This window comes from Pseudochaenichthys georgianus, unplaced genomic scaffold (assembly GCF_902827115.2).
Source record: "Pseudochaenichthys georgianus unplaced genomic scaffold, fPseGeo1.2 scaffold_720_arrow_ctg1, whole genome shotgun sequence".
Lineage (NCBI taxonomy): Eukaryota > Metazoa > Chordata > Actinopteri > Perciformes > Channichthyidae > Pseudochaenichthys > Pseudochaenichthys georgianus.
In genome coordinates this window covers 1-72,089 of record NW_027263273.1, presented here as the reverse complement: position 1 = coordinate 72,089, position 72,089 = coordinate 1, and the positions used below count along the sequence as shown (strand labels likewise).

The 72,089-nt window shown below is 40.4% G+C and overlaps 2 protein-coding genes and 1 long non-coding RNA gene across 6 annotated transcripts in view; 1 reads left to right on the top strand and 2 right to left on the bottom strand.

The window, feature by feature from the left end:
- LOC117444063 (interferon regulatory factor 2-like) overlaps positions 1-7,084 on the top strand; it is a 24,672-nt gene extending 17,588 nt beyond the window's left edge. For all 3 annotated transcript variants that reach the window (XM_034079778.2, XM_034079779.2, XM_071202689.1), the window contains 3 exons: positions 223-411; positions 1,776-1,801; positions 4,753-7,084. In XM_034079778.2, the coding sequence (XP_033935669.1) occupies positions 223-411; positions 1,776-1,801; positions 4,753-5,028 (491 nt within the window). In that variant the 3' untranslated portion in view covers positions 5,029-7,084. The remainder of the gene's footprint in view (positions 1-222; positions 412-1,775; positions 1,802-4,752) is intronic.
- A 41,869-nt stretch (positions 7,085-48,953) lies between these two features.
- On the bottom strand, positions 48,954-68,170 carry LOC117444065 (interferon regulatory factor 2-like). The gene is made up of 7 exons (XM_034079780.1): positions 68,137-68,170; positions 67,421-67,597; positions 67,232-67,281; positions 56,375-56,441; positions 54,044-54,232; positions 52,585-52,610; positions 48,954-49,429 (listed from the first exon to the last, which is right to left on the bottom strand). Exons 1-7 carry the CDS (start codon positions 68,168-68,170, stop codon positions 49,154-49,156), a joined length of 819 nt encoding a protein of 272 aa, XP_033935671.1. The 3' UTR covers positions 48,954-49,153.
- A 1,518-nt stretch (positions 68,171-69,688) lies between these two features.
- LOC117444066 (uncharacterized) lies at positions 69,689-72,084 on the bottom strand. Of its 2 annotated transcripts, none has more exons than XR_004551742.2 (3): positions 72,020-72,084; positions 69,865-69,957; positions 69,689-69,779 (listed from the first exon to the last, which is right to left on the bottom strand). It is a non-coding gene; the product is annotated as an uncharacterized lncRNA (long non-coding RNA). The 2 variants fall into 2 exon arrangements; XR_011643026.1 differs by lacking the exon at positions 72,020-72,084 and adding an exon at positions 71,731-71,904.
- Between the last annotated feature and the right edge of the window lie 5 nt (positions 72,085-72,089).

The following is a 72,089-nucleotide window of genomic DNA, read 5'->3' as shown; positions in this document are numbered from 1 at the left end:
TCAACATAAATAAAAAATGGAAAAGATAACAATTGGTTACTTTTTCAAGTAACTGCAATACATTTAAAGGAGGTCAAAGCAGTTTTATGACTTCATGAATATGTATTAACTACACTTTGATTTTCAAGGCGTACGAATATCTCTTTATCTCGCATCACTGTGAAGATTTGTAACCAGATTTTCCACACACTTGAGTCATTTTAATCAATAATTTATTCACAGCACGACAGTGGTTTCAGCCTTTCCGTCCAATCACACCCAGCGAGTGCTCGGTAGGAGACCATGTGATCACCAGCGAGCAGCTACCGTTCGTCTGTCAGACCATCGAGGTGACCACTGAGAACGAGGAGCAGACCGTAAGCTCCTCCCACTCGTACCCGCTGCAAATCTCTCCTGTGTCCTCATGCTGCGGTGAGACTACACACACACACACACACACACACACACACACACACACACACACACACACACACACACACACACACACACACACACACACACATATACACACACATACATACACACACACACACTTTACAACAATTTGTGATAAGAAAGAGCATAAATGTGCTAGTTAAATGAGAGTAATCTTGTAGAAAGATATGCATAACCAGAGTTTTGACCACAGTTACCATTTAAAGGCACAGAGGTTACAATCTTACAAAGAGGAATCTTTCTAGGTCACGGTTAATGATGTTTGTTACAACACACAGCTTAATCTGGCTGACATGCACTAATCACTTCCTGTTCTGTGGTGTGGATGAGTAGAGTTCCAGGTTGAGTCGATCAATTGACCATCCCAGTTTAATGTATGTAACCACGCATCGACGTAGCCCCAGCATCATGGATGTATAAGGATAACTTCGCTCAAGTTATCTCATGTCTACTGTAGCTTGGGAGGGAAAACAATATTGGCTGCTAAATTTGATAAATGAAGTTTTATTTATCAGACTACAAAGAATTAGCAACTCCTCCCTGCGGTCCCTCTACATTCCTCCACTTCCTGCCGCTGAGAGACAAATTCATTGGGGGGGGGGGGCGCGGTTGACTGTCTGACTGAACCTACCCGCACCTTCTGTAGTAACTCGTAATGCGGAAGTGGGCGTGACTATAAACTGTCTTCGAAAAAACGATAGACACCACTGGTTCAGCTCGTCACTGCTTTTTTTAAATGTGTTTTTGGTTAGACGTCTGAAAAAAGGTACATAAGTATCATAAACATGTGTTTGTCACAGACCTTGCAATATAAAATCCAATGGAAGAATCCCATTGCTTTTTGTCAATAAAGCTAGTGCGATGCTAGCTTCTGACGGGGAACTGAAGCCCCCCTCTACCCTCTCTTTAAAACTACCACACACCCTTTTTTGGCATTTGAAAGGGTTAGTTCAGGATTCCCCAAAGTGGTTGGTTAATGTCAACGCTTGATTGGCTTTCAGTTCCCCATAGTTAGTCATTAGCACCCTGAGATCTGGTTGTGTATCCACCTTTCTTCTTATCCAACCAGTGAGCTCTATCAGTTTACAGTTATAATCATGCCATCAGTTTTTCTTTGTCTCTACCACTTTCTTATGTTTCTCCATCGCTACCATGGCCTGTAGAGTCAGGGTTCAATATCAAATCATATTTTTCTTTAACATGTACTTTTATTTAATTGTGTGCAAATGTTATGTATGCAAACTCTTCATTTTGTATCTGTAACTATGTGACTTTTTTACAAAGATCTACCTTAAAACAAATGTTTTAACTGCATTTCTGTATATTTGTTTTTTGTACAGGCAGCGACACGGACAGTGACACAGAGGTGAGTCTCCCATTATACTGTACACAGGAGAGAGTGTTGAATGAATTATGAACTGCTCTGATCTGCAGATAAACAGGTTTTTACCTGTTTCATAGCTACTTGTGTGTGTGTGTGTGTGTGTGTGTGTGTGTGTGTGTGTGTGTGTGTGTGTGTGTGTGTGTGTGTGTGTGTGTGTGTGTGTGTGTGTGTGTGTGTGTGTGTGTGTGTGTGTGTGTGTGTGTGTGTGTGTGTGTGTGTGTGTGTGTGTGTGTGTGTGTGTGTGTGTGTGTGTGTGTGTGTAATATGTTGCGAGACACTGAGAAAAGGGAGGGCCTTGTCAGGAACTGTCAAACATTAACAGTTTGATCTGAGGTTGGCCTTTTGTAGTACTTGTACCCACAGTAACACACACACGCTACCTCTTATCAGTGGTAAGAGAACAGACAGAGAGTACAAAGGAAAGTAGAAACTTTCCCTCACATTCAGATTATTTTCTGTAATAAAAGGTGTCGGTGATGAATGCATCTATTTGATATAATAGATGTAATGTTTATATTTTTACACATACAAAGCAACTGAAGCCATGAGAGGCAGTGAGGAAAAAACAAATCTGGTGAGCCATTACCTAAATCTGATTCAAATAGTTTTTTGGAATGCTGTGTTTAAGACTAGTGTTAATTTCGTCAGCTATTTTTTTATTTAGTTTTAGTCTTAGTCCTGTGTTAAATTTTCTTTTTAGTTTTAGTCATATTTAGTCACCTTCATCCTGTTTTTATTTAGTCAAGTTTTAGTCGATTAAAAGTCTGAGCATTTTAGTCTTATTTTAGTCAACTAAAACAGTAAACAGTTTAGTCAAGATTTAGTCGACTAAAAGTCTGAGCATTTTAGTCTTATTTTAGTCAAAGAAAACTAATTATTTTAGTCTACTTTTTGTCAATGAAAACTGTTGAGTCTTTTTTAGTCATCAGATTATATAGAAGTAGTCTAGCCAAAACCAATAATTTGTCATTTTACTCAACCGTATTTCACAATAAGATTATATCTTGTCCTTATTTGATGAAAAACACAGGTTGAATGATTAAGAAAGCAGCTTTGCAGAGAATATCTGGTCAGGTTTGTGGTGTTTGTACCAGCTGTGTAATGGCCACATTGCTTCCCTTCTGATAAAACAATGCATTCGCTTTTTTTCTCCGCCTCATTGTAGCGAAAATGGGCCCAAATATCACGTCATTTCTTTCTCTCAAGCAGTGTTGGCTTTAGACTTTTTCGTTGTCAATAATTTTGATGCAGGATCGTAACATTTCCGTCATAATCCATTATAATGTGCACAATTTATCAATCACTTGCGCTGACGGGGGGGTATTCGGTTAACGCGAGTGCAACCACTACTCCCAAGCCCTGTTGTTACCATTTTATTTTCTGTTAAATAAGGTTAGTTAAGGCCCTGACACACCAACCCGATTTTGGGAGTCAGAGGCCGTCAGAGGCTGTCGGGCATTCGCGGCGCCGTAGTCAGGTTGGTGTGTCCCGCACCGTCGACCGTGACACGCCTTATTTGAACTGCCAGACCCGATGCATGGCCGATTCAACATGTTGAATCGGCCATGCATCGGGTCTGGTAGTCGGACCAAATAATCACTCTGATTGGCTGTTCAGCTAGCAAATCAGTGCATGAGAAGCGAAGCGGAAGTGAGGGACGTAAACAAACGATTTAAGAAGGCACACACAGACTGCTATTCATTTTCATCTCATCATGGCGATCTGGAATGATGCAAACGAAGACGTGCTCATCACCTTGATCCAGGAGAGGCCAGCTCTGTATGATATTACGGAGAAAATATACTCTTCTTCTTCTCTGTCTTCCGGTTGTTGCCTCTTTTGAATGACGAATACACACTACCGCCGCCTGCTGGTAAGGAGAGTTATTGCCACTCATGCACTGAAGTCGGTGCGGTGTGTTCCCGTGCGACACATGGCCAAAACGCAGGAGAACACGGCCAGGCAACAGCCGACTTCAGCGTCAGCTAGTCCTCTGGTGACTGCTTGGTGTGTCAGGGCCTTTAGACCATGAGTTAGACCCGAGTCTTCCTGACAGTTCATATTTTGCCGCTGCCCGGTGTAATTCAAATCTACCGCCGCGGCGGCACAGACACACAGCTGCTGCCCAGCCGCAGCACCGGAAATGGAACTGCTGGGAGAAAAACTGACTATCAGAAATGTAACGTTATCTTTGATAATATTTCGTCTCCTCATTTTCCGTCAACGAAAATAAAGAGAGATTTTGGCATAGTTTTTATTTAGTAAACTACATTTTCGTCTCGTAACTTTTCGTCAATGATATTGCATGATGATTTCGTTAGTTATTGTTTACTGCCGTCGGTGCCGTCTCGTCATCGTCTCGTTTTCGTCATGGAAAAAAAGGTCGTTGACGAACATATTTCGTCATAGTTTTAGTCAACTAAATTAACACTATTTAAGACTTACGGTACCCAAAAAACTTCCGTTAGGAGAAACAAGCTGCAGTTTCAAAAGCAATTCAAATAAAACAACACAAATGTGCCAAAACACATGCACATGAAGCGTTCTGTATTTGCAGCGTTTCATTTATCCAGCACCTTTAACACATGTAACATTATTTCTTAACACACAATATATGTATCTTGTAGTTCAAACTAAGTCGTGGCCATAATGAGTATTGCAACAACACCTGTTTTACTAAAGTGACATTTAAGGATTTAAAAAATAAGAATTATAATGGCAAAACCGTTTTTCACCTCTTCTGAAATCATATATATATAAAGGAGAGGAAACAAATAAATCACAGAACTGGGAAATGGATGTCCAGAAAAAAAAGAAAAAAATCTCACTTCTGCATTCAACATGCGTCAGGAATTAGCCACAGCCTTTGTGCCCTGCTTGTGTTTTGCTTATGCTCCTCTTCTTCTTCTTCTCTCTTTTTTTTCTTGTCCTAGGGGCTCAGTGTAGTCTGGAGGCAGGACTACAACACATCAGTTCTCAGGGTTCCCTCATGTTCTCTCCCCGGCATGGCCACCTTCGTCACCGCGAGCAAGCCCAACTTCAGGGTCACCAGCACGCGAGACCCCACCCCCCTCATCAGCTACCACACCGGGGAAGTAGATGGCTGGACGGCAGCTTACAGCCAGAACTCTGAGTCTGCAGCGACCGGCCTCACACACGAGATGCGCGCCAGTGTCATAATGAAAACCTCGGACGTGAACAGCTCCTGACCTCTGACCCCGGATGAGGGAGCATCATCACAGCTTCCAGGGCATAGGAATGACACCGAGTAGGAAAAGCAGCGCCGAGCCAAAACGGGACGAGGTTCAAAACCTTTGATTCTTTTGTAGCTTCTCTGAATTCTCATTTTAAGAGGAGGAACTGCTGACTGGTGGTAAAAAGTACCCACAAAAATACCATTTGTATAATACTCACGGTGGTAATTAAATTAGAATTAACAACACCAAAACTACACTTGTTTACACTCTCACACATCTGGTGCGGAATAATTCATCTCTCATTTATCCCGTTGAATGCTCACTACAAAAACCTCCATTCTCTGTAAAACCTTCTTGTTTTACACTTGCACAGTCTCACACTTTTGTGCTTCGTGAGCCCAAAGTGTCCTTAGTCCATCGTGTTTGTGCTAACACTTTAGCACACATAATGTCAAATGGAAGAAATTAGTAACTTTTATCCAATGAAAGAAAATGAACTTAAAGTTGTGAGGATGCCATAATGTTTTTAATTGCACAACCTAGTAGATGAGTGCGTTTTTATCAGTGTTTCCTTAAGGTTTAAAACCTTCACCTTCACCTACTCTGCTATGATTTTTAGCCGTGCACAGTTTCAACTCAAACTGATGTGTCTCAATTGGGACAATTCCCTTGATGCACTGCCATGTCCTACACTATGAACACTTCATAGCAGTGTGTGAATTTAGACCAGAGTTGTCTCACAAATCACACACCGCTGCGCTAGTATACAGACATACAAATTAGCGGTAGCTTCTTTTCCAAACTAATATATTCGTATGCTTATTAAAGCCTGAAAAAAACCAGTTTAACTTTTTTTCATTGTTAGTGCTATGTTTACCGCGGCAACAACAATCGCTGCTGGTTTGCGTTGCTTCCGATACGTTGCCGAGATGGCGATCGTTGAGTGTTAGAAGTGTCCAGCGTTCCACAAAAAAATGTTGACCGTTATGAGAGCGCCCTCCAGGCACTCGCATTTTCCCATACATTGCTTTCGAACACATTTATGCACTCAAAACAGCAAGTTAAAGAATTTAAGAACAAGAACATTTGCTAATAGTTGAACACAGGATGTTGTTTATGTATTACAGTTAACAAATCTCACTCACATTTAGCCACACTTCCTAAGACTCCTCACAATACAGAGAACAAATCACCTGCCCTCTCAAACAGTTTACGCTCCAGGCAGATCGCACTACTTGGAAGTAAGAAACGTGTTCATACCAAAGCAATGAACACTTCCTAGGAATTCATCTCTCAGTTGGCAAACCAGCTCTACCACAGAAAGCTGCTGAAAGAATCAAAGGCATGTTGTTATCAAGACTGACGAACATTGTGAAGCCCTGATTGGCCCCGCAGTGGAAACAGACGTGTGTGTGTGTATCCGTCTGTCTGTGTGTGTGTGTGTGTGTGTGTGTGTGTGCAGACCTCAGGACTCTACCCACCAACACACACACAGGCTAGGAACTATGTATCCTCCTCCTCTCCTCCTGGTGTTAATCATGTACATAGCTCATATGTATGTATGAATGCCTGCAAGCCGCTTCAGAACCTTAATGACAGCACTAGTGTGTTTGAGTGTGTGTATGTAGCCTTTTTGAAGATGTGTGCCTTTTAATAATGGTGGCTGGATTCAAACTAGCTGTGCTTTAGTCGGCCATGACAGGCGCAGGTAGCTTTCAGGACATTTCATCTGCCCTGTGTGTGTTTGTGGATAACGACAGTTGTAGTAGGGAGCATGGAGGAGTGGTTAACCCTTCTACCATTGACCTAGTTAATTTAGTAACAATATATCAAACGTCCTCATATGTTGGGATTAACTATGTAACCCCCGTGCCTCACTTTCTGATTAGTTTGGGACAAAAATGTGTCCTTATCATAAATACTATACTGTTGCAAGAAAAAGTATGTGAACACTTTGGAATTACCTGGATTTCTGCATAAGTTGGTCATAAAATGTGTTCTGATCTTCATCTAAGTCACAACAATAGACAAACACAGTCTGCTTAAACTAATACCACACAAACAATTATATGTTTTCCTGTTTTTATTGAACACACCATGTAAACATTCACAGTACAGGGTGAACCCCGAGGCAAAAGACTTGTTCAAGAGCTAATTGGAGTCAGGAGTCAGCCAACCTGGAGTCCAATCAATGAGACGAGATTGGAGGTGTTGGTTAAAGCTGCCCTGCCCTATAAAAAATACACACCAGTTTTGAATTTGCTATTCTTAAGAAGCATTGCCAGATGTGAACCATGCCTCACACAAAAGAGCTCTCAGAAGACCTACGATTAAGAATTGTTGACTTGCATAAATCTGGAAAGGGTTACAAAAGTATCTCTGAAAGCCTTGATGTGCATCAGTCCACGGTGAGAAAAATTGTCTATAAATGGAGAAAGTTCAGCACTGTTGCTACTCTCCCTAGGAGTGGCCGTCCTGTAAAGATGACTGCAAGAGCACAGTGCAGAATGCTCAATGAGGTGAAGAAGAATCCTAGAGTGTCAGCTAGAGACTTAAAGAAATCTCTGGCACATGAATCTGTTGACGAATCTACGATACGTAAAACACTGAACAAGAATGGAGTTCATGGGAGGATACCACGGAGGAAGCCACTGCTGTCCAGAAAAAACATTGCTGCACGTTTGAAGTTTGCAAAAGAGCACCTGGATGTTCCACAGCACTACTGGCAAAACATTCTGTGGACAGATGAAACCAAAGTTGAGTTGTTTGGAAGGAACACACAACGCTATGTGTGGAGAATCCAAAGGGTTCACATGCTTTTTCTTGCAACTGTATATTTTTCTGCAGATCTTTAACCTTTCAATAGTTTATACAACAACACTGTTGATTCTAAACATTCAGTCTGGGATAAGTCAGTAAATAGGGAACGGGAATGTGACGCCATCAACGGCAAGTCGTCCATCTTTGGAGGATACCAGCAACCGTAACCTATTAATTTACCATATACGAGTAAAAAATATGTTTAAAAAAAAAAGTGATTTATTGGGACTTTTATCTAAGCCTTATTATAGGAGTGGATGACAAACTTCAAATATTTTTAGAAGAAATACACTTTAAAAAGTGTAAAGAATTTCCCTAAAGAGGCCCCTGGGATTGTGTTAGAGGAAGTAGACATTATTTAGGAGAGATCTTAAGCAGTGTAATCATAGTGAGTGCATTGATTTTGCACAATTACATAACTGCTATAATAACAAGTAGGAATAGGGAAGTCAGGGCCAGAGAAGACTGTCGTCAGCAGAGCCCTGTTGTTTTTACGCTCCAAACGTCCTCTTATCCGTAGAGCACAGACTTCTGTGTCCTCTTGTGTGCTTATTATGTCCACCTCTTCATTTGACATAAGATGAAATAACTAACTTGACAACGTAAGTCCAAACATATACCCAGAATGATAAACTGTTTACAATGCACTGTTGGAGAGTGTATCTGAAAGCTACTTGTGTTAGCAGCTAGAAGGCTAAAGCACGGTCTCTTTTTCCCATGCCTGCCTTAAAGCAGAGCTCAAGGGACAGTACTAAAAGTAGCAAAACAGTCGGACAAATAGGAATCTGCCACGTTTTTTTTTAACCAAACCACTAAAAGAGACTTTACACTGGATGCACATCATTATCATGGTGAATTAATTTAAGAATCAGAGGGGGTTTGGTGAGAATGTGAAAATGGCAAATGGCTTTACCAAATATTTTCTTTAACGTGCCTCCTTATTGTTCTGCAGCGCATACTGACAGGTGGCTTATGTTTCTGTGAGGCTCCCCTTCATGATTTGATGGTTCAACTGCAGAATACACTTTAAAGGCGCTATTATGCTTTTTTAGGTTTCATTTCCTGTAGTGTGTTGTATAGGTTTTTAGCATGTAAAATGGTCCCCCCCCCAAGCCTGAAATGCCTCCATTGAACTCCTTTGTTTACTTTTGTAACGTAGTGACATTACTACATAAAACCCGCGCTTCTATTGGTTAGCGCTCTATCACATTGTACGTGTTAAAGTATGGGACATCCCTAAGCGGTTGACCAATCACAACTGAGCCGGCCAGCTAACCAATCAGAGCAGACTGGGCTCTGGATTCAGACAGAGGGTGAAAAGAGGATTTTGAACATTTAAGCATGGAGACATGTCACAGTAGAGGAACAAAATACAAATATGTGATCCTGAAAATAAGCATAATAGGTCCTCTTTAAAGCAATGTTTGCAAGTTATATTGTCAATTGCCTTTACAAATCCTGCCTTTTATTTGATCCATGTTTTTTCCTTGTGAGCCTTTTTAGCTTCAGGAATGTTGTTGTAGTGGTCACATAGTCTCTAAACGCAAAACCCTGTGGTCGTTATGACCAAATCAGCTGTTAATTATTATTTGTTTACACTCTTTGAGTGTTGCTTTGCATATAAACAACATGATCCATATTAGACATTGGAGCCAATTTATTTAATTCAATTGCATTGTTTGTGCTCGATATTGAGCACAAACAATGCGACCTGAAACTGAAAACTCGTTTTTTCATTCACATAGCGCCAAAAGCCAGACTAGATATAAGAAGAGATGTAGCCAGGAATAACTTAAGTGCACTTATAGGATAAGAAGTAGAGGTTTTTTTGCCTTAAATAAAAAAAAGGGACTTAATTGCAGCCAAAAGTTGATTACATTGAGATGCTTGCTTGCTGCAGCCACTTAGAGCCGAGGAGTGTCTCAGCACAAAGAACAAAATGACCGTTGAGTTTATAGAGAACTAAAGAAGGTAATTGCTCAGCTCCTTAAAGGCAGCGAAGGCATGTCTCCACTGTTTATTCTCTGTACTCGTTGAGCTACATGTGAGTCAACATGTAAACCTGATAATAAAGATCGTTTTGTATTTATTTTTGTGTTTAATAGACTTGATTGTATGGAGGACTAAAGCTGCCATCTTAATAAAAACTAAAATAGCAAGAAATGTAATAAATATGTCAAATAATTGTACAAGACATTTTTTAAATACAGTTGAACACATTTTGTTAACAGGGTAGGTAATGTTTAAATGCATTAATTACAAATTAATTTAAATACAAATATTTAATTATTTTTTATATTTCTTGACATTTTAATTTTCAAATTGACCTGCACATTTATTTGATCATTTAGGCTTTTATTCTCTATATAATCTACATTACTTAAACAAATTATAATTAATTAATTAATTTCTGCACATTTTTTCAATTAATCTGCAGAACATAAATAGAAATTTGATAGATTTATATAAATGAATATAAATTGGGAAATAATTAAAATACATTTTCAAATAAAACATTTTTTTGACATGTTTATTTTCATATTTATTTGATCATTTAGGATATTATTCTCTCTTATCTGCAATATTTAAAAACGTTTTCTTTTAAATTAATTAATGAATTCATTTCTGCACACACTTTCAAATTAACCTGCAGAATAAAAGTCTTATCAAATAAATGTGCAGGTCAATTTGAAAAGAAACGATTAGCACAGGAATAAAAACTCAATCTTTACCTGTATTTAATTAATTGTATAAATAAAACTTAAATAAATCTAAACCGAACATTTTTATAAAATGGGGAATAATTAAATACTTTCTTTCAAAATGATTTCATTTTTCAACTAAAACTTTTTTTTCTATTTAACACATTTAATTCAAAATTCAGGCTCTTATTCTCTCTATTATCTACATTTACTTTTTCATTGGTTAATGAATACATTTCTTAGCATATTTATATTTCTTATCAACATGCACATGTATTTGATTATCCAGACTTTATATCCCTCTATCGACATGTATTTAAATGTAATTCATTTATGTATTCGTATTCTTTATTTTAAGGAAGCTTAAGTCCTCCATATAATGATACACAGAGGGAGTTTATGTTATCGCACTCATGAAGATCAAGTCCAGTTTTATGATTTATGAGAGACTTTGTATTTGTTGCAGTTAAGGAAGAACATAAAGTCCATTAAAGATGTTGAGGTCATGCAGCCGGTCCTTACAGGGGAAAGGGGGTTGGGACTGAGGTCTGAGATAAGAAACACAGCCTTGTTCTGAGCTGTGCAGGTTAGCACATGTAGCGCTGCATGGGGGTTAGAGTGCGGAGTGGACAACTTTTAGCGCGTGCGGTTTATCTTTCTGTCAGAGCAGATGTTTCACACATGAACACTCTGCTCTCTCAGCTAACCATAGCTCTAACTAATGTTTCAGTTTCTTTTCTCAGTTCTCAGCTCCACTTCCTGTTTGCCTCTGAGGCCTCAGTTGCATGGCTGGCCAGTTGCCTTGACAACTGCTGACCTCATGCTGTTAGTCATGGTAAACAGTTTGTCTCTAGTAGGCTATATTTTGCTTTTTCACAAGCTTCCTTGTGCCCATGTTTCTTTAACAACAATCAGTAAGCGTCATCAGAAAAAGTCCCTTCTCCACTCTCATTTCCCCATAAACACTAGGCTGAAGTGTTCAGGGAATTCTTTCTTGAAGTTCATTTATTTTTGATACCATGCTCAGCAAGGCCAAATTCAAATCCTCTGTTGTCACTTTCAGGTTGAAAACACAACTTACTTTATATTAATAAAAAAAGGGTAGGCCTATAATTAGGCAAAAATATAACTTAGTATTGTTCATAATCAAAGTTTAATTTGGACTCATTTTCCTACTTAAAGAAAGTTTACTTTAATATGATATGTTAAAGTTTATATTTAGCCAGAAAAGGAATGTCAGCGGTGTTTCACTCCTGACATCTAGTGGTCAAAAATACAACTGCAGCTTTATATAAAAAAAAACGACAATAGGGCTATAATAAAGATAGTTAGGTGCAATCATCAGTTAGAATATTAAAAAAGTGCATGCAGGAATATTTAATAATAGTTCTCTGAAGAACCAGCACCTTACCGTGGTAGAGAGGTTTGTGTGCCCTGATGAACCTGGGGGCCGTGTTGTCTGGAACCTTGTGTTCCTGGTAGGGTCTCCCATGGCAAATTGGTCTCAGGCAAGGGGCCAGAATTGGTTCAAAAGACCTCATGAAAGAAAAACCAAGAAGTGAGGATACCCGGCCCGGAGGAAGCCCGGGGTCCCTTTCTGGAGCCAGGCCCAGAAGGAGGACTCGTTGGCGAGCGTCTGGTGGCCGGGCTTGCCACGGAGCCCGGCCGGGCCCAGCCCGAAAAGGCAACGTGGGCAACACCTCCGCTTCTCCGTCCCGCGGGCCCACCACCTACGGGAAACAACGATGGGGTCGGGTGCGCTGCCAGAAGGGTGGCAGTGAAAGCAGAGGGTCTCGACGGACCAGACTCGGGCGACAGAAGCTGGCTTTGGGGACGTGGAACGTCACCTCTCTGGGGGGGAAGGAGCCGGAGCTTGTGCGGGAGGTGGAGCGTTACCAGTTGGATCTGTTTGGGCTCACCTCTACGCACAGCGTCGGCTCTGGAACCTTACTTCTGGATAGGGGTTGGACTCTATTCTTCTTCGGAGTTGCTCAAGGTGTGAGGCGTCGGGTGTGGGGATACTCACAAGTCCCCGGTTAGGTGCTTCGTTGTTGGAGTTTACCCCAGTGGACGAGAGGGTCGACTCCCTACGTCTGCGGGTTATGGGGGGGAAAACTCTGACTGTTGTGTGTGCTTATGTACCCAACAGCAGTTCAGAGTATACGGCCTTCTTGGAGACCCTGGAAAGAGTCCTGTATGGGGCTCCTGAACGGGACTCTTTAATCTTGCTGGGAGACTTCAACGCACATGTGGGCAATGATGGAGACACTTGGAGGGGCGTGATTGGGAGGAATGGCCCCCCTGATCTGAACCGGAGTGGTGGTTTGTTACTGGACTTCTGTGCTAGTCATGGATTGGCCATAACAAACACCATGTTCGAACATAAGGATGCTCATAAGTGTACGTGGTACCAGAGCACCCTAGGCAGAAGGTCCATGATCGATTTCGTTATCGTATCATCGGACCTGAGGCCGTATGTTTTGGACACTCGGGTAAAGAGAGGGGCGGAGTTGTCAACTGATCACCATCTGGTGGTGAGTTGGGTCGAGTGGCGGGGGAAGCCTCTGGATAGACCTGGTAAGCCCAAACGTGTAGTTCGTGTGAACTGGGAACATCTGGAGGAGGCCCACGTTCAGGAAGCCTTCAACTCGCACCTCTGGCGGAGCTTTTCGGGCATTCCTGTGGAGGTTGGGGACATTGAACCAGAGTGGTCAGTGTTCAAAGCCTCTATTGCCGAAGGCGGGGAGCTGTGGTCTCAAGGTCCGAGGTGCCTCAAGGGGCGGTAACCCTCGAACCTCCTGGTGGACACCGGTGGTCAGGGAAGCCGTCCGACTGAAGAAGGAGGCCTTCAGGGATTTGCTATCCCGGGGGACTCCCGAGGCAGTTGCAAGGTACCGACAGGCCCAAAGGGCAGCAGCCTCATCCGTGGCCGAGGCAAAGCAGCGGGTGTGGGAGAAGTTCGGAGAAGACATGGAGAAGGACTTTCGGGCGGCACCAAAGTTGTTCTGGAAAACTGTCCGACACCTCAGGAGGGGGAAGCAGGGAACCATCCAAGCTGTGTACAGTAAGGATGGGACGTTGTTGACCTCAACTGATGGAGTGTTAGGAACACTTTGAGGAACTCCTGAACCCGACAACTCCGCCCTCTATGTTAGAGGCAGAGCTGGAGTATGACGCGGGATCAACACCAATCTCCCGGGGGGGAGGTCACTGAGGTCGTCAAACAACTCCACAGTGGCAAAGCCCCGGGGGTGGATGAGATCCGCCCGGAAATGCTGAAGGCTCTGGGTGTTGAGGGACTGTCATGGTTGACACGTCTCATCAACGTTGCGTGGAAATCGGAAACAGTACCGAAGGAGTGGCAGACCGGGGTGGTGGTTCCCCTTTTTAAAAAGGGGGATCAGAGGGTGTGTGCCAATTACAGAGGCATCACACTACTCAGCCTCCCCGGGAAAGTTTACTCCAAGGTACTCGAAAGGAGGGTCAGGCCGATTGTCGAACCTCAGATTGAGGAGGAACAATGCGGATTCCGTCCTGGTCGTGGAACGACGGATCAGCTGTTTACTCTCGCAAGGATCCTGGAGGGGGCCTGGGAGTACGCTTATCCGGTCTACATGTGTTTTGTAGACTTGGAGAAGGCGTATGACCGAGTTCCCAGGGAGTTACTGTGGGAGGTGCTGCGGGAGTATGGGGTGAGGGGGTCTCTACTCAGGGCCATCCAATCTCTGTACTCCCAAAGCGAGAGCTGTGTCCGGGTCCTCGGCAGTAAGTCGGACCCGTTTCCGGTGAGGGTTGGCCTCCGCCAGGGCTGCGCTTTGTCACCAATCCTGTTTGTAATATACATGGATCGGATTTCGAGGCGTAGTCGTGGGGGAGGGGGTCTGCAGTTCGGTGGACTAAGGATTGCACCACTGCTTTTTGCAGATGATGTGGTTCTAATGGCTTCATCGGTCTGCGACCTTCAGCACTCACTGGATCGGTTCGAGTGTGAAGCGGCTGGGTTGAGGATCAGCACCTCTAAATCTGAGGCCATGGTTCTCAGCAGGAAACCGATGGACTGTCCACTCCTAGTAGGGAATGAGTCCTTACCCCAAGTGAAGGAGTTCAAGTATCTCGGGGTCTTGTTCGTATATGCATATGATGACATATGATGACATATGCATATATTGCCCGAGGCACAGGCCGAGGAGGTGGAGTTGCAGCAATATTTGACTCAAGTTTACTTTTCAATACTAAACCAAAATTAAATTATACCTCCTTTGAAAGTCTCGTTTTTAGTCTTACGCATCCGAACTGGAAAACTTTGCAGCCAATCTTATTTGTTACAGTGTACCGTGCACCAGGTCCTTATTCAGAATTCTTATCAGAATTCTCTGATTTTTTATCAACTTTGGTACTTAAAACAGATAAAGTAATTATCGTAGGTGACTTTAATATTCATGTTGACGATGATAAAAATAGCCTTACTGTTGCATTTAACTCTATATTAGATTCTGTTGGTTTTCGTCACAGTGTAAATAAACCAACCCACTGCTATAATCACACTCTCGACCTTGTTCTGACTTATGGTATTGAAATTGAGCAACTATTAGTCGAACCGCATAATCCTGCTTTATCCGACCATTTCTTAGCTAACTTTTGAAGTACTGTTACTAGACTACAAAGCATTAGTCAAAAGCTCCTGCAGCAGAAACCTATCTGTTAGTGCTATAGCCAAATTTAAGGAAGAGATTCCACCAATACTTAAGTTGATAGCATGTCTGCATGTAAGGGAGGAAACTTATACAAAATGTACACCACCCCAAATTGATCATGTTGTTGATAGTGCTACAGATGCGCTGCGAATAAAATTGTTGCTCCTTTGAAAAAGAAGAAAATAAAACAACATAGATTAGCTCCATGGCACAATGCCGAAACCCGCAAAATAAAGCAAAAGTCGAGACAACTTGAAAGGATATGGCGTTCCACTAAACTTGAAGAATCTCGTTTGATTTGGCATATTACTCTCAATGAATATAAGAAAGCACTGCGTAAAGCAAGAGCAGCCTACTGGCTGCTCTTGCTTTACGCAGTGCTTTCTTATATTATATTATATTATATTATATTATATTCTTATATTTCTCTTCATTAATAGATGAGAATAAGAATAATGCAAGATTTCTTTTCAGCACTGTAGCCAGGCTGACAGAGAGCCATAGCTATAGCTATTCCCATAGCACTCAGTAGTAATGATTTTATGTGCTTTTTAACGATAAAATTGTTACTCTTAGAAACAAAATTAACGACCTCTTGCCTTTGACCAGTATAGTAAGCTCTAATATTACACTAGATAGTAAACTAGAATGCTTTTCAGCCATAAACCTTGAACAATTAAATTCAATGATTCTCTCTTCTAAACCACCGTATGTTAGACCTAATTCCAACTAAGCTGTTGAAGGAAGTTTTTCCATTAATTAGCACTTCTTTATTAAATATTATGAATATGTCTTTATTATCAGGCTATGTTCCGAAATCATTCAAAGTAGCAGTGATAAAACCGCTTCTTAAAAAGCACAACCTCGATCCAGAGGTTTTAGCCAACTATAGACCTATTTCTAATCTTCCGTTCCTCTCAAAAATTCTTGAGAAAGCAGTCGCAAAGCAGTTGTGTGATTACTTAAAAAACATTGATTTATTTGAAGATTTTCAGTCTGGCTTTAGAACACATCATAGCACAGAGACAGCTCTGGTTAAAGTCACAAATGACATTCTAATAGCCTCTGACAAGGGACTTGTCTCTATTCTTGTTTTGCTCGATCTCAGTGCTGCATTTGATACTATCGACCATGATATCTTCTTGCAAAGACTAGAGCACTTAGTTGGCATACAGGGAACTGCTTTAGGCTGGTTTAGGTCCAATCTATCTATCTGAACACTCTCAGTTTGTACGTGTCAACGATGAATCTTCCACGCAAACCAAAGTTAGCCATGGATTGCCACAGGGCTCAGTGCTCGGACCTATTTTGTTCACATTATATATGCTTCCGTTAGGCAATATTATAAGGAATCATTCTGTACATTTTCATTGTTATGCGGATGATACTCAACTATATTTATCAATCAAGCCTGATGAAATTAATCATCTAAATAAAATGCAAGACTGCCTCAAGGACTTAAAAACGTGGATGACCTTAAACTTTTTGATGTTAAACACGACCAAAACTGAAGTTATTTTACTTGGCCCGAAGAATCTACGAAACAAATTATCTAAAGATATACTAACTATGGATGGCATTAATTTGGCCTCCAGTGAGACTGTAAGGAATCTTGGTGTTATATTTGATCAGGATTTATCCTTTAACACCCACATAAAATCAATTTCAAGGACCGCCATCCATCTACGTAACATTGCAAAAATCAGCCATATATTGCCTCAAAGCGATGCAGAGAAACTAGTCCATGCATTTGTTACTTCAAGGCTGGATTATTGTAACTCTTTATTATCAGGGTGTACCAAGAAGTCAGTCAAGTCGCTTCAGCTGATTCAAAATGCTGCATCTTGTGTACTAACCAGAGTTAGGAAAAGGGACCACATTACTCCTGTTCTGGCTCCCTATAGAACACAGGAAAGAATTTAAAAAATGTCTTCTCGCCTTCAAAGCCCTTAATGGGCATGCGCCATCTTACCTTAAAGAACTCATTATACCCTACTGTCCTACTAGGGCATTGCGTTCCAAGAATGTTGTTGGTTGTTCCTAGAGTCTCTAAAAGTACAATGGGAGCCAGAGCCTTTTCTTATCAAGCTCCACATTTGTGGAATCAGCTTCCAGTTTGTGTTCGGGCGGCAGACACTCTATCCGTTTTTAAGAGTGCGCTTAAGACAAATAATGATAAAGCTTATAGTTAGGGCTGATTAGATTCAGCCCCTAGTTTTGCTGATATAGGCTTAGTTTGTCGGGGGACATCTTACTTCTTCCTTCTCTCTGCCTATACCTGTGTACTCTCATGTTCCGATTAACCCAGCTTCCCCAAATGTCTTTCTTTTTGGTGTCTATATACGCTGGGATCCGGAGTCATGGATGATCCTGTTGCTGCGGTCCTGTGTCCTGGATCGTGAGCCCTGGATCTTGAGTCGTGGCTGAGGTCCTGGATCATAAGTCCTGGATGGATATCCTTGTGGATTCATCTTCTGTACATTTTCATTCATACACACATGCATTTCCAAACATTTGGACTACCTATGTTACAAATGTATTATCTTTTCAATTTACACACGGCATCTATTGCACGTCTGTCCGTCCTGGGAGAGGGATCCCTCCTCTGTTGCTCTCCCTGAGGTTTCTCCCATTTTTCCCTTTAAACTGTGGGTATTCTCCGGAAGTTTTCCTTGTACGATGTGAGGGTCTAAGGACAGAGGGTGTCGTATTGTCATACTGATATTCTGTACACACTGTGAAGTCCACTGAGACAAATGTAACATTTGTGATATTGGGCTATATAAATAAACATTGATTGATTGATTGATATATTACATATTTAATTGTTGTTTACCTTTTATATTTTTCTGTCTTATAACCCAGTTCTCACGGGTTGGAATAGGTCCCACGAAAGAAACCCCGTACTTTAAACAAGACCTCAGCCTCGTGTCATTTACTGGACGGAGCTACAGCGAGAACTCGACTGCTCTGCATGAGTCGACGAATAAAACGGCGCCAGACGGCAGCGATCCATGAGCGGCACGGGACATCTCCGTCGCAGCGTGTGCATCTGTAGTTTTCATCTTTTATACTCAAAAATGTATCTTTCAGTAACTTTTGAGAGCACAAGATCCAACTACTTTTGGAAGGTCCAGGTGCTTTAGTGTAAATGTAGGTGCAACAAAGAGACTTTAAAGTGCCATACAAAGAAAATGGGACATTTGCATTGTTCATATAATCTGTGTTAATGTTATCTTTCTAATGGAAGTTAAAGGATGTTAATATTGATTTGTGTATTAAGGTATCTGCAGTATAAGTGTTGAAGAAATGTACCAAGTTTTGTTGTTTGCCTATATCATTATCACTTGTGATTTTCATTTAAATAAGGCTCAATAGCTGTATATAAGCTTAAGATAACTCAAAGCTAATATCTAAATTGGCTAACTACCTAGCTTTAAAGATAATTAAATATTAGAGTTAAAAACAAACTTAAGTAAACAAGTAAAATGTCAGATGTTGAGTCTGATGAAGTGAGTGTAGTAGAAAACGAGCAACCACAGGCAACTGAAGACTCGAAAATGGATAGCCTTTCCACACAAGAGCCACAAAGAGTCCGGAAGTTAACGGAAAAGGGCCAATAACTGCATGATGAGCAAGTAACAAGACTTGTACACCGTTTCAGTGTGAGCTACACAAGGTGGAAAGATATCACAAGGGAAGCCAAACAAGCACTAAGTGGTCAATGCTCTAATAACCTGCTGCATGAATACATCACGAAGGTAAGCAAGACCTCCAATGATGTGAATATTTCTTATGAAGAGTTGAGGCTCATTGACACACGTCGGAGAGAAGACACCTGTGAAGCAGTTATAAAGACAATCATGAGACTGCAAGAGAACGAATAGACACAAGAAAGGACGAAAGTCACGAGGAAGAAGAAATTGGTAAAAACCAGACAGTCTGTATGCAAATCTGTTGCCTCTGTTAAGAGAAGTAATGGCTCTCATGTCACCAGGTCCTCGACTCATTCTCGTAGCAAGAAGCCGCTGCTGAAATTGCTTAAAATGAAGCGACTTTAGAAGTAATGCTAGAACAGGAACAACAGATCGAAGAACTTGATATACTGGAGGCTGAAGCTGCTCAGTTAGAGCCAAACAGGAGGCAGAAAATGCTGAGAGGCAAAGAGAGTTACAAGCCAAGCGCAGACAACTAGAGCGATTAGAAACAGTAAAGAAGCTAAATGCTGCAAAGGCGAGACATAAAGTATATGAACAGAATGAATGCTCAGACGAAGAAATTAGCGAGCTGCTCCATCAACATGTTCCTCTGGTTGTGAAAGACAGCGTATAACTTCAAGAGCTCTCTGACTTCCTTCGCAGCTGTGAGGCTGCCATGTCACAGATCAAAGGACTTGAGGTATAACGACTGCAACGAAAACCAAAAGATGCTTGCTAAACTTCCAGACTGGTTGACCTCAAGTTGGAACAGAAAGGTCACAGAAATGGAAGAACAAAATCACACGTTCCCAACCTTCAGCCAGTTTGTTAAATTTCTCACACGTGAAGCCAAAATAGCTTGCAACCCAATAACATTTCTCCATGCTCTAAAATCAAGAGAAAGCGAAAAAGGCAAGATTTTAACGAACAGAAGTCCTGTATCAAACGTATTGACTACAGAGACAAATGAAACAGCAGACGCCACAAACTAGAATATAGAATATTGAGTTTTCCGCCTTTTTTGTTTTTTTTGACGGTTTCTGTGGCATAATGGATGTTGTGGGGGTTTAGAATCATATACCATGCAGTTTTACGTGGGTTCCGATTAATTAGAATATAATTTTAGTAGGAATTGCAACCGTGCTGGGGAGTGTTAGCCTCTCAGCTCACCGACATAACCGGAAGTCCGGAATCCTCCATTTACACTGATTCCCTGTTATGTGGGTGTAAATGGAGCACACGGCCAAGGCCAGAGCCTCAATAACTCATTGTCTCTGCAGTGTGCACCTGCATTTTGCAACATTTCTAATGCAGGCTAAAACTTTCTTCTGTGACTTTTCCCTTCGTTTCCTATCCAATCCATCAAACCTTGGGATTGGTGATTTTGTCTATTTATTCCAAAGTCACAGCAACATAAAATTAGCACAATACGCTTATAATGTAATAATAAGAATCAGTCTTTCTAATGTTATATCAAAATAGACTCCACATTGACAATGACACCCTCAGGCACAATGTCTGAAATGAAAAATCCCTTATTGGCTAAAATAAGGTCGCCAGCAACTAGATGCGCCAGAATGCCAGACTGCTGGATAATGGACTTAACAGACACAGAGCCTGGGGAGAATGGGCTGCAAAAATGTATGACTCCATTTGGGGCAACAGAGATGAGGGTAACACTTTACAATAAGGTACACAAAATGTGCTTAGTTACTGAGGAACTACTAGATAGTTAATGGTTAGTTAATGAGTAGTTCCTCAGTGACTGCGATTGAGGAACTGATGGTTAGTTACTGGTAAACAGACTGGGGGGTACTGTATTAATGAATCATTCGTTAATGGTTAGTTAATGAGTAGTTCCTCAGTGAACTTATGGTTAGTTACTGGTAAATAGACTGGGGGGGGTACTGTATTAACGAATCATTCGTTAATGGTTAATTAATGAGTAGTTCCTCAGTGACTGCGATGGATGGTTAGTTAGTTACTGGTAAACAGACTGGGGGTACTGTATTAATGAATCATTCGTTAATGGTTACTTAATGAGGAGTTCCTGAGTGAACTAATGCTTAGTTACTGGTAAACAGACTGGGGTACTGTATTAATGAATCAATCGTTAATGGTTACTTAATGAGGAGTTCCTGAGTGAACTAATGCTTAGTTACTGGTAAACAGACTGGGATACTGTTATTAATTAATCATTCGTTAATGGTTAATGAGGAGTTCCTGGGAGACTTTGATTGAAGCAATGGTCCGCTGCAGCAGGGCACATTTAAACCTGCCATCTTCGGCTGGCTTGGGTCCCACCCTGGATCAACTGGTGGAGGTGGATCCGATTTACCTTACCATTACTTAGGCCGTTTGGGTACGGTAAACTCAAGGAACGCAAACAAAAACAGTAGTCATTAGGTAATGACCTAATGATTACCTTACCGTTACTAAAACAGTAGTTAGTTACCCATTAAGTAATGCTTACCTTACCATTCGTTAAGCATTGTGTGTCCCCTCAAGTAAAGTAATGCATCAAAAACAGTAGTTACCCAGACACCTAATGCCTACTTAACCATTCGTTAAGCATCGTGTGTCCCCTCAAGTAAAGTAATGCATCAAAAACAGTAGTTACCCATTACCTAATGCCTACTTAACCATTCGTTAAGCATTGTGTGTCCCCTCAAGTAAAGTAATGCATCAAAAACAGTAGTTACCCATTACCTAATGGTAAACAAACAAACCCTGTGCACTCAAGTTTACATTTTTATTTAAACAACAATCCAAAGGACACTAATGATGAAAACGAGGTTGCATCAGAACTTGCGAAAGTGGCGTATGTCATGCAGCAATCTGCCTAAGGGACCATCTTTGTGTTCATTTGCCAGCCAATGTGTCCACTCGATCAAAGCAAGATGACTCTTCAGAGTCTTCACTGTGCGGTTTCCTCGCAGTCTCCAGACCTGTGACTTGTACGTTGACCAAACCCGCTCAATGTTTTGGGTGTAGGCTCCTGTGTCTGGGTTCACAAATGACCGGCTGTGGTTCACAGAGAAATGGACAAAGCCACTTTCTGCGATTGCAGTGGTGTATGCCCTCCACATGTCCGTTATCACCGTGGTCCCTTGGCGAACGTATTTTGTGACCAGAGGAATTAAATGGCGCCGTGATCTTTGTTTCACCAGCCTCAGGATAGGTCTTCTCTTTTTTCCTCTGATGCCCAGCATTCCAAAGACCCATTTTCTCCTCTTCCACGTAGGACCGAATCTTCCCCTACCATACTGTAATAAAGCAGTGAAAAAGGACAACACAGTTATATAAAAATAAACATCAGGAATTTCAATTGATAAACAAAGTGAAATGTGTTTATTTGCTTTCTTTTACAATTTAAAAATATTCACTTCCTTTCTCAAAAAAGAAGAGAAAAAAATTAAAATGTCGTGGTACAAACAGAAAAGGCTGTTTAATTTTATTAAGTTAAAGTTTGCTTATTTTGCTGCAAGAAACATGAAAATGTAAGATATATATTGGAATTAGATGATATATAAATAAGATTATGCACTTTTAAAATGTTAGTAATAAAAAGTAAGAATAAGGATTTATTTCCTTAACCCTCTGGAGTCGGTGGACGCGGCGGCACGTCCAGGTGCGCATAATCTTACGTAATTAATCATATATTTTCGATTATAAGGAGTAGAAACATGATTCAGATATCCGCGGAATCGCTGGAAGGGTAGCTTTCCAGCGGTATCTCTTGTGAGACTGTAACCAGGGCACAGCAGCCAATATGGCCGCTCAAAGCAGCTTGACTTTCATTTAATTTAATTTCAAACCTTTATTTAACCAGATTGGTCCCATTGAGATCATAGATCTCTTTTTCAAGGGAGACCTGCACTTTACACTGTGTGGGATTGGTGGATTCGTGTGTCTGTCAAGGAAATCTCGGCCGGCAGCCATCATGGTCTGAAATGACCAATGGACATCGAGAAATCACTAAGGACCTACCCACCAAGTAAAAAAAACATAAACCACGTGTCTCCCATCAGTTTACGTCTGTGAGGAGAGAGAGAGAGAGAGACAGAGAAAATGACTAAAAAAAGCTTTACAGTTGCCGACTTCGCTAGAGATTTTTTTCGCTAGCAGCAGTGAAGATAGAGCCTCAGAACCTGAAGTCTTCGACTCTTCTGAAGAAGAAGAATACAAAGACAACAACAAGGATCCATTTGGACATGGGTAAGTGTAAATATTACAGTAATAGTGTACTGGCAATGTGTGGGGAATACCGCGAAAATGAACAATAGGTTTATTGATATATATTTTTTATCGATAGTCAGGAACTTTTTCTTGGGACAAAATAGACTCCATGAGCAAACGTTTACTCTGTGTTAACGTTATGTTGGTGTGTAAAAGTGAGATTACATGTGTAGATGATTAAATTAATCATTTATTCGTCCCACAACGGAGACATTTACACCGTGGTAAATTTGGTTTTATATTGGACGTTGGATATTCGACACATTCGAAAAATCTATTTAACACTGGCTTCGATGGATGATTTTTTGTCAAACCAACTTCGATGTACAAGGCCCGCCTATATAACACAAAGCTTTTTTTTTCAAAAAACCCACCTTTTGATTTTATACTATTTTTTTTGTGTTAAACAATTCTATAAATCTATTATGCGGCTTGACCTTTTCACCTACCCATGTCAAAACACATCTGATGAACTCAGCTAACTGCCCTACACTTAACACAAAGCTTTTTTTTTCAAAAAACCCACCTTTTGATTTTATACTATTTTTTTAATGTTAAAAAATGCTATAAATCTATTATGCGGCTTGGCCTTTTCACCTACACATGTCATAACACATCTGATGAACTCAGCTAACTGCAGTGTAGGGCAGTTAGCTGAGTTCATCAGATGTGTTTTGACACTGTCTTGACATTTATAATGAATAGTTGGTTGAAAGTTCTGATGTTCAATTTTGTAAATAGTGAGATTTTCCAGTTTCTTATATTTATATAAATAGTTGGTTGAAAAAAACATATTTATAATAAATTGTTGGTTAAAAAAAAAAGGTTGAATGCTCAATTTGTATTTGTACACATCACATGAACCTTGGTATGTAATATGAAGTCATTATTCAGTCCTACTGTATCTCAGTCCCTGCTGTGGTGAAAGTAGAGTGATAAACACCTGTTTTACTCAAAATTCGAATTACATTTTTTTCATTTTAGACATGAATTACACATTTATATACAGTGTAATTCAAATATTTCACTGCTTTTGTGATTCTAAGACTTTGGTAACCAAATCTAAAACACCAAAACAATTCGATCACATGAGTAAATTTGTGTTTTCACAAGAGTTTTGAAGATTTTACGAAAATCGGATGGAACATTTTAAGCTTTTGAGCTACTTCTCTCATCAAATAGTGCTCTAAGGTGAGTAATTTGCATATATAGCAATACCAGAGATTGTCCTGAACATTTTGATATTTAACACATGGGGTGCCATGTTAGAAGAAATACATTTAAAAGGGGATTTAAGAAAACATCAAAAATTCGAGAAAATACCCGTAGACTCCAGAGGGTTAATGATCTGATTGGATGAGATCATTCTTAGCTTCTAAATTCTTTTTTTCTGTTATTTGACTGTGTATACACTGTGGAGCTGGCTCTCTCTAATGCAGTGGTTCCCAAACTTTTTGTGCCCAAGGCACACCAAAGGACAAGTAAAAATCTCAAGGCACACCTATTGTGCAAAATAGCCCTTATAACACGTGTTATCACTGATATCATGTAAAATATCTGTAAATGTGCATAATTATTTACTAATGCCAAATAAAATGTGACAAAGACAACTATATTACTCATGAAATATTTATTAACGAAATATTTCAGAAATTAATTTGAAACGTTATCAAATTAGGCTTCATCAAAGCAGCAACACACTCATTTAAACCAGACAGGTCACAACATTAAAAATGAGACAAAGGAAATTCAGCACAGAGAACTGTCAATGCAAAGAAGCTGCATTGTCCATGGTCCTGAACTACACATTATAAATGTAACATTTCAGCAGAGATGGGGTCGTTACTAAAAAAAAGTAACTCTCCTTACCAGCAGGTGGCGGTAGTGTGTATTCGTCATTCAAAACACGCAACAACCGGAAGACAGAGAAGAAGAACAGACTGTGATATAAACAAACAACAAATAGCGTGTGCGGTAGCTCCACCTTAGCATGTGTTCTTTGCAGGTGCTTGTTGAGGTTTGACGTGGTGTTCCCAGCAGTGGATAACAGCTTCTGGCCTGGACACAGTTTGCACCTCACCGTCACATTCCTGTCTATTCTTCGGATGAACTCAAAATAATGGGCATACCTCCACCCCTCGAGAGTTATCGCTGACTCAGCCATGTGTATGCAGCACTGCACGTGGAGATGTGGACGCGCAAGTCGCGCAGATTACGTACATATAAACCTACAGAGTACTGATCTAGTAAATTAAAATTTTTTTATTTTTGTGTAGTTGTATATTGCAATAATAACGTATGGTTGTCACAAAATCCCACGGCACACCCGGACTTGCCTCACGGCACACCAGTGTGCCGCGGCACACCGTTTGGGAACCACTGCTCTAATGTATACTTTGTCTCGCCAGTCACAAGGGTGTGAAATGACACAATTATAAAATTACATTACTTTGCTCATTCATTTGTTAATCTCTGACCTTAAAAGATATGTTGTTATTTCACCTTGAAAAACAAAGGTTTTAGTTTTAGTGAGGCCAAAGGCTAAGGCTCTGTAGTTTATACACACCTTCCTTTTGTGGTAGAAGTTGGTTTCGTCCAGCATGACAAATTCGTTTGGTCCTCCAAGTCTCTGCTTTCCCCTCCTTTCTCTCCTCTTGATTGCACTCTTGCAGACCTTCCTCAACTTCAGGCTAATTTTTTACAGCGTGCGACTGCTTCCTGCCACGCCATGCCAATTTGCCTTAGCTGCAGTCCCTGGGAAAATCTGTTAAAGATCAATATAGAATTACTAAATATGAACAAAAGCATATGAAGAAGAACGCATTCAGCACCAGTGGCTAATGTATAATTATTAGAGCCGGGACTCGATTAAAAAAATTAATCTAATTAATTAGAGGCTTTGTAATTAATTAATCGAAATGAATCACATTTTTAATCAAATATACATATTTGACCTGAGAACAGTGAGAAGCAATTTTCACATGGATTTTACTCCAAGTGGAGTGCAATCCAGTGAGCCAGGGAGTTGGTTATTTTCTCAGACGTGGACTTACTTATCCTGGCCCTGAAACCAGTCATCTAGTTGAGTGTGGGTTGGGTCAGGGTGTGGTTCCTTGCACTCGGAGTCGGGCTAACGTCCACACTAGCTGCTACATGCTTGCATTTAGGTGATACTTTAGGCTTGATGTGCTGCGGTGATATGCAAATTCTTTTTTGCATAATTTGCACACACAACCGTGCTCTTATCGACGCTTCCATCCGTCCGTTTTTTAAAACAAAATGTCCCATCCACGGGGCCGACCAAAGCGGTCTCATCAGCTTGTTCGTTCATGTTTGACTATTGTTCACTGTGGTTTGTTGTTGTTTGAAGTCCCATGCTGAAGTCATGAACGTTAGTTGGTGCTCCAGTATAATCGGTACGCCTGAAACTCATCCAGTGAGAAACGTCCCGCTGTGCAAAAATAAGTGCGATTAAAGTGCGATTAAAATGCGTTAATTTTTTTGTAATTAATTAATCTTAATTAACGCGTTAACGTCCCGGCCCTAATAATTATATAATTCACATTAGACATTTGTTATTACTCAAGATGAAACAGAATATTTTAATGTTGCTAATTAATTTTATCTATCAAGTTTCCCTGTATCAGAGCATCTACACATGTATTGTTAGAGAATTAGAGAGAGAATTAAGCATAAATCTGTCAAATGTCCAAAACAGCCTTGTTTCAATGAAATAACCTCAAAATCACAAACTGAAATTCAGATGACATTTATGCTTAACTATCTCCATAAGTAATCTGAATGTCAGTTTGTGATTTTGAGGCTATTTCAGTGAAACAAGGCTGTTTTTAACATTTGACAGATTTATGCTTGATTCTCTCCAAAACTGTCATTCAGATGACTTTTGGAGAGAATTAAGCATAAATCTGTCAAATATCCAAAACAGCCTTGTTTCAATGAAATAACCTCAAAATCACAAATTGCCATTCAGATGACTTTTGGAGAGAATTAAGCATAAATCTGTCAAATATCCAAAACAGCCTTGTTTCAATGAAATAACCTCAAAATCACAAATTGCCATTCAGATGACTTTTGGAGAGAATTAAGCATAAATTTGTCAAATGTCCAAAACAGCCTTGTTTCAATGAAATAACCTCAAAATCACAAACTGCAATTCAGATGACATTTATGCTTAACTATCTCCATAAGTAATCTGAATGTCAGTTTGTGATTTTGAGGCTATTTCAGTGAAACAAGGCTGTTTTTAACATTTGACAGATTTATGCTTGATTCTCTCCAAAACTGTCATTCAGATGACTTTTGGAGAGAATTAAGCATAAATCTGTCAAATGTCCAAAACAGCCTTGTTTCAATGAAATAACCTCAAAATCACAAACTGCAATTCAGATGACATTTATGCTTAACTATCTCCATAAGTAATCTGAATGTCAGTTTGTGATTTTGAGGTTATTTCATTGAAACAAGGCTGTTTTGGACATTTGACAGATTTATGCTTAATTCTCTCCAAAAAGTCATCTGAATGTCAATTTGTGATTTTGAGGTTATTTCATTGAACAAGGCTGTTTTCGGACATTTGACAGATTTATGCTTAATTCTCTCCAAAAGGTCATCTGAATGTCAATTTGTGATTTTGAGGTTATTTCATTGAAACAAGGCTGTTTTGGATATTTGACAGATTTATGCTTAATTCTCTCCAAAAGTCATCTGAATGACAGTTTTGGAGAGAATCAAGCATAAATCTGTCAAATGTTAAAAACAGCCTTGTTTCACTGAAATAGCCTCAAAATCACAAACTGACATTCAGATTACTTATGGAGATAGTTAAGCATAAATGTCATCTGAATGGCAGTTTGTGATTTTGAGGTTATTTCATGGCTGTTCAAGGCTGTTTTGGACATTTGACAGATTTAAGCTTAATTCTCTTAATTCTCTAACATACATGTGTAGATGCTCTGATACAGGGAAACTTGATAGATAAAAATTAATTAGCAACATTAAAATTCTGTTTCATCTTGAGTAATAACAAATGTCTAATGTGAATTATATAATTATTAGGGCCGGGACGTTACGCGTTAATTAAGATTAATTAATTACAAAAAATTAACGCATTTTAATCGCACTTAATCGCACTTTATTTTTGCACAGCGGGACGTTTCTCACTGGATGAGTTTCAGGCGTACCGATTATACTGGAGCACCAACTAACGTTCATGACTTCAGCATGGGACTTCAAAACAACAAACCACAGTGAACAATAGTCAAACATGAACGAACAAGCTGATGAGACCGCTTTGGTCGGCCCCGTGGATGGGACATTTTGTTTTAAAAACGGACGGATGGAAGCGTCGATAAGAGCACGGTTGTGTGTGCAAATTATGCAAAAAAGAATTTGCATATCACCGCAGCACATCAAGCCTAAAGTATCACCTAAATGCAAGCATGTAGCAGCTAGTGTGGACGTTAGCCCGACTCCGAGTGCAAGGAACCACACCCTGACCCAACCCCACTCAACTAGATGACTGGTTTCAGGGCCAGGATAAGTAAGTCCACGTCTGAGAAAATAACCACTCCCTGGCTCACTGGATTGCACTCCACTTGGAGTAAAATCCATGTGAAAATTGCTCTCACTGTTCTCAGGTCAAATATGTATATTTGATTAAAAATGTGATTCATTTCGATTAATTAATTACAAGCCTCTAATTAATTAGATTAATTTTTTTAATCGAGTCCCGGCTCAATAATTATACATTAGCACTGGTGCTGAATGCGTTCTTCTTCATATGCTTTTGTTCATATTTAGTAATTCTATATTGATCTTTAACAGATTTTTCCCAGGGACTGCAGCTAAGCAAATTGGCATGGCGTGGCAGAGCAGTCGCACGCTGTAAAAAATTAGCCTGAGTTGAGGAAGGTCTGCAAGAGTGCAATCAAGAGGAGAGAAAGGAGGGGAAAAGCAGAGACTTGGAGGACCAAACGAATTTGTCATGCTGGACGAAACCAACTTCTACCACAAAAGGAAGGTGTGTATAAACTACAGAGCCTTAGCCTTTGGCCTCACTAAAACTAAAACCTTTGTTTTTCAGGTGAAATAACAACATATCTTTTAAGGTCAGAGATTAACAAATGAATGAGCAAAGTAATGTAATTTGTATAATTGTGTCATTTCACACCCTTGTGACTGGCGAGACAAAGTATACATTAGAGCATGGTTCCCAAACGGTGTGCCGCGGCACACTGGTGTGCCGTGAGGCAAGTCCGGGTGTGCCGTGGATTTTGTGACACCATACGTTATTATTGCAATATACAACTACACAAAAATAAAAAAAATTTAATTTACTAGATCAGTACTCTGTAGGTTTATATGTACGTAATCTGCGCGACTTGCGCGTCCACATCTCCACGTGCAGTGCTGCATACACATGGCTGAGTCAGCGATAACTCTCGAGGGGTGGAGGTATGCCCATTATTTTGAGTTCATCCGAAGAATAGACAGGAATGTGACGGTGAGGTGCAAACTGTGTCCAGGCCAGAAGCTGTTATCCACTGCTGGGAACACCACGTCAAACCTCAACAAGCACCTGCAAAGAAACACATGCTAAGGTGGAGCTACCGCACACGCTATTTGTTGTTTGTTTATATCACAGTCTGTTCTTCTTCTCTGTCTTCCGGTTGTTGCGTGTTTGAATGACGAATACACACTACCGCCACCTGCTGGTAAGGAGAGTTACTTTTTTTTAGTAACGACCCCATCTCTGCTGAAATGTTACATTTATAATGTGTAGTTCAGGACCATGGACAATGCAGCTTCTTTGCATTGACAGTTCTCTGTGCTGAATTTCCTTTGTCTCATTTTTAATGTTGTGACCTGTCTGGTTTAAATGAGTGTGTTTGCTGCTTTGATGAAGCCTAATTTGATAACGTTTCAAATTAATTTCTGAAATATTTCGTTAATAAATATTTCATGAGTAATATAGTTGTCTTTGTCACATTTTATTTGGCATTAGTAAATAATTATGCACATTTACAGATATTTTACATGATATCAGTGATAACACGTGTTATAAGGGCTATTTTGCACAATAGTGTGCCTTGAGATTTTTACTTGTCCTTTGGTGTGCCTTGGGCACAAAAAGTTTGGGAACCACTGCATTAGAGAGAGCCAGCTCCACAGTGTATACACAGTCAAATAACAGAAAAAAAGAATTTAGAAGCTAAGAATGATCTCAATCCAATCAGATCATTAACCCTCTGGAGTCTACGGTATTTTCTCGAATTTTTGATGTTTTCTTAATCCCCTTTTTAAATGTATTTCTTCTAACATGGCACCCACATGGTTAAATATCAAAATGTTCAGGACAATCTCTGGTATTGCTATATATGCAAATTACTCACCTTAGAGCACTATTTGATGAGAGAAGTAGCTCAAAAGCTTAAAATGTTCCATCAGATTTTCGTAAAATCTTCAAAACTCTTGTGAAAACACAAATTTACTCATGTGATCGAATTGTTTTGGTGTTTTAGATTTGGTTTACCAAAGTCTTAGATCACAAAAGCAGTGAAATATTTGAATTACACTGTATATAAATGTGTAATTCATGTCTAAAATGAAAAAAATGTAATTCGAATTTTGAGTAAAACAGGTGTTTATCACTCTACTTTCACCCAGCAGGGACTGAGATACAGTAGGACTGAATAATGACTTCATATTACATACCAAGAGTTCATGTGAGTGTACAAATACAAATTGAGCATTCAACCTTTTTTTTTTAACCAACAATTTATTATAAATATGTTTTTTTCAACCAACTATTTATATAATATAAGAACTGGAAAATCTCACTATTTACAAAATTGAACATCAGAACTTTCAACAACTATTCATTATAAATGTCAAGACAGTGTCAAAACACATCTGATGAACTCAGCTAACTGCCCTACACTGCAGTTAGCTGAGTTCATCAGATGTGTTATGACATGTGTAGGTGAAAAGGCCAAGCCGCATAATAGATTATAGCATTTTTTAACATTAAAAAAATAGTATAAAATCAAAGGTGGGTTTTTTGAAAAAAAAAGCTTTGTGTTAAGTGTAGGGGCAGTTAGCTGAGTTCATCAGATGTGTTTTGACATGGGTAGGTGAAAAGGTCAAGCCGCATAATAGATTTATAGAATTGTTTAACACAAAAAAAATAGTATAAAATCAAAAGGTGGTTTTTTGAAAAAAAAAGCTTTGTGTTATATAGGCGGGCCTTGTACATCGAAGTTGGTTTGACAAAAAATCATCCATCGAAGCCAGTGTTAAATAGATTTTTCGAATGTGTCGAATATCCAACGTCCAATATAAAACCAAATTTACCACGGTTGTAAATGTCTCCGTTGTGGGACGAATAATGATTAATTTAATCATCTACACATGTAATCTCACTTTTACACACCAACATAACGTTAACACAGAGTAAACGTTTGCTCATGGAGTCTATTTTGTCCCAAGAAAAAGTTCCTGACTATCGATAAAAAATATATATCATAAACCTATTGTTCATTTTCGCGGTATCCCCACACATGGCCAGTACACTATTACTGTAATATTTTACCACTTACCCATGTCCCAAATGGATCCTTGTTGTTGTCTTTGTATTCTTCTTCTTTCAGAAGAGTCGAAGACTTCAGGTTCTGAGGCTCTATCTTCACTGCTGCTAGCGAAAAAAATCTCTAGCGAAGTCGGCAACTGTAAAGCTTTTAGTCATTTTCTCTGTCTCTCTCTCTCTCTCTCCTCACAGACGTAAACTGATGGAGACACGTGGTTTATGTTTTTTTTACTTGGTGGGTAGGTCCTTAGTGATTTCTCGATGTCCATTGGTCATTTCAGACCATGATGGCTGCCGGCCGAGATTTCCTTGACAGACACACGAATCCACCAATCCCACACAGTGTAAAGTGCAGGTCTCCCTTGAAAAAGAGATCTATGATCTCAATGGGACCCAATCTGGTTAAATAAAGGTTTGAAATTAAATTAAATGAAAGTCAAGCTGCTTTGAGCGGCCATATGGCTGCTGTGCCCTGGTTACAGTCTCACAAGAGATACCGCTGGAAAGCTACCCTTCCAGCGATTCCGCGGATATCTGAATCATGTTTCTACTCCTTATAATCGAAATATATGATTAATTACGTAAGATTATGCGCACCTGGACGTGCCGCCGCGTCCACCGACTCCAGAGGGTTAAGGAAATAAATCTTATTCTTACTTTTATTACTAACATTTTAAAAGTGCATAATCTTATTTAGATATCATCTAATTCCAATATATATCTTACATTTTCATGTTCTTGCAGCAAAATAAGCAAACTTTAACTTAATAAAATTAAACAGCCTTTTCTGTTTGTACCACGACATTTTAATTTTTTTCTCTTCTTTTTGAGAAAGGAAGTGAATATTTTTTAAATTGTAAAAGAAGCAAATAAACACATTTCAACTTTGGTTTATCAATTGAAATTCCTGATGTTTATTTTTATATAACTGTGTTGTCCTTTTTCACTGCTTTATTACAGTATGGTAGGGGAAGATTCGTCCTACGTGGAAGAGGAGAAATGGGTCTTTGGAATGCTGGGCATCAGAGGAAAAAAGAGAAGACCTATCCTGAGGCTGGTGAAACAAAGATCACGGCGCCATTTAATTCCTCTGGTCACAAAATACGTTCGCCAAGGGACCACGGTGATAACGGACATGTGGAGGGCATACACCACTGCAATCGCAGAAAGTGGCTTTGTCCATTTCTCTGTGAACCACAGCCGGTCATTTGTGAACCCAGACACAGGAGCCTACACCCAAAACATTGAGCGGGTTTGGTCAACGTACAAGTCACAGGTCTGGAGACTGCGAGGAAACCGCACAGTGAAGACTCTGAAGAGTCATCTTGCTTGATCGAGTGGACACATTGGCTGGCAAATGAACACAAAGATGGTCCCTTAGGCAGATTGCTGCATGACATACGCCACTTTCGCAAGTTCTGATGCAACCTCGTTTTCATCATTAGTGTCCTTTGGATTGTTGTTTAAATAAAAATGTAAACTTGAGTGCACAGGGTTTGTTTGTTTACCATTAGGTAATGGGTAACTACTGTTTTTGATGCATTACTTTACTTGAGGGGACACACAATGCTTAACGAATGGTTAAGTAGGCATTAGGTAATGGGTAACTACTGTTTTTGATGCATTACTTTACTTGAGGGGACACACGATGCTTAACGAATGGTTAAGTAGGCATTAGGTGTCTGGGTAACTACTGTTTTTGATGCATTACTTTACTTGAGGGGACACACAATGCTTAACGAATGGTAAGGTAAGCATTACTTAATGGGTAACTAACTACTGTTTTAGTAACGGTAAGGTAATCATTAGGTCATTACCTAATGACTACTGTTTTTGTTTGCGTTCCTTGAGTTTACCGTACCCAAACGGCCTAAGTAATGGTAAGGTAAATCGGATCCACCTCCACCAGTTGATCCAGGGTGGGACCCAAGCCAGCCGAAGATGGCAGGTTTAAATGTGCCCTGCTGCAGCGGACCATTGCTTCAATCAAAGTCTCCCAGGAACTCCTCATTAACCATTAACGAATGATTAATTAATAACAGTATCCCAGTCTGTTTACCAGTAACTAAGCATTAGTTCACTCAGGAACTCCTCATTAAGTAACCATTAACGATTGATTCATTAATACAGTACCCCAGTCTGTTTACCAGTAACTAAGCATTAGTTCACTCAGGAACTCCTCATTAAGTAACCATTAACGAATGATTCATTAATACAGTACCCCCAGTCTGTTTACCAGTAACTAACTAACCATCCATCGCAGTCACTGAGGAACTACTCATTAATTAACCATTAACGAATGATTCGTTAATACAGTACCCCCCCCAGTCTATTTACCAGTAACTAACCATAAGTTCACTGAGGAACTACTCATTAACTAACCATTAACGAATGATTCATTAATACAGTACCCCCCAGTCTGTTTACCAGTAACTAACCATCAGTTCCTCAATCGCAGTCACTGAGGAACTACTCATTAACTAACCATTAACTATCTAGTAGTTCCTCAGTAACTAAGCACATTTTGTGTACCTTATTGTAAAGTGTTACCATTGCCGGTTACCACCGACATCAGATGGACCAAGCCAAGCTGACATACTCCACATACATGCACTCCTTCAAAGTGCTCATCTCTGTTGCCCCAAATGGAGTCATACATTTTTGCAGCCCATTCTCCCCAGGCTCTGTGTCTGTTAAGTCCATTATCCAGCAGTCTGGCATTCTGGCGCATCTAGTTGCTGGCGACCTTATTTTAGCCAATAAGGGATTTTTCATTTCAGACATTGTGCCTGAGGGTGTCATTGTCAATGTGGAGTCTATTTTGATATAACATTAGAAAGACTGATTCTTATTATTACATTATAAGCGTATTGTGCTAATTTTATGTTGCTGTGACTTTGGAATAAATAGACAAAATCACCAATCCCAAGGTTTGATGGATTGGATAGGAAACGAAGGGAAAAGTCACAGAAGAAAGTTTTAGCCTGCATTAGAAATGTTGCAAAATGCAGGTGCACACTGCAGAGACAATGAGTTATTGAGGCTCTGGCCTTGGCCGTGTGCTCCATTTACACCCACATAACAGGGAATCAGTGTAAATGGAGGATTCCGGACTTCCGGTTATGTCGGTGAGCTGAGAGGCTAACACTCCCCAGCACGGTTGCAATTCCTACTAAAATTATATTCTAATTAATCGGAACCCACGTAAAACTGCATGGTATATGATTCTAAACCCCCACAACATCCATTATGCCACAGAAACCGTCAAAAAAACAAAAAAGGCGGAAAACTCAATATTCTATATTCTAGTTTGTGGCGTCTGCTGTTTCATTTGTCTCTGTAGTCAATACGTTTGATACAGGACTTCTGTTCGTTAAAATCTTGCCTTTTTCGCTTTCTCTTGATTTTAGAGCATGGAGAAATGTTATTGGGTTGCAAGCTATTTTGGCTTCACGTGTGAGAAATTTAACAAACTGGCTGAAGGTTGGGAACGTGTGATTTTTGTTCTTCCATTTCTGTGACCTTTCTGTTCCAACTTGAGGTCAACCAGTCTGGAAGTTTAGCAAGCATCTTTTGGTTTTCGTTGCAGTCGTTATACCTCAAGTCCTTTGATCTGTGACATGGCAGCCTCACAGCTGCGAAGGAAGTCAGAGAGCTCTTGAAGTTATACGCTGTCTTTCACAACCAGAGGAACATGTTGATGGAGCAGCTCGCTAATTTCTTCGTCTGAGCATTCATTCTGTTCATATACTTTATGTCTCGCCTTTGCAGCATTTAGCTTCTTTACTGTTTCTAATCGCTCTAGTTGTCTGCGCTTGGCTTGTAACTCTCTTTGCCTCTCAGCATTTTCTGCCTCCTGTTTGGCTCTTAACTGAGCAGCTTCAGCCTCCAGTATATCAAGTTCTTCGATCTGTTGTTCCTGTTCTAGCATTACTTCTAAAGTCGCTTCATTTTAAGCAATTTCAGCAGCGGCTTCTTGCTACGAGAATGAGTCGAGGACCTGGTGACATGAGAGCCATTACTTCTCTTAACAGAGGCAACAGATTTGCATACAGACTGTCTGGTTTTTACCAATTTCTTCTTCCTCGTGACTTTCGTCCTTTCTTGTGTCTATTCGTTCTCTTGCAGTCTCAATGATTGTCTTTATAACTGCTTCACAGGTGTCTTCTCTCCGACGTGTGTCAATGAGCCTCAACTCTTCATAAGAAATATTCACATCATTGGAGGTCTTGCTTACCTTCGTGATGTATTCATGCAGCAGGTTATTAGAGCATTGACCACTTAGTGCTTGTTTGGCTTCCCTTGTGATATCTTTCCACCTTGTGTAGCTCACACTGAAACGGTGTACAAGTCTTGTTACTTGCTCATCATGCAGTTATTGGCCCTTTTCCGTTAACTTCCGGACTCTTTGTGGCTCTTGTGTGGAAAGGCTATCCATTTTCGAGTCTTCAGTTGCCTGTGGTTGCTCGTTTTCTACTACACTCACTTCATCAGACTCAACATCTGACATTTTACTTGTTTACTTAAGTTTGTTTTTAACTCTAATATTTAATTATCTTTAAAGCTAGGTAGTTAGCCAATTTAGATATTAGCTTTGAGTTATCTTAAGCTTATATACAGCTATTGAGCCTTATTTAAATGAAAATCACAAGTGATAATGATATAGGCAAACAACAAAACTTGGTACATTCTTCAACACTTATACTGCAGATACCTTAATACACAAATCAATATTAACATCCTTTAACTTCCATTAGAAAGATAACATTAACACAGATTATATGAACAATGCAAATGTCCCATTTTCTTTGTATGGCACTTTAAAGTCTCTTTGTTGCACCTACATTTACACTAAAGCACCTGGACCTTCCAAAAGTAGTTGGATCTTGTGCTCTCAAAAGTTACTGAAAGATACATTTTTGAGTATAAAAGATGAAAACTACAGATGCACACGCTGCGACGGAGATGTCCCGTGCCGTTCATGGATCGCTGCCGTCTGGCGCCGTTTTATTCGTCGACTCATGCAGAGCAGTCGAGTTCTCGCTGTAGCTCCGTCCAGTAAATGACACGAGGCTGAGGTCTTGTTTAAAGTACGGGGTTTCTTTCGTGGGACCTATTCCAACCCGTGAGAACTGGGTTATAAGACAGAAAAATATAAAAGGTAAACAACAATTAAATATGTAATATATCAATCAATCAATCAATGTTTATTTATATAGCCCAATATCACAAATGTTACATTTGTCTCAGTGGACTTCACAGTGTGTACAGAATATCAGTATGACAATACGACACCCTATGTCCTTAGACCCTCACATCGTACAAGGAAAAACTTCCGGAGAATACCCACAGTTTAAAGGGAAAAATGGGAGAAACCTCAGGGAGAGCAACAGAGGAGGGATCCCTCTCCCAGGACGGACAGACGTGCAATAGATGCCGTGTGTAAATTGAAAAGATAATACATTTGTAACATAGGTAGTCCAAATGTTTGGAAATGCATGTGTGTATGAATGAAAATGTACAGAAGATGAATCCACAAGGATATCCATCCAGGACTTATGATCCAGGACCTCAGCCACGACTCAAGATCCAGGGCTCACGATCCAGGACACAGGACCGCAGCAACAGGATCATCCATGACTCCGGATCCCAGCGTATATAGACACCAAAAAGAAAGACATTTGGGGAAGCTGGGTTAATCGGAACATGAGAGTACACAGGTATAGGCAGAGAGAAGGAAGAAGTAAGATGTCCCCCGACAAACTAAGCCTATATCAGCAAAACTAGGGGCTGAATCTAATCAGCCCTAACTATAAGCTTTATCATTATTTGTCTTAAGCGCACTCTTAAAACGGATAGAGTGTCTGCCGCCCGAACACAAACTGGAAGCTGATTCCACAAATGTGGAGCTTGATAAGAAAAAGGCTCTGGCTCCCATTGTACTTTTAGAGACTCTAGGAACAACCAACAACATTCTTGGAACGCAATGCCCTAGTAGGACAGTAGGGTATAATGAGTTCTTTAAGGTAAGATGGCGCATGCCCATTAAGGGCTTTGAAGGCGAGAAGACATTTTTTAAATTCTTTCCTGTGTTCTATAGGGAGCCAGAACAGGAGTAATGTGGTCCCTTTTCCTAACTCTGGTTTAGTACACAAGATGCAGCATTTTGAATCAGCTGAAGCGACTTGACTGACTTCTTGGTACACCCTGATAATAAAGAGTTACAATAATCCAGCCTTGAAGTAACAAATGCATGGACTAGTTTCTCTGCATCGCTTTGAGGCAATATATGGCTGATTTTTGCAATGTTACGTAGATGGATGGCGGTCCTTGAAATTGATTTTATGTGGGTGTTAAAGGATAAATCCTGATCAAATATAACACCAAGATTCCTTACAGTCTCACTGGAGGCCAAATTAATGCCATCCATAGTTAGTATATCTTTAGATAATTTGTTTCGTAGATTCTTCGGGCCAAGTAAAATAACTTCAGTTTTGGTCGTGTTTAACATCAAAAGTTTAAGGTCATCCACGTTTTTAAGTCCTTGAGGCAGTCTTGCATTTATTTAGATGATTAATTTCATCAGGCTTGATTGATAAATATAGTTGAGTATCATCCGCATAACAATGAAAATGTACAGAATGATTCCTTATAATATTGCCTAACGGAAGCATATATAATGTGAACAAAATAGGTCCGAGCACTGAGCCCTGTGGCAATCCATGGCTAACTTTGGTTTGCGTGGAAGATTCATCGTTGACACGTACAAACTGAGAGTGTTCAGATAGATAGATTGGACCTAAACCAGCCTAAAGCAGTTCCCTGTATGCCAACTAAGTGCTCTAGTCTTTGCAAGAAGATATCATGGTCGATAGTATCAAATGCAGCACTGAGATCGAGCAAAACAAGAATAGAGACAAGTCCCTTGTCAGAGGCTATTAGAATGTCATTTGTGACTTTAACCAGAGCTGTCTCTGTGCTATGATGTGTTCTAAAGCCAGACTGAAAATCTTCAAATAAATCAATGTTTTTTTAAGTAATCACACAACTGCTTTGCGACTGCTTTCTCAAGAATTTTTGAGAGGAACGGAAGATTAGAAATAGGTCTATAGTTGGCTAAAACCTCTGGATCGAGGTTGTGCTTTTTAAGAAGCGGTTTTATCACTGCTACTTTGAATGATTTCGGAACATAGCCTGATAATAAAGACATATTCATAATATTTAATAAAGAAGTGCTAATTAATGGAAAAACTTCCTTCAACAGCTTAGTTGGAATTAGGTCTAACATACGGTGGTTTAGAAGAGAGAATCATTGAATTTAATTGTTCAAGGTTTATGGCTGAAAAGCATTCTAGTTTACTATCTAGTGTAATATTAGAGCTTACTATACTGGTCAAAGGCAAGAGGTCGTTAATTTTGTTTCTAAGAGTAACAATTTTATCGTTAAAAAAGCACATAAAATCATTACTACTGAGTGCTATGGGAATAGTAGGCTCAATCGAGCTATGGCTCTCTGTCAGCCTGGCTACAGTGCTGAAAAGAAATCTTGCATTATTCTTATTCTCATCTATTAATGAAGAGAAATATAAGAATATAATATAATATAATATAATATAATATAAGAAAGCACTGCGTAAAGCAAGAGCAGCCAGTAGGCTGCTCTTGCTTTACGCAGTGCTTTCTTATATTCATTGAGAGTAATATGCCAAATCAAACGAGATTCTTCAAGTTTAGTGGAACGCCATATCCTTTCAAGTTGTCTCGACTTTTGCTTTATTTTGCGGGTTTCGGCATTGTGCCATGGAGCTAATCTATGTTGTTTTATTTTCTTCTTTTTTCAAAGGAGCAACAATTTTATTTGCAGCGCATCTGTAGCACTATCAACAACATGATCAATTTGGGGTGGTGTACATTTTGTATAAGTTTCCTCCCTTACATGCAGACATGCTATCAACTTAAGTATTGGTGGAATCTCTTCCTTAAATTTGGCTATAGCACTAACAGATAGGTTTCTGCTGCAGGAGCTTTTGACTAATGCTTTGTAGTCTAGTAACAGTACTTCAAAAGTTAGCTAAGAAATGGTCGGATAAAGCAGGATTATGCGGTTCGACTAATAGTTGCTCAATTTCAATACCATAAGTCAGAACAAGGTCGAGAGTGTGATTATAGCAGTGGGTTGGTTTATTTACACTGTGACGAAAACCAACAGAATCTAATATAGAGTTAAATGCAACAGTAAGGCTATTTTTATCATCGTCAACATGAATATTAAAGTCACCTACGATAATTACTTTATCTGTTTTAAGTACCAAAGTTGATAAAAAATCAGAGAATTCTGATAAGAATTCTGAATAAGGACCTGGTGCACGGTACACTGTAACAAATAAGATTGGCTGCAAAGTTTTCCAGTTCGGATGCGTAAGACTAAAAACGAGACTTTCAAAGGAGGTATAATTTAATTTTGGTTTAGTATTGAAAAGTAAACTTGAGTCAAATATTGCTGCAACTCCACCTCCTCGGCCTGTGCCTCGGGCAATATATGCATATGTCATCATATGTCATCATATGCATATACGAACAAGACCCCGAGATACTTGAACTCCTTCACTTGGGGTAAGGACTCATTCCCTACTAGGAGTGGACAGTCCATCGGTTTCCTGCTGAGAACCATGGCCTCAGATTTAGAGGTGCTGATCCTCAACCCAGCCGCTTCACACTCGAACCGATCCAGTGAGTGCTGAAGGTCGCAGACCGATGAAGCCATTAGAACCACATCATCTGCAAAAAGCAGTGGTGCAATCCTTAGTCCACCGAACTGCAGACCCCCTCCCCCACGACTACGCCTCGAAATCCGATCCATGTATATTACAAACAGGATTGGTGACAAAGCGCAGCCCTGGCGGAGGCCAACCCTCACCGGAAACGGGTCCGACTTACTGCCGAGGACCCGGACACAGCTCTCGCTTTGGGAGTACAGAGATTGGATGGCCCTGAGTAGAGACCCCCTCACCCCATACTCCCGCAGCACCTCCCACAGTAACTCCCTGGGAACTCGGTCATACGCCTTCTCCAAGTCTACAAAACACATGTAGACCGGATAAGCGTACTCCCAGGCCCCCTCCAGGATCCTTGCGAGAGTAAACAGCTGATCCGTCGTTCCACGACCAGGACGGAATCCGCATTGTTCCTCCTCAATCTGAGGTTCGACAATCGGCCTGACCCTCCTTTCGAGTACCTTGGAGTAAACTTTCCCGGGGAGGCTGAGTAGTGTGATGCCTCTGTAATTGGCACACACCCTCTGATCCCCCTTTTTAAAAAGGGGAACCACCACCCCGGTCTGCCACTCCTTCGGTACTGTTTCCGATTTCCACGCAACGTTGAGGAGACGTGTCAACCATGACAGTCCCTCAACACCCAGAGCCTTCAGCATTTCCGGGCGGATCTCATCCACCCCCGGGGCTTTGCCACTGTGGAGTTGTTTGACGACCTCAGTGACCTCCCCCCGGGAGATTGGTGTTGATCCCGCGTCATACTCCAGCTCTGCCTCTAACATAGAGGGCGGAGTTGTCGGGTTCAGGAGTTCCTCAAAGTGTTCCTAACACTCCATCAGTTGAGGTCAACAACGTCCCATCCTTACTGTACACAGCTTGGATGGTTCCCTGCTTCCCCCTCCTGAGGTGTCGGACAGTTTTCCAGAACAACTTTGGTGCCGCCCGAAAGTCCTTCTCCATGTCTTCTCCGAACTTCTCCCACACCCGCTGCTTTGCCTCGGCCACGGATGAGGCTGCTGCCCTTTGGGCCTGTCGGTACCTTGCAACTGCCTCGGGAGTCCCCCGGGATAACAAATCCCTGAAGGCCTCCTTCTTCAGTCGGACGGCTTCCCTGACCACCGGTGTCCACCAGGAGGTTCGAGGGTTACCGCCCCTTGAGGCACCTCGGACCTTGAGACCACAGCTCCCCGCCGCGGCTTCGGCAATAGAGGCTTTGAACACTGACCACTCTGGTTCAATGTCCCCAACCTCCACAGGAATGCCCGAAAAGCTCCGCCAGAGGTGCGAGTTGAAGGCTTCCTGAACGTGGGCCTCCTCCAGATGTTCCCAGTTCACACGAACTACACGTTTGGGCTTACCAGGTCTATCCAGAGGCTTCCCCCGCCACTCGACCCAACTCACCACCAGATGGTGATCAGTTGACAACTCCGCCCCTCTCTTTACCCGAGTGTCCAAAACATACGGCCTCAGGTCCGATGATACGATAACGAAATCGATCATGGACCTTCTGCCTAGGGTGCTCTGGTACCACGTACACTTATGAGCATCCTTATGTTCGAACATGGTGTTTGTTATGGCCAATCCATGACTAGCACAGAAGTCCAGTAACAAACCACCACTCCGGTTCAGATCAGGGGGGCCATTCCTCCCAATCACGCCCCTCCAAGTGTCTCCATCATTGCCCACATGTGCGTTGAAGTCTCCCAGCAAGATTAAAGAGTCCCGTTCAGGAGCCCCATACAGGACTCTTTCCAGGGTCTCCAAGAAGGCCGTATACTCTGAACTGCTGTTGGGTACATAAGCACACACAACAGTCAGAGTTTTCCCCCCCATAACCCGCAGACGTAGGGAGTCGACCCTCTCGTCCACTGGGGTAAACTCCAACAACGAAGCACCTAACCGGGGACTTGTGAGTATCCCCACACCCGACGCCTCACACCTTGAGCAACTCCGAAGAAGAATAGAGTCCAACCCCTATCCAGAAGTAAGGTTCCAGAGCCGACGCTGTGCGTAGAGGTGAGCCCAAACAGATCCAACTGGTAACGCTCCACCTCCCGCACGAGGATTTGAATTTGGCCTTGCTGAGCATGGTATCAAAAATAAATGAACTTCAAGAAAGAATTCCCTGAACACTTCAGCCTAGTGTTTATGGGGAAATGAGAGTGGAGAAGGGACTTTTTCTGATGACGCTTACTGATTGTTGTTAAAGAAACATGGGCACAAGGAAGCTTGTGAAAAAGCAAAATATAGCCTACTAGAGACAAACTGTTTACCATGACTAACAGCATGAGGTCAGCAGTTGTCAAGGCAACTGGCCAGCCATGCAACTGAGGCCTCAGAGGCAAACAGGAAGTGGAGCTGAGAACTGAGAAGAGAAACTGAAACATTAGTTAGAGCTATGGTTAGCTGAGAGAGCAGAGTGTTCATGTGTGAAACATCTGCTCTGACAGAAAGATAACCGCACGCGCTAAAAGTTGTCCACTCCGCACTCTAACCCCCATGCAGCGCTACATGTGCTAACCTGCACAGCTCAGAACAAGGCTGTGTTTCTTATCTCAGACCTCAGTCCCAACCCCCTTTCCCCTGTAAGGACCGGCTGCATGACCTCAACATCTTTAATGGACTTTATGTTCTTCCTTAACTGCAACAAATACAAAGTCTCTCATAAATCATAAAACTGGACTTGATCTTCATGAGTGCGATAACATAAACTCCCTCTGTGTATCATTATATGGAGGACTTAAGCTTCCTTAAATAAAGAATACGAATACATAAATGAATTACATTTAAATACATGTCGATAGAGGGATATAAAGTCTGGATAATCAAATACATGTGCATGTTGATAAGAAATATAAATATGCTAAGAAATGTATTCATTAACCAATGAAAAAGTAAATGTAGATAATAGAGAGAATAAGAGCCTGAATTTTGAATTAAATGTGTTAAATAGAAAAAAAAGTTTTAGTTGAAAAATGAAATCATTTTGAAAGAAAGTATTTAATTATTCCCCATTTTATAAAAATGTTCGGTTTAGATTTATTTAAGTTTTATTTATACAATTAATTAAATACAGGTAAAGATTGAGTTTTTATTCCTGTGCTAATCGTTTCTTTTCAAATTGACCTGCACATTTATTTGATAAGACTTTTATTCTGCAGGTTAATTTGAAAGTGTGTGCAGAAATGAATTCATTAATTAATTTAAAAGAAAACGTTTTTAAATATTGCAGAATAAGAGAGAATAATATCCTAAATGATCAAATAAATATGAAAATAAACATGTCAAAAAAATGTTTTATTTGAAAATGTATTTTAATTATTTCCCAATTTATATTCATTTATATAAATCTATCAAATTTCTATTTATGTTCTGCAGATTAATTGAAAAAATGTGCAGAAATTAATTAATTAATTATAATTTGTTTAAGTAATGTAGATTATATAGAGAATAAAAGCCTAAATGATCAAATAAATGTGCAGGTCAATTTGAAAATTAAAATGTCAAGAAATATAAAAAATAAATTAAATATTTGTATTTAAATTAATTTGTAATTAATGCATTTAAACATTACCTACCCTGTTAACAAAATGTGTTCAACTGTATTTAAAAAATGTCTTGTACAATTATTTGACATATTTATTACATTTCTTGCTATTTTAGTTTTATTAAGATGGCAGCTTTAGTCCTCCATACAATCAAGTCTATTAAACACAAAAATAAATACAAAACGATCTTTATTATCAGGTTTACATGTTGACTCACATGTAGCTCAACGAGTACAGAGAATAAACAGTGGAGACATGCCTTCGCTGCCTTTAAGGAGCTGAGCAATTACCTTCTTTAGTTCTCTATAAACTCAACGGTCATTTTGTTCTTTGTGCTGAGACACTCCTCGGCTCTAAGTGGCTGCAGCAAGCAAGCATCTCAATGTAATCAACTTTTGGCTGCAATTAAGTCCCTTTTTTTTATTTAAGGCAAAAAAACCTCTACTTCTTATCCTATAAGTGCACTTAAGTTATTCCTGGCTACATCTCTTCTTATATCTAGTCTGGCTTTTGGCGCTATGTGAATGAAAAAAACGAGTTTTCAGTTTCAGGTCGCATTGTTTGTGCTCAATATCGAGCACAAACAATGCAATTGAATTAAATAAATTGGCTCCAATGTCTAATATGGATCATGTTGTTTATATGCAAAGCAACACTCAAAGAGTGTAAACAAATAATAATTAACAGCTGATTTGGTCATAACGACCACAGGGTTTTGCGTTTAGAGACTATGTGACCACTACAACAACATTCCTGAAGCTAAAAAGGCTCACAAGGAAAAAACATGGATCAAATAAAAGGCAGGATTTGTAAAGGCAATTGACAATATAACTTGCAAACATTGCTTTAAAGAGGACCTATTATGCTTATTTTCAGGATCACATATTTGTATTTTGTTCCTCTACTGTGACATGTCTCCATGCTTAAATGTTCAAAATCCTCTTTTCACCCTCTGTCTGAATCCAGAGCCCAGTCTGCTCTGATTGGTTAGCTGGCCGGCTCAGTTGTGATTGGTCAACCGCTTAGGGATGTCCCATACTTTAACACGTACAATGTGATAGAGCGCTAACCAATAGAAGCGCGGGTTTTATGTAGTAATGTCACTACGTTACAAAAGTAAACAAAGGAGTTCAATGGAGGCATTTCAGGCTTGGGGGGGGGGACCATTTTACATGCTAAAAACCTATACAACACACTACAGGAAATGAAACCTAAAAAAGCATAATAGCGCCTTTAAAGTGTATTCTGCAGTTGAACCATCAAATCATGAAGGGGAGCCTCACAGAAACATAAGCCACCTGTCAGTATGCGCTGCAGAACAATAAGGAGGCACGTTAAAGAAAATATTTGGTAAAGCCATTTGCCATTTTCACATTCTCACCAAACCCCCTCTGATTCTTAAATTAATTCACCATGATAATGATGTGCATCCAGTGTAAAGTCTCTTTTAGTGGTTTGGTTAAAAAAAAAACGTGGCAGATTCCTATTTGTCCGACTGTTTTGCTACTTTTAGTACTGTCCCTTGAGCTCTGCTTTAAGGCAGGCATGGGAAAAAGAGACCGTGCTTTAGCCTTCTAGCTGCTAACACAAGTAGCTTTCAGATACACTCTCCAACAGTGCATTGTAAAACAGTTTATCATTCTGGGTATATGTTTGGACTTACGTTGTCAAGTTAGTTATTTCATCTTATGTCAAATGAAGAGGTGGACATAATAAGCACACAAGAGGACACAGAAGTCTGTGCTCTACGGATAAGAGGACGTTTGGAGCGTAAAAACAACAGGGCTCTGCTGACGACAGTCTTCTCTGGCCCTGACTTCCCTATTCCTACTTGTTATTATAGCAGTTATGTAATTGTGCAAAATCAATGCACTCACTATGATTACACTGCTTAAGATCTCTCCTAAATAATGTCTACTTCCTCTAACACAATCCCAGGGGTCTCTTTAGGGAAATTCTTTACACTTTTTAAAGTGTATTTCTTCTAAAAATATTTGAAGTTTGTCATCCACTCCTATAATAAGGCTTAGATAAAAGTCCCAATAAATCACTTTTTTTTTTAAACATATTTTTTACTCGTATATGGTAAATTAATAGGTTACGGTTGCTGGTATCCTCCAAAGATGGACGACTTGCCGTTGATGGCGTCACATTCCCGTTCCCTATTTACTGACTTATCCCAGACTGAATGTTTAGAATCAACAGTGTTGTTGTATAAACTATTGAAAGGTTAAAGATCTGCAGAAAAATATACAGTTGCAAGAAAAAGCATGTGAACCCTTTGGATTCTCCACACATAGCGTTGTGTGTTCCTTCCAAACAACTCAACTTTGGTTTCATCTGTCCACAGAATGTTTTGCCTGTGGAACATCCAGGTGCTCTTTTGCAAACTTCAAACGTGCAGCAATGTTTTTTCTGGACAGCAGTGGCTTCCTCCGTGGTATCCTCCCATGAACTCCATTCTTGTTCAGTGTTTTACGTATCGTAGATTCGTCAACAGATTCATGTGCCAGAGATTTCTTTAAGTCTCTAGCTGACACTCTAGGATTCTTCTTCACCTCATTGAGCATTCTGCACTGTGCTCTTGCAGTCATCTTTACAGGACGGCCCACTCCTAGGGAGAGTAGCAACAGTGCTGAACTTTCTCCATTTATAGACAATTTTTCTCACCGTGGACTGATGCACATCAAGGCTTTCAGAGATACTTTTGTAACCCTTTCCAGATTTATGCAAGTCAACAATTCTTAATCGTAGGTCTTCTGAGAGCTCTTTTGTGTGAGGCATGGTTCACATCTGGCAATGCTTCTTAAGAATAGCAAATTCAAAACTGGTGTGTATTTTTTATAGGGCAGGGCAGCTTTAACCAACACCTCCAATCTCGTCTCATTGATTGGACTCCAGGTTGGCTGACTCCTGACTCCAATTAGCTCTTGAACAAGTCTTTTGCCTCGGGGTTCACCCTGTACTGTGAATGTTTACATGGTGTGTTCAATAAAAACAGGAAAACATATAATTGTTTGTGTGGTATTAGTTTAAGCAGACTGTGTTTGTCTATTGTTGTGACTTAGATGAAGATCAGAACACATTTTATGACCAACTTATGCAGAAATCCAGGTAATTCCAAAGTGTTCACATACTTTTTCTTGCAACAGTATAGTATTTATGATAAGGACACATTTTTGTCCCAAACTAATCAGAAAGTGAGGCACGGGGGTTACATAGTTAATCCCAACATATGAGGACGTTTGATATATTGTTACTAAATTAACTAGGTCAATGGTAGAAGGGTTAACCACTCCTCCATGCCTCCATGCTCCCTACTACAACTGTCGTTATCCACAAACACACACAGGGCAGATGAAATGTCCTGAAAGCTACCTGCGCCTGTCATGGCCGACTAAAGCACAGCTAGTTTGAATCCAGCCACCATTATTAAAAGGCACACATCTTCAAAAAGGCTACATACACACACTCAAACACACTAGTGCTGTCATTAAGGTTCTGAAGCGGCTTGCAGGCATTCATACATACATATGAGCTATGTACATGATTAACACCAGGAGGAGAGGAGGAGGATACATAGTTCCTAGCCTGTGTGTGTGTTGGTGGGTAGAGTCCTGAGGTCTGCACACACACACACACACACACAGACGGATACACACACACACGTCTGTTTCCACTGCGGGGCCAATCAGGGCTTCACAATGTTCGTCAGTCTTGATAACAACATGCCTTTGATTCTTTCAGCAGCTTTCTGTGGTAGAGCTGGTTTGCCAACTGAGAGATGAATTCCTAGGAAGTGTTCATTGCTTTGGTATGAACACGTTTCTTACTTCCAAGTAGTGCGATCTGCCTGGAGCGTAAACTGTTTGAGAGGGCAGGTGATTTGTTCTCTGTATTGTGAGGAGTCTTAGGAAGTGTGGCTAAATGTGAGTGAGATTTGTTAACTGTAATACATAAACAAACATCCTGTGTTCAACTATTAGCAAAATGTTCTTGTTCTTAAATTCTTTAACTTGCTGTTTGAGTGCATAAAATGTGTTCGAAAGCAATGTATGGGAAAATGCGAGTGCCTGGAGGGCGCTCTCATAACGGTCAACATTTTTTGTGGAACGCTGGACACTTCTAACACTCAACGATCGCCATCTCGGCAACGTATCGGAAGCAACGCAAACCAGCAGCGATTGTTGTGCCGCGTTAAACATAGCACTAACAATGAAAAAAGTTAAACTGGTTTTTTTTCAGGCTTTAATAGCATACGAATATATTAGTTTGGAAAAGAAGCTACCGCTAATTTGTATGTCTGTATACTAGCGCAGCGGTGTGTGATTTGTGAGACAACTCTGGTCTAAATTTCACACACTGCTATGAAGTGGTTCATAGTGTAGACATGGCAGTGCATCAAGGGAATTGTCCCAATTGAAGACACATCAGTTTGAGTTGAAACTGTGCACGGCTAAAATCCTAGCAGAGTAGGTGAAGGTGAAGGTTTTAACCTTAAGGAAACACTGATAAAAACGCACTCATCTACTAGGTTGTGCAATTAAAAACATTATGGCATCCTCACAACTTTAAGTTCATTTTCTTTCATTGGATAAAAGTTACTAATTTCTTCCATTTGACATTATGTGTGCTAAAGTGTTAGCACAAACACGATGGACTAAGGACACTTTGGGCTCACGAAGCACAAAAGTGTGAGACTGTGCAAGTGTAAAACAAGAAGGTTTTACAGAGAATGGAGGTTTTTGTAGTGAGCATTCAACGGGATAAATGAGAGATGAATTATTCGCACCATGATGTGTGAGAGTGTAAACAAGTGTAGTTTTGGTGTTGTTAATTCTAATTTAATTACCACGTGAGTATTATACAAATGGTATTTTTGTGGGTACTTTTTACCACCAGTCAGCAGTTCCTCCTCTTAAAATGAGAATTCAGAGAAGCTACAAAAGAATCAAAGGTTTTGAACCTCGTCCCGTTTTGGCTCGGCGCTGCTTTTCCTACTCGGTGTCATTCCTATGCCCTGGAAGCTGTGATGATGCTCCCTCATCCGGGGTCAGAGGTCAGGAGCTGTTCACGTCCGAGGTTTTCATTATGACACTGGCGCGCATCTCGTGTGTGAGGCCGGTCGCTGCAGACTCAGAGTTCTGGCTGTAAGCTGCCGTCCAGCCATCTACTTCCCCGGTGTGGTAGCTGATGAGGGGGGTGGGGTCTCGCGTGCTGGTGACCCTGAAGTTGGGCTTGCTCGCGGTGACGAAGGTGGCCATGCCGGGGAGAGAACATGAGGGAACCCTGAGAACTGATGTGTTGTAGTCCTGCCTCCAGACTACACTGAGCCCCTAGGACAAGAAAAAAAAGAGAGAAGAAGAAGAAGAGGAGCATAAGCAAAACACAAGCAGGGCACAAAGGCTGTGGCTAATTCCTGACGCATGTTGAATGCAGAAGTGAGATTTTTTTCTTTTTTTTCTGGACATCCATTTCCCAGTTCTGTGATTTATTTGTTTCCTCTCCTTTATATATATATGATTTCAGAAGAGGTGAAAAACGGTTTTTGCCATTATAATTCTTATTTTTTAAATCCTTAAATGTCACTTTAGTAAAACAGGTGTTGTTGCAATACTCATTATGGCCACGACTTAGTTTGAACTACAAGATACATATATTGTGTGTTAAGAAATAATGTTACATGTGTTAAAGGTGCTGGATAAATGAAACGCTGCAAATACAGAACGCTTCATGTGCATGTGTTTTTGGCACATTTGTGTTGTTTTATTTGAATTGCTTTTGAAACTGCAGCTTGTTTCTCCTAACGGAAGTTTTTTGGGTACCGTAAGTCTTAAATAGTGTTAATTTAGTTGACTAAAACTATGACGAAATATGTTCGTCAACGACCTTTTTTTCCATGACGAAACGAGACGATGACGAGACGGCACCCGACGGCAGTAAACAATAACTAACAAAGCATCATGCAATATCATTGACGAAAAGTTACGAGACGAAAATGTAGTTTACTAAATAAAAACTATGCCAAAATCTCTCTTTATTTTCGTTGACGGAAAATGAGGGAGACGAAATATTATCAAAGATAACGTTACATTTCTGATAGTCAGTTTTTCTCCCAGCAGTTCCATTTCCGGTGCTGCGGCTGGGCAGCAGCTGTGTGTCTGTGCCGCCGCGGCGGTAGATTTGAATTACACCGGGCAGCGGCAAAATATGAACTGTCAGGAAGACTCGGGTCTAACTCATGGTCTAAAGGCCCTGACACACCAAGCAGTCACCAGAGGACTAGCTGACGCTGAAGTCGGCTGTTGCCTGGCCGTGTTCTCCTGCGTTTTGGCCATGTGTCGCACGGGAACACACCGCACCGACTTCAGTGCATGAGTGGCAATAACTCTCCTTACCAGCAGGCGGCGGTAGTGTGTATTCGTCATTCAAAAGAGGCAACAACCGGAAGACAGAGAAGAAGAAGAGTATATTTTCTCCGTAATATCATACAGAGCTGGCCTCTCCTGGATCAAGGTGATGAGCACGTCTTCGTTTGCATCATTCCAGATCGCCATGATGAGATGAAAATGAATAGCAGTCTGTGTGTGCCTTCTTAAATCGTTTGTTTACGTCCCTCACTTCCGCTTCGCTTCTCATGCACTGATTTGCTAGCTGAACAGCCAATCAGAGTGATTATTTGGTCCGACTACCAGACCCGATGCATGGCCGATTCAACATGTTGAATCGGCCATGCATCGGGTCTGGCAGTTCAAATAAGGCGTGTCACGGTCGACGGTGCGGGACACACCAACCTGACTACGGCGCCGCGAATGCCCGACAGCCTCTGACGGCCTCTGACTCCCAAAATCGGGTTGGTGTGTCAGGGCCTTAACTAACCTTATTTAACAGAAAACAAAATGGTAACAACAGGGCTTGGGAGTAGTGGTTGCACTCGCGTTAACCGAATACCCCCCCGTCAGCGCAAGTGATTGATAAATTGTGCACATTATAATGGATTATGACGGAAATGTTACGATCCTGCATCAAAATTATTGACAACGAAAAAGTCTAAAGCCAACACTGCTTGAGAGAAAGAAATGACGTGATATTTGGGCCCATTTTCGCTACAATGAGGCGGAGAAAAAAGCGAATGCATTGTTTTATCAGAAGGGAAGCAATGTGGCCATTACACAGCTGGTACAAACACCACAAACCTGACCAGATATTCTCTGCAAAGCTGCTTTCTTAATCATTCAACCTGTGTTTTTCATCAAATAAGGACAAGATATAATCTTATTGTGAAATACGGTTGAGTAAAATGACAAATTATTGGTTTTGGCTAGACTACTTCTATATAATCTGATGACTAAAAAAGACTCAACAGTTTTCATTGACAAAAAGTAGACTAAAATAATTAGTTTTCTTTGACTAAAATAAGACTAAAATGCTCAGACTTTTAGTCGACTAAATCTTGACTAAACTGTTTACTGTTTTAGTTGACTAAAATAAGACTAAAATGCTCAGACTTTTAATCGACTAAAACTTGACTAAATAAAAACAGGATGAAGGTGACTAAATATGACTAAAACTAAAAAGAAAATTTAACACAGGACTAAGACTAAAACTAAATAAAAAATAGCTGACGAAATTAACACTAGTCTTAAACACAGCATTCCAAAAAACTATTTGAATCAGATTTAGGTAATGGCTCACCAGATTTGTTTTTTCCTCACTGCCTCTCATGGCTTCAGTTGCTTTGTATGTGTAAAAATATAAACATTACATCTATTATATCAAATAGATGCATTCATCACCGACACCTTTTATTACAGAAAATAATCTGAATGTGAGGGAAAGTTTCTACTTTCCTTTGTACTCTCTGTCTGTTCTCTTACCACTGATAAGAGGTAGCGTGTGTGTGTTACTGTGGGTACAAGTACTACAAAAGGCCAACCTCAGATCAAACTGTTAATGTTTGACAGTTCCTGACAAGGCCCTCCCGGTTGCTCAGGGGCGCGCAACATAGTACACACACACACACACACACACACACACACACACACACACACACACACACACACACACACACACACACACACACACACACACACACACACACACACCACACACACACACACACACACACACACACACACACACACACACACACACACACACACACACACACACACACACACACACACACACACACACACACACACACACACACAACACACACACACACACACACACACACACACACACACCACACACACACACACACACACACCACACACACACACACACACACACACACACACACCACACACACACACACACACACACACACACACACACACACACACACACACACACACACACACACACACACACACACACACACACAGCAGTAGCTATGAAACAGGTAAAAACCTGTTTATCTGCAGATCAGAGCAGTTCATAATTCATTCAACACTCTCTCCTGTGTACAGTATAATGGGAGACTCACCTCTGTGTCACTGTCCGTGTCGCTGCCTGTACAAAAAACAAATATACAGAAATGCAGTTAAAACATTTGTTTTAAGGTAGATCTTTGTAAAAAAGTCACATAGTTACAGATACAAAATGAAGAGTTTGCATACATAACATTTGCACACAATTAAATAAAAGTACATGTTAAAGAAAAATATGATTTGATATTGAACCCTGACTCTACAGGCCATGGTAGCGATGGAGAAACATAAGAAAGTGGTAGAGACAAAGAAAAACTGATGGCATGATTATAACTGTAAACTGATAGAGCTCACTGGTTGGATAAGAAGAAAGGTGGATACACAACCAGATCTCAGGGTGCTAATGACTAACTATGGGGAACTGAAAGCCAATCAAGCGTTGACATTAACCAACCACTTTGGGGAATCCTGAACTAACCCTTTCAAATGCCAAAAAAGGGTGTGTGGTAGTTTTAAAGAGAGGGTAGAGGGGGGCTTCAGTTCCCCGTCAGAAGCTAGCATCGCACTAGCTTTATTGACAAAAAGCAATGGGATTCTTCCATTGGATTTTATATTGCAAGGTCTGTGACAAACACATGTTTATGATACTTATGTACCTTTTTTCAGACGTCTAACCAAAAACACATTTAAAAAAAGCAGTGACGAGCTGAACCAGTGGTGTCTATCGTTTTTTCGAAGACAGTTTATAGTCACGCCCACTTCCGCATTACGAGTTACTACAGAAGGTGCGGGTAGGTTCAGTCAGACAGTCAACCGCGCCCCCCCCCCCAATGAATTTGTCTCTCAGCGGCAGGAAGTGGAGGAATGTAGAGGGACCGCAGGGAGGAGTTGCTAATTCTTTGTAGTCTGATAAATAAAACTTCATTTATCAAATTTAGCAGCCAATATTGTTTTCCCTCCCAAGCTACAGTAGACATGAGATAACTTGAGCGAAGTTATCCTTATACATCCATGATGCTGGGGCTACGTCGATGCGTGGTTACATACATTAAACTGGGATGGTCAATTGATCGACTCAACCTGGAACTCTACTCATCCACACCACAGAACAGGAAGTGATTAGTGCATGTCAGCCAGATTAAGCTGTGTGTTGTAACAAACATCATTAACCGTGACCTAGAAAGATTCCTCTTTGTAAGATTGTAACCTCTGTGCCTTTAAATGGTAACTGTGGTCAAAACTCTGGTTATGCATATCTTTCTACAAGATTACTCTCATTTAACTAGCACATTTATGCTCTTTCTTATCACAAATTGTTGTAAAGTGTGTGTGTGTGTATGTATGTGTATGTATGTGTGTGTATATGTGTGTGTGTGTGTGTGTGTGTGTGTGTGTGTGTGTGTGTGTGTGTGTGTGTGTGTGTGTGTGTGTGTGTGTGTGTGTGTGTGTGTGTGTGTGTGTGTGTGTGTGTGTGTGTGTGTGTGTGTGTGTGTGTGTGTGTGTGTGTAGTCTCACCGCAGCATGAGGACACAGGAGAGATTTGCAGCGGGTACGAGTGGGAGGAGCTTACGGTCTGCTCCTCGTTCTCAGTGGTCACCTCGATGGTCTGACAGACGAACGGTAGCTGCTCGCTGGTGATCACATGGTCTCCTACCGAGCACTCGCTGGGTGTGATTGGACGGAAAGGCTGAAACCACTGTCGTGCTGTGAATAAATTATTGATTAAAATGACTCAAGTGTGTGGAAAATCTGGTTACAAATCTTCACAGTGATGCGAGATAAAGAGATATTCGTACGCCTTGAAAATCAAAGTGTAGTTAATACATATTCATGAAGTCATAAAACTGCTTTGACCTCCTTTAAATGTATTGCAGTTACTTGAAAAAGTAACCAATGGTTATCTTTCCATTTTTTATTTATGTTGATAGAAAAGTTCCTTAAAAAAAAGGGAAAGAGTACTGTTAACATCAATTACAAGCAATAATAACAAGCAATAATAATGCAAAAAAAAGGAAAAAACGATAAATATAGTGTCCCTTTGTTCCATAGTAAATGTATCTTCTTCATGATAATAATTCTTAAATTCTTCTAACTAGTATACGAAAACAGTCAGCAGTTACTGTATGTTCTGTGGCAGGAGATAGTTACTGAGCTAGATAATCAACAGATCGACTGAAAGTCTTTTTTCTTTACTTTCGAAGCTTCTATTGTGGTTTTTAAATTAAGCTTTCAATGTCTGTTGTCATATTTTATGACCAGTCTCGACCCTGAAATAATAGATTGTGTTATCTTGGATAAATTAATGTAATACATGATGCTGTTAGATTGCTGCTAGGCTGCTTTTTGAATGTGTAACCATTCTGTGAGGCAAGTGGAACAGCAGAGAAAACACCAACCAATAAGGATTGAAGAAAGATCCGACTACATTTTTTAAATGATTACATTTTAGCATGGTTTGAAAATAGATTTTGGATCCATTTTGCCATTGGAAAGATCATCACTTGCTAAGAGGTACTCTTCAAATAGCACTATACATGACAGAGGACTGGTAAAGTGTTATAACTAGGAGGGTAACAGAAAGTAGGTATATTTGGTTCATTCCCAAAGTTGTGACTGACCCTGCTGCTTCTTTTTTATGTCAATGCCTGTTAATGTTCTTTGGTTTTGGCTTTGTTGGTGTTAAGTGTAGGTTTGTTCTTGCATTTTTCAAAACAAAATTGTTTATGTAGATGCCAACAATGCAGCCATTTATAGAGAGGCGAAGTCTCTCCCTTTCCGGGGACCTCCATGGGACATTATTTCGGAAAAATTATGTATTGAAGTCAATGGGGAGAGAAAGATTATCTTTCGATTCCGTTTGAATTGTGCCACATATGATGTTTGGCAATTTGTTGTTTTTATCTGTTGTGATTTATTGTGATGTAATGTGTTTTTATGCGTTTAAATTACATGTACAGCACTTTGGCTCGACCAAAATCGTTTTCAAATGTGCTCTACAAATAAAATTAGATTTGATTTGATTTGAAAAGATAATTTTGCAAGTCAAAAAAATTAAAATGTGTCGTAAAACTGTGAAGTAACACTTTTTTTTGTGTGAAACCGCCTCAATGAACTACATCTCCCGTCCCGCACCACACACCAAGACGGCCGTCACGTTGGCACATTTCACTTCTTTTCTTTCAGAATGAGGCGAAAAGTATTAAAAGAGGTGAAAATCACTACAAGTCTGGGCATGTTGAGAGCTGTACATAGACAAAAGGGGAGTTAGTCGGTTCCTTAAGAGCCAGCATGCAGGATTTTTCAGTCTTATATTTCAACAGTTTTACGACAAACTGTGATTTTTTGACATGGAAATGATTTTTTTTAAGATGTGTAATTCGTGGCACAATTCAAACGGGATCGAAAGATACGTTTTCTCTCCCCATTGACATTTTCCGAAATAAGGTCCCATGGGTCGGAAGTAGATGGGCGGGAATTTCGCCTCTATAACAAAAAGAAAATCTCACATTCTCATTAGTCCATTTGTTATAACAGTTCCTCTTAATGAGTCAGTTAGTATTTTATCTTATGAGTGTTGAGAACAAAAATATTCTACATGGAAATCTACCTTTTTCTTTAAATAAATGTTGATTTTTGGGAAATGTTTGGATCATACCAATTGGTAACCATCCTAATTGGCCACCACTTCATTGATATTCTATAATTCATATAATATTAGCGTTGCCTGATCTTTACATGAAGCTTTGCACAAATACCAGCTTTAAATACTATTGAAAGATAGTAAAAAAAATCAAATAACAAAAAAGAAGCCACGAAATATGAGTAAAGAAGACAGTAGTGTGGTACCTGAGACGCTGTCGATCACTGTGAACTCTAGTGCTTCCTGCTTGATCGGAGACGGAGAACCTGCCTGCTGGGGACAGAGTGGAAGAGGAGACTAAGATTAAGAATAGACCTGTGTTAGCACATAGAAAGCAAAAACATGTAGTTAAAACCTTTAAAGTTCATTTTTACAAGCCCGTTGGAAGATAGTATCCTTTACAGAATAACTTCTAACTGAGAAGTTGAGAAACTTATATACGAGTGCAGGGCTGGAGTAATTGAACGTTAGTCAGCTTATGCTCAAGTATTCAGCTGTAACAATATAAACAGCTTATTCCCGCTAACGCCATGAAGCATTTCAGGCATGTAAACACAGAAACTGAACTGACCAGAATGTGCTGAAGAAACTTGTCAAATATGAAATAAGCTCTGTTCTGTAAATGTTGTTAAATGTTGCTTGGAATTAAGCATTTCTCACTTATATTTACAATTTGGTCCGTTTGTTATAGCAGAATGTTTAATACAGCGTATTTCTGATATGTATTAAAGATCACATGGTATTCCATATGATGGGTGTTATTGAGTTGGGACACACAGTTAGAGAGACAATGGTCGTTCTGAGTTATCAATAGATGTATTCATTTTAAGTGAGCTGACACCGAGAGTAGAGGAAGTTCAGAGAAGGCCTTAGGTTATAAAAATAGTTAACCTTTGTTAGTTAACTACTCCTAAAGATGTCATGAGACGATGACATTTAAACATATACAAGTATAGCTTTCAGAGAGAAAACATGTGACATTTGTGTGGTAGGCTGCATGATAAAATGTGTGTGCGTTAAACATGCTTAGGGAAAATGTGTGGCTATATATGCTGTACGATTGTTGCTACCGTCGGGGGGCATTTACGTGATTGGCTGCTGTGGCAGCAGGTGATGTACTTCCCATTATTGTTTGTTTGTTGCAACAACTAAATAATAATTACAGATCAGCTATATCTGTGTTTGTGTTTTATTGATTCCTCCCCGTTGTGTGAGTGCTGGATCGCCACAACATTTTGGAGGTGCCGAGATGCCCATGCTGGAGGTTGCTGTGTTCCTTCTCTGTGGGTCTCAACTCCCTTGGCCAGGCAGCCCTGAGACGGCTGTGGTAAATCTCAAGGAAGAAGAAGAAACCAGACTTGAGACTTCCACAGAAGAAATACTGACTCACAGTAAGCAGAACGTATTTGGAATGAAATTGACTTTTGAAGTTGTATTGGTTATTTTTCAAAATTGAAAAAAAAAAAAAGCAGAGGAGTGGATTTGAGGCACAGCTATGGCTGAAATCTGTTTGTTGACTGTTCTGTTTGATGGTTGTTTGTTTTGTTTGTTGGTCTCCTTTTATGTTGATCAATGTTTGTACTGTATCTGACCTCGTAGTCTGCCTGAGAAGCTAAAGGTTTGACTGAGGGGATATGATCTTTGTTAGCCGATATACATGTAATGCTGGAGGAATCACTGTATCTGACCTTGTAGTCGTGAATTCTGCCTGAGAAGATCCTAATGATTGTCTTAAGGTTCAGAGATTCATTTGGCTGAGGGGATATGATTTGCTTCGAGCCAAGTGCACATCCGGTCCGTTCGGTAATTAAGAGATTAATAAGCCCGATCTGAGTTCAGGGAGTTAAAAAGATAAAACTTGCCTGGAGACTCTGTGAATTCACTATATACAAAAGTGGAGTTTTCCATGTTTTGTCAGGCCGTAATATAATGTAGAGTCTGTGATAAAGCGCTAAATGTTTTGGTATACCATAGTTTGTTGTTAATTGTTCAAAGAAGCCCCCTTCTCCTGAAAAGGCTGAGAGCTCCAGCCGGGGTGTGTCTGTATTTGTCTGAAAGTATTTCCCCCTTTTTCCGATTCTGTAGAAGAGGAGACCCTTTGTTGTATCAGCCGTGAGAGCAGCAGTGTGTCTGTTTGCTCTTTTCTCTGATGCCTGAAAGAAGGAGTGAGTTTAAAAATAAGGAGTGAAAGATCAATGAGTGATCTGAAGTTCATGGTATTTGTCATTAACTAAGAATTGTACTTAATTATATTTCAAGGAAAAACATTATATTACATACAGTAACATTAAGGGAAAGTAAAACGAGATTTACTGAGTATATGAAGTAGCTATATTGAAATAAAAATATTTAGTTTTTTATTTTCACCTAAAAGTGAGATGTTTTGAAGAGTCTAGAGAGAGAGGAGAAGTAAGACGTTTTGAATTGTATTCCATGCCGTCATAGCAACCCATCCTATAAAATTAACCATTGTTGTTCTCTACCGTCCACCAGGCGCCTTCTTGGAGGAATTGGATCATCTCCTCTCACACATCCCTGAAACTGGCCCTCCCGCTGTACTTCAACCTCCAGACAGGGAAGATATCTGAACTAACATCTCTTTTAACCACCTTTGCTTTCTCACTGTCTCCATCCCCACCAACTCATAAAGCTGGCAATGTCCTTGATCTCATATTCTCAAGGAACTGCTCTACTTCTAACCTCTCTGTAAACCCGCTCCACACCTCCGATCACTTCTTCATTTCATTCTCTCTACCCCTTTCCAAACATAACGAACTAATCTCTTCTCATTCTGCACCTGTCCGCCGCAACCTTCGTTCCCTCTCCCCTTGCCTCATCGGTGCTCTCAGCCCTCCCTTCCTCTGACTCGTTCCAACTTCTGCCTCCAAACTCTGCTGCAGAAACTCTCCTCTCTACTCTCTCATCCTCTCTGGACTCTCTCTGTCCTCTCACATCTCGGCAGCCCCCTCCTGCTCCCTGGCTAAATGACGCACTGCGTGCTAATAGAACCATCCTTCGGGCAGCAGAGCGGAAACGGTGGAAATCGAAACACCATGATGACCTCCTAACCTATCAGGCTCTCCTCTCCTCTTTCTCTGCTTCGATCTCTCAGGCAAAAAGCACTTTCTTTCAAGATAAGATCCAATCTTCCTACTCCAATCCCAAAAAACTATTTTCCATCTTCTCCACCCTCTTGGACCCTCCCAAAGCCCCTTCCCCCTCCTCTCTTCTGTTAAGCGACTTTGTTAACCACTTTGAAAAAAAAGGTTGATGATATTCGCTCTTCTTTTTCTGACCCACCATTACTCACCGCTGGGTCACCAGATCTTCCTTTCACCCACACACTGACCTCCTTTTCCCCTCTCTCTCCAAGTGAGGTTCTTACCCTCATTATCTCTGCCCGTCCAGAGGACCACCTGTCCTCTGGACCCTATCCCTTCAAACGATCGCTCCTGATATTCTACCGTTTCTCTCCCATTTAATCAACACTTCTCTAACTTCTGGTCACTTTCCAAACACTCTCAAGGAGGCAAGAGTAAACCCTCTCCTAAAGAAACCCACTCTCAACCCGTCCAATGTTATAAACTACAGGCCTGTCTCTCTCCTCCCGTTCCTGTCTAAAACACTTGAACGCGCTGTCTTTAAACAACTCTCCTATTATCTCCATCAGAACAACCTTCTGGATCCGCACCAGTCTGGTTTCAAGGCAGGTCACTCAACAGAAACTGCCCTCCTTGCTGTCTCTGAGGAACTGCACACTGCCAAAGCAGCCTCCCTCTCCTCTGTCATCATCTTTCTGGACCCGTCTGCTGCATTCGACACGGTGAATCATCAGATCCTCCTTCGCACTCTCCAAGAACTTGGAGTTTCAGGGTCTGTACTTTCCCTCCTCACCTCATACCTCAAAGACCGTACCTACAGGGTAACTTGGAGAGGGTCCGAGTCCAACCCTTGTCTCAGGGCTCTGTTCTTGGTCCCCTCCTCTTCTCCCTGTACACAAACTCGCTCGGATCTGTCGTTAGCCCGCATGGTTTTTCATACCACTGCTACGCTGACGACACCCAATTAATTCTGTCCTTTCCCCGCTCAGAGACCCAGGTCGTCGCACGCATCTCTGCTTGTCTAGCGGACATCTCCCAGTGGATGTTTGCTCACCACCTCAAGCTCAACAAGACTGAACTGCTTTTCCTTCTGGGAAAAGATTGTCCCACTCTTGACCTAACAATCAACATCGGCACCTCTATTGTTTCCCCGACTCAGACTGCAAGGAATCTGGGTGTGACCCTAGATAACAAACTGTCCGCTGCTGCACATACACGCTTTACAACATCCGGAGGATACGTCCCCAGCTGACCCAGAAAGCAACGCAGGTTCTGGCCCAGGCTCTCGTCATCTCACGCCTAGACTACTGCAACTCCCTCCTGGCTGGTCTACCTGTATGTGCCATCCGACCTCTGCAGCTCATCCAGAATACAGCGGCTCGCCTGGTCTTCAACCTTCCTAAATTCTCCCACACCATGCCGCTCCTCCGCTCCCTTCACTGGCTTCTGGTAACTGCTAGAATCCACTTCAAGACAATGGTACTTGCGTACCATGCTGCGAATGGATCTTGCCCTTCCTACATCCAGGACATGGTTAAACTGTACACCCCAGCACGTGCACTCCGCTCTGCATCAGCCAAACAGCTCGCTGCACCCGCACTGCGAGGGGGACCCAAGTTCCCATCAGCAAAAACACGTGGGTTTGTTATCCTGGCTCCAAAATGGTGGAATGAGCTCCCCATTGAAATCAGGACAGCAGACAGCTTGCACATCTTCCGGGGCAGACTGAAAACTCATCTCTTTCGACTCCACTTCGAGCGATAGAATTATTAACAAAGCACCTATATACTAATAAAGGACTGGCTTATCTAAAGCCAGTTGAGTAGCACTTGAAATGTTTTAGCTCTATGAAACCTGATGTACTTACACTGAACAAAAATATAAATGCAACACTTTTGTTTTTGCTCCCATTTTTCATGAGATACTTCATCAAAGATCTAAAACATTTTCTATATACACAAAATAACCATTTCTCTCAAATATTGTTCACAAATCTGAAAAAATCTGTGATAGTGAGCACTTCTCCTTTGCCGAGATAATCCATCCCACCTCACAGGTGTGGCATATCAAGATGCTGGTTAGACAGCATGATTATTGTACAGGTGTGCCTTAGGCTGGCCACAATAAAAGGCCACTCTGAAACGTGCAGTTTTTATTCATTGGGGGGGTCTGGGGGGGTCCGAAAACCAGTCAGTATCTGGTGTGACCACCATTTCCCTCACGCAGTGCAACACATCTCCTTCGCATAGAGTTGATCAGGTTGTTGATTGTGGCCTGTGGAATGTTGGTCCACTCCTCTTCAATGGCTGTGCGAAGTTGCTGGAACACGCTGTCGTATACGCCAATCCAGAGCATCCCAAACATGCTCAATGGGTGACATGTCCGGTGAGTATGCTGTGCAGTGCTTCTCAAAGTGTGGTCCGCGGACCAATGGTGGTCCATGAGCGCCCCCTAGTGGTCCGTGAGTATATTGGTAAAATTTCACATTTGAAATAAATTAATCTATTTAACTTTTCCGCATTCTCGCGGGAATATCTCCGCAATGGAGCTAGCTTAAGTTTCAATTGCATGATATAGCCCAGGGCAACACCTTCGTCACACATGTTGCCACTTGTTTGTCCCATTTTCAGGCGATTTGTAATCAGTTCTCGAAAAACGATGTGTTTTTTTGGACATTTGTGGAGTTAGGTGTCTGCGAGTGTTTTTTAATTGATCCTTGGTATGAAAAAGTTTGAGAAACACTGCTGTATATGATTCTGTTTCTTCAAGTTTGTATTTTGTTGGTCGACACGCACTTATTGTAAGTCGCTTTGGATAAAAGCGTCAGCTAAATGCAATGTAATGTTGAAGAGTCTAGAGAGAGTAAAGGTTATATACTTATATATACTACTATTCAGGAAAATGTTCCTATGGTTTACTGTTTTATGAGTAACATAAAATAAAAATATATTTACTAGATATAAGAACAACATGCTTATCTAGAAAGTTGCTATTAACCAGTTTCAGCTGCAACTATCCTATCTTTATTCTAAAGAGAACAAACGTTGAATTTACAATTAATATTAAGAAAGTTCACAATTTATACCATTATAGACCGGTTTGGATTAATAGGGCGTGTCTGTCATAAACATTCATGCTTAGATGGAATAAAGTGTTGAGATGTTCTCAAGAGTGGGAGTTTTCACAATGCCTTTTTTTTGTTTTTATTGAAACAATTGAGTGATAAGGAAAGAAAACTGTTCCGGGATGATTTATTTTGGTTTTAGCTTTAGTAATGAAGATTACATTTAGTGAGGAAACTTCTCCATCAATAATTCCTTTAAGGGTTCCAAAAGTATTTTCATTAACTGAAATTAGATTACTTGTTTTTTCAAATATAGCGCTGAATACAGTTAGTTTTTGTATCCTGTTACAACCTAACCATGCTTGTAACACAAAACTTAGATAAACAATTTGAAAATGGATAGAATAAGCAAGAAGATAAAATATGAATCTATAGTGGTTAGGAGGGTTTCCTTGTTTGCTCATTTTGACTTAGAACTGAAGTAAAGGAGAATGAAGACCTTTTTGGTTTTCAAATTTAAAGAAGATTTTAAAGATGATGTTTATTTTATTTTCCTGACTAAAACTTTAAAGCAGGACGTTAACTAGACAAAGAGATTTTACAATGTAGTTTTACTACTTTTAATGAAGTAAAGAATCTGGTTCGTTTGTTTTAACATTCACATGTTTCAGCATTCCTGACCATATAGACACTCAGCCATTTCATTTTATAACCCGTTGGGGGAGAGATTTAAATTGAGTTTTTCTCTAGTAGCTGATTTGCTGTGATTACAGCAACATTGGATAGCTATACACCACCTTTGGTGTACTCTGAATCAGTGTGTTGGTGAAATGTTGCTCACTACAGAAACAGAAGAAGTGTGCAAAGAACGCATCTCTGAGGAGGTTGACATTTTGCTTGTGCGACATTGTCAAGGCAACAGTGGTGTGAAGAGGAACTGCAGTTTTTGGGGATTCTTACTGTGCAGAGGACAACGTGTGTCTGCTGATTGTACCACATTGATCCAGAGGTTCCACCCCTCTGGACATCCCAGTGCCACAAGAGTTTCCTTGATCCAACTGACTACAGCTGCAGAGGACAACCATACTTGCCAACCCTCCCGATTTTCGCGGGAGACTCCCGATTTCATTGCCCTCTCCCGGTTTCCTCCCGGGGTCATATTTCTCCCGCATTTCTCCCGATTTCTGACCAAATGACATTTACTCAAGACTGTTTCCACTCGGACTTTAATATAGCTACACAATTGTTTGGTTTCCATGGTAGCACGTCTCTTTAGTTGCGCGCGCAACTGAAAGAGGGTGAGGAAGATAGTCACAGAAAACAGAACAAGAATCGACAACTCTACCCTCTGCTCACTCCTTTCCTGTAAAATACAGGTCCAGCCCACACTATGCTCCATCAAGGACGGTGCTACTGGCCGCAAAGCATTGCACTTACAACTACAATAAGCATGTTAATGTTAATCTAATACAGCTCCGGCGATCCACTAGCACCCCCCACCGCGGTGGTTTTGAAATGCTCCCGATTTCTGAGGTCTCAAGGTTGGCAAGTATGAGGACAACAAATCACTGACTGTTCTCATGACAAGATCTTGAGACAGGCTTGTCTCAGACTGGTCAGATTCTGAAGAAATTATGCAATGATTTGACAGCATAACTGTGCAAGAGTTTTCCAGAGGGTGGTGGAGAACATTATGCTTAGTGTTTAAGAAAAGACGCTGCTTGTTTAACGATAGTCTTGAATACTGAAAAGATTAAAGTTTAATATCTTTGTTTAGCATATACATCTGATTATTATGTCACACATAATAATCTTGACATATAAACTAGCTATGGGTAAAACGTGTGGTCGTTATACCATTGTCATCATGAACTAAAAATAAATAGGGAAATAGTATCTGGTTAAAGATGAACGGATTTGATATCCTAGAGAGGGTTAGTTATATTGTGATAACTTCACAAATTATTTACGAATGTATTTTGAAGAACAAATGGCAAAGACACAAGTCCAATTTTGTTTTGTTTTTAGATTAAATTGTCCATTACCAAAACTGTTCACCTTAGGTCTAGATTTCGACTTTGATAGTAAAGGAGTATTTAGGCTTATTTTTATATATCTGACATTTTTTAAACATGTTGGCTATTTCCTAGATGGAGAGATGGCATTACTCTCCATTTGTTAAGAACATTTCTGAAGATTGAATATTTGTTCCATTTCTAATATTCCTATTTAAAAACGTAATTTTAGAGTAAGGAAGGCTGATGCTGAACATGGAAAAATGTGTTAGTGGTCTGCATGTCGTAAACAAAAAAGGCTTTGTTTGTTCAATCACCAGTTAAATCTGTAACAGTGATAATGATCGATTTGGCTAAAGCTTAGTTTAACATACTGATGAAACATTATGAGGTATGTTCACTTCTAAGGGTAAACAAATTGATAAAATGATTATTGTTATTCATTAAATTGGAATATTAATTAAAAAGGCCGTTATCCGCAGGTTCACTTAGGAATGCCTTGCATGAACATTTGTCAGGCTTTGTGTTTCCTTGGGGCAGTACATTAATAAAGTGTATTGATCATTTGTTTGTTTAACATCTGAAGAAAATTGTGCTGCTAACACGGGGAAAACTTTGTTGCATTGTTTGACATCAACACAATGATGTCACTGATTAAAAACTCCAGCTGGTAGAATATCAAAGTGCACTACTATAGGACATGAGATCTCGAGACTGACTTAGACTTTGCAAAGACTGAATGAATGTGAATTGATTTGTCAATACCTGACTGTTACAGTAACACTGACCCACCAAACGAAAAAGGTGATTTGGCAATGGTTTTCTGACTATGCCATATTAGTTTAACCATCGTGAGACATGATGCATGAACTTTGTATGACTCTGCATGATCCCTGCATGGCTTGATGACTATGTAACTTGATTTTTAACATTGCTGATTCTTTTTGACAGGAGAAAGTTTTCCTGATGAGTCATAGGACTTTGAAATAACATTGTATGTGAAGATGGGTACTCTGAAGTATCTTATTTGGAAAACATGATCTGTATGGTTTGGAGGACAATGTTTCCAGGAGGGGTATAATGGGTTTATTATTTCTTCTGTGAGACATTGGTTTCAGATGTCTTTTGATTCTTGTCACATGAATCTTTTAACCCTCATATGATCCAGAGGGCAAATTAAACTTGTCACCTAAAACACTTTTTTCCCACATGGTCAAGCTCATGGTCAGCAAGGGAGGTGGTGGCGAAGTCCATAGGGACTTGGCTTGGCAACTGGAAGGTCACCAGTTCAAGTCCCGGAAAGACCAAGTGCTACCGAGGTGTCCCTGAGCAAGTCACCGTTCCCTAGACTGCTCCCCGGGCGCCGTACATAATGGCAGCCCACTGCTCCTAACACTAGGATGGGTCAAATGCAGAGAAACCGTTTTGTTACATGGTACCTGTACATAAGTTGAATCTATCTATCTATCTATATATATATATCTCTTGATTGGGTTCTGCTAAGACGTATGATTAAATGTATTGCTCAAAGTTGGGATCTGATTGGCTTCAGCACCATGGCTGAACAATGTTGCAGATGTTTGTTGTGTGCTTAGGAAATTGCGGGTAAGTAAAAACACAACACAAACAACATTTGATGGTTTCAAGAAGTTAAAAAATGATAGACAAGACTCTAAGACCTAGTGGTCGACTGTAGGCTGTTAACCCAGAATGCAAGTGCTGTTTTCTACCCAGGTCAAAGCTGTTTTTCCCCTTCCTTTTCTTGAGGAGGGAAGATGGATAATTATGAGGCAGACTGGAGTGTCAATGAAGGCAGCTGGATGACTTCCAGCTATACTTTTACTGCTATTGTCTTATGGGTTTGGGTCAACACGAAGAACAAAACCCAAAACTTCTGAGATGATTTAACCTGTTAAGCCCCAAGGTCCCCGTCGGCGGGGACTCTGTTTTTTTTTTCACGACACTGTGTCAGGGGATCTTAATATTTAAGAACCTATTAATGTGTTATACCAGCATCTAAATGACCCTTTAGCGAAAAATGCTAACGGACATTGGCACAGAACTCAAGATAAAAGTACCCTTATTACTTATCGTAGCTGCACATACAAGATATCCGATTAAAGCTGAGGTTCCACAGATTATTTAGGTATATAGTATCATCACTGAGTGATCCGAACTCGCGACAGGGGAAGCAAACACAGACATCACAACACGTACCTTTACGGAGCTTCTAGGGAGATCGTCTCACCGTAGCTGTCAATCTGATCAAAAGACGTGTTCAATGGCATTAAACCGAGAAAATACGCGGCTGAATCGGTTAATCCATAGGTTTTTAACGTCTCTGTATAAAAAAATGTTTTCATTTATAATCCATAATTCCATTTTTATGTAAAAATCGGAGAGCAAAAGTTAGCTGCTAATGGTAGCCACCAGAGTGGCTGCTGCTTCCGGTCTTGGCTATGCAGCAGTCTAACACACACACATTACCAAATAAGGACTATGTGGTAGTTCCCCTCGATTCCATTGGCTCTGACGGTTAGAAAGACATGGCACATGTCAAAATCCAGCAAGGGGGGCCAGAGATATGGAAAATCCACCCAAATGGCCCCAGAAGAGGTTTTCTTTTGCTAAATCTGTCTAAAAAGGTCAAATATCACTTGTTTTGCATCAATCTTGATACAGGGTACTTATTATATGTTGTACTTTGGTATCCTAAAGCTTTTAGTCTACTAACCCATCATCCAAGGTTAGTTTTCACTAGAAGTACAACATATTTTTTGGACGGACACTATAATTTACAGTTTTTTTACCATGTTCAATCTGAATTTTCTTTAAAATAAAAAACATCTAGATCTCTCTCTCTCAAATGTTGTGTTCATGTACCTCTTTACTCCTTTTTGGCTTCCCCTCCTTGTCGGTCTTCTTCTTTTCCACTTAAATATACAGAAAGAATAAAAACGTTCAGTAACTGAGCCACAATATAAATGGAAAGAGTATTGATTCAATAAATATAGAATTATGAACAAGTTTATAGGAGAAACAGATCAAATCTAGAAAAGTGATTGTGCTCACCTTTCTTCATCATCCTCTCGGAGGAGGAGAGCATCTTGTACACTCTGAATGCGTTGGTTCCCTTCTTGATGCTTTTGTCCTTCACCTCCTCGATGTCCGGCAGACTGTTCATGGCGCAGCGGAAGTTCGCCTTCCACGTCTTCGGGTCAGGGCGGTCTATGCCGATCTGATATTTACCTGCACACAAACACAGAGAACTTACCATATTTTCCCAGGTATATAATTATTCATGTCTCATTTTATTTAGATATTATCCAGCTTGCATTCTTCTACTGTTTTGCAAAGAAATACAGAAAATTAGAGGAATGTACTTTTTTTGTGATGGCCGATTGTGGAGGAAGACACCTCAAACAATCACCTTAAATAAACTATCACACTCTTATTTAGTTTGATAACATGGTATGACCAGAGCTTTTTGTTGCTCAGCAGTAAATGAATACACTTGATAGAATCAGTTCACTTATTGTTCAGCAGACTAAATATGGCTAGTGAGTATAATATCACCAACAGTCTCCAGCTGATAGCTTTAAGTACTGTAGGAGATTTTAGCTTCCTTTCTGAAGTGTAGAGCTGAATATTCCCCACTGATATTTCTGCAGGGTGACAGAGCGGTTGCTGTTAAGGCCCTGACACACCAGGCCAAAATCGGCCGTTTTCGTTAGTCGGACGACGAAGCGTGCCCTGTCACCCAAACTCAAATTTGGTGTGTCCCGCACCGTCGGCCGTGACACGCCTTATTTGGCCTTTCATGGCCGTGCGTCGGCCACAGGCAGTCGGACAAAGAAATCACTCTGATTGGCTCTTCAGCTAGCGAATCAGTGCATGAGAAGCGAAACGGTTGCTTGAGAATGTCTTCCATAAGCAACACTCCAATGGCTGATAGCTCCAGTACCGCACGAAACACGTTTTCGATGGACGAGTGAAAATGGAACGCGCACGCTATTTGTTGTTTGTTTAGATCACGCAGTCTGTTCTTCTTCTCTGTCTTCCGGTTGTTGCCTCTTTTGAATGACGAATACACACTACCGCCCAGAGTTCCCTTTAGAATATTTTTCGCCGGTCAACATGTCCGTTAAAGTTTAAATCTTCCGGACAAAATGAGAAAAGTGCCGGTCAAAGGTCTTCTTTGTTATTTATTGTGCTTTAAAACAAATTGATATGATTCGATATTAAACAAACTAATTAGAGCAGTCGATTACCTACATTATTCAAAAGTGAACAGTAATTTACAATAACACGGGAATAATAAACAGAGCGCTCTCCCTCTCCTGACAGCCCGTCAGTATCATGCAGCTCGCGGATCCAGTAATGAGTGACCCGACAGTAAAACTAAACATATCTATAGCTAGTTACGGTAGTTTGAGAGGTCATTAAAGTGTGTGTTGTCCGCTCACCGCTGCAGGTGATCATGCAGAGCTGCGTGTCGACTTGTCAGCAGCAGCTGATCTCTCTCTCCCGTCAGATTAGACTTCACTCGCGTTTATGTCCATATCGATCAGATCTAATTAGTTCTAGCTAATGATAGGACTACCTGCTTATTAAAAGACACCTAAACAATAAGCGTCGCTATGCAACCGGGTGAGGCAGCAAAGTATAGTGCAGTATTATGCATTTGTTTACATGCCCACCGGAACCCTGTGGCATTACCTGTTGGTAATGTTGATCTGTTGATCAACGCACAATCAACCCATACAGGACATCTCTTTCTCCCCATTAGACATTAGAATTGACTATTCTTGTCTGTCACATACTCTTTTGTCTGTCACATAAATGGCGCAATTTGCGCAACTGATGTTTGTTTGTTTAGTTAATGACGGACATTTTAGGGCTGCACAATTGATACAAATGTGTATCCCAGTCGCATCGTGGCGCCATATCCCAAACACACCAAGCGCAATATTTGGTAAAGGTAAAATAATTCAAACTACCCGGGTGGGTATAATGAAGCAGAAGAGACATACAAAGAATATTCTAGAGACTTGATGTGAATTATAAATGATCAATCCTTCTAATGTGGCGAATCAAATCACGTTCTGTGTCCCTACTGATTGAGACACGTGATCATTGTGATTTCTTTCTTACAAATGTCCCGCAAATTAAAGGTTTCACTGATTTTAGACAGAACTGGTGTGGTGTCTAGCCGTATGACCATGTCAACCACTGAAAAGGAGAAGCACAGTGTGTGTGTGTGTGTGTGTGTGTGTGTTACAGGTGTGTGTGTGTGTGTGGTGTGTGTGTGTGTGTGTGTGTGTGTGTTACAGGTGTGTATGGCCCATCTCATGAAGAGCGGAGCGTCTTTCTCCAGGTCCCAGCCGTGACGCGCTGCATGCATCCACGGGATCTGGAATATCCGCTTTTCCTACACACATTTACATTCTGTCAGCTATTGAACTATAATATAAAAGTGTGTGTGTTTCTTTGTGTGTGTGAAAGTGTATACTTACTTTGTGGACCCATTTGAGTCCCGGTATCTGGCAGGAGTCGATCTGTTCCTCCAGCCACGGCCGCATCCTCATTCTCTCTGTGGGCATCGTCTCCTGCGAGCACACACACATTGACACATAAACTGGTATGTTGGAGCCAGTTTTTTGTTTCTTTGTGAAAAGGTCAAATAAGATTGTCATCTCGTGGGGACTTCTGTAGTCAAGGGACTATAACACAACAAAAATCCCACTGCACCAGCCTTTAAGACACAGGTATGGGCAACATGTGTGGAAGACACCGTCGACACAAAGTTTCTAACCCCTTTAATTACGTAATCATCTTTGCCTCTTCCGTATTTGACTTGTTTGACTATTGTAAAGGCCTATTTTCCTTGCTGAAGAGTAGACATTTTTTATTAAAGCAGCAGCCTTATGCTTTTCATGGTTTTCTCTTTCCTGTAGTGTGTCATATAGATTTGTGTTCATGTAAATGGTCAGAAAAGATAAAGTATTTTCCAAACTTTGACGACTTTGTACGGACCCTAAGGAACGGTTGTTATTATTACAGCAATAGAAAACATGTGTGTGTACCGCCTCTGTGAGCAAAATGAAGGAGAGAGTTGAGTTCCTTTTATCTGCGGTTGTAAAGATAAGACTCCTGCCAAGTTCATGACAGTCAACTTGCACTATCAAAACCACAGCCACATACCGTCTGAAAAGAAAACATAGTAAATAACATATTTTAGAAGATGAGACAAAAGGGACCAGAGAAAGAACTAAAAGATTAATAAATATGGCATGTTTATTTGGGAGCAAATTATGAAAAATTTGATTTAAGAGCGCAGTTATGTTCCCTGCAGAGTGATGTGTTCAAAGTCCGGCAGTGAGCTGACACTCCCTGGTGCACACGGTGCACTGAGCCTCCTGACGTGAGACTGAGCTCCACAACAGGGTGACATGGCACCGCGTCAAATAATACGCATTAGCCGTTAATAACCGCAGGGGTTTGAACATCCACCGTACAGTAGAGACAGGTTAACTGTCTTCAATCAGAGACATTCATTCTGGACCACAGGGGTAAACCCTGTTAAAACATGAAATAGTTCAAATAGTGTATGTTATGGTATTTAAATGTGTTAGGTAAATAGTTAGATTGCGGAAACATGTTTTTGAGTGCACAATTAGTGATATTTAGTACTATTTTGTTCAAGCTATGCACCAGTAGCTTGCAAATGTAATTATTATTATTTTAAGTTCAAATATGATTTTGAAGAGTGTTCCCACATGACTTGCCCTGCTTATACATGTATAAATATACAGTATATGAATTACACATTTCATTTCCTAAATGTCAACTAAAGCACGTGTAAGTTGCAGTACATGACACTTTAGATGTATTCAAAGGTCGAAGAAGTAGTCAAATTTGCACTTAAGTAGTAGTCCTACCATCAAAATATTACTCAAGTATATTTTGATGGTAATACTTTTGTATATTTACTTAAGGTATACTTGTGAATTTATTCAGTGTTGATGATTGTTTATCATTAATATATATCTGCAAAGTAAGTAAATGTACTACATGATGATGTAGTAGAGTATAAGTACAATATTTACCTTTGACTGTAGTTGAGTAGAAGTGCAATATTTACCTCTGAATTGTAGCGGATTAGAAGTTCAAAGAAGCATAATGGAAATACTCAAGTAAAGTACCTCAAAATAGAGCTTAAGTACAGTCCTTGAGTAAAAGTACTAAGTTCCTTAACACGACTAGCTGTAGTGTATTTAAAAAAAACATCTCTGATTTACTAACACATGCACAAAGTCCTGAATGCAACATACATTTGGTCACATAATTTTACTCGCATAACTAAATACAAACCAAAATACCTTTAAAATATGACATTTGCAACCAAGTGTCCTTTTGATTCATGTTAGCAAGTGTTAGTAATTGCCATATTATATATGATATTTGACTTTAGGTAAGTGTTAGCAGCAGGTTTGTTAGGTATTAAAGTTGGATTTGGCAGTGGCGTTAAGTCAAGAGTTAACAGTGCTCTGTTGGTCTGCTATCTGCCAGCGTGCTGACCCCAAAACATGCGTGTCAAAAGTGAAAATAAATCCCATACCTCGTCAACAAACGGCAGAGAGAGAAAAACTACAGTACCACTTCACTTACACAGGGGGCCGGCAGCCGTCATGTCGTCCTGCGGGAAGTCAGTAGCGTTAACATGCGGAAATAAGATGTT

What these genes read in the sequence shown, in the direction of transcription:
- LOC117444065 (XM_034079780.1), bottom strand. Translation starts at nt 68,170, where the DNA reads ATGAAAGGCCAAATAAGGCGTGTCACGGCCGACG. An exon ending in AAGGCGTGTCACGGCCGACG is followed by an intron (nt 67,598 to 68,136) that starts GTGCGGGACACA and finishes GTTTGTGTGCAG; the next exon opens with GTAAATATCAGATCGGCATA. An exon ending in AGTGATCGACAGCGTCTCAG is followed by an intron (nt 54,233 to 56,374) that starts GTACCACACTAC and finishes ATTTATTCACAG; the next exon opens with CACGACAGTGGTTTCAGCCT.